Source organism: Cervus canadensis, chromosome 5 (assembly GCF_019320065.1).
Source record: "Cervus canadensis isolate Bull #8, Minnesota chromosome 5, ASM1932006v1, whole genome shotgun sequence".
In the NCBI taxonomy this organism is placed as follows: Eukaryota; Metazoa; Chordata; class Mammalia; order Artiodactyla; family Cervidae; genus Cervus; species Cervus canadensis.
In genome coordinates, this window is record NC_057390.1 from 8,664,174 (window position 1) to 8,736,262 (window position 72,089).

General features: G+C 45.6%; 1 long non-coding RNA gene across 8 annotated transcripts; it reads right to left on the minus strand.

Moving 5' to 3' along the window:
• Positions 1 to 14,079: 14,079 nt before the first annotated feature.
• LOC122441452 lies at positions 14,080 to 56,836 on the minus strand. Of its 8 annotated transcripts, none has more exons than XR_006269364.1 (10): positions 56,384 to 56,836; positions 53,269 to 53,384; positions 52,183 to 52,252; positions 49,807 to 50,042; positions 48,823 to 49,593; positions 44,742 to 44,888; positions 42,072 to 42,252; positions 38,594 to 38,772; positions 31,141 to 31,444; positions 14,080 to 15,676 (listed from the first exon to the last, which is right to left on the minus strand). It is a non-coding gene; the product is annotated as an uncharacterized LOC122441452 (long non-coding RNA). The 8 variants fall into 8 exon arrangements; XR_006269368.1 differs by having other exon boundaries at positions 44,742 to 44,827; positions 56,180 to 56,836; XR_006269361.1 differs by having other exon boundaries at positions 56,180 to 56,836.
• Positions 56,837 to 72,089: the final 15,253 nt, after the last annotated feature.

The window sequence follows — 72,089 nt, forward strand, 5'->3', positions numbered from 1 at the left end:
CTCCTGAGGCCACGTACTGCAACTCCTGAGCCCACGTGCTACAACCCCTCAGCCCACGTGCTGCAACTCCTCAGCCCACGTGCTGCAACTCCTGAGGCCACGTGCTGCAACTCCTGAGGCCACGTACTGCAACTCCTGAGCCCACGTGCTACAACCCCTCAGCCCACGTGCTGCAACTCCTCAGTCCACGTGCTGCAACTCCTCAGCCCACGTGCTGCAACTCCTCAGCCGACATGCTGCAACTCCTCAGCCCACGTGCTGCAACTCCTGAGGCCACGTGCTGCAACTCCTCAGCCCACGTGCACCGCGCAGTGAGAAGCCTGCGCACCACAGCTAGAGAAGAGCGCCCAATCTGCACAACTAGAGAAAACCCAGGCAGCAACGGAGACCCAGCACATCCACAAATAAATACATAAATCGGTTGTTTTTTAAGACTGATTCCTTAGAGACACAGGTCATTCTGTGTCCCCGTGGTGAGGACAGAACCGGCTCGCAGGGAGTGAACCAAGTGAGGCTCAGATACACCAGCGAGCGAATGGATGAGCACCTGATCGCCGGTGGCCACGTGCCCGTCTCTCCCAAAACAAAACCCCAAGTGTCTGCTTCGCCACGCTAGACACTCCGGAGGTGTGTCTACATGGGTTGTGGAATATTATCAGACCGAGATCAACCTTCTGTCCTCGGAGGCTGGAAGCAGCCCCAGGACAGAAGCGTTCTTGTGCTTTTGTGTTGTTGCTTACTAGGGCCCGTCACCGCGCTTGAATGTTAAGCAGATGGGTTTGGGCTCCATTCATAATTTCCCTGATTTAGGAAAAATCATTATCGCAGACGGGGATGGTGGCACCTGCCAACTGCCGGTGCCCACAGCAGCCTGGTCTTGGCACGCGTGGATGCGATTTTACTTCTCCGGTGATCTAGCCACAAGCTGCCTGTGCTGTGGGTCCCAGAGACAACGGGGCGAAGGAGGAAGCCTGGGCTCACCCTTCTTGGGCGGGGGTGGGGGGGGAGCATTGAGATTCCTGGGCATGGTACCAAGTCAGCCATATGTCAGCACAGAAAGTAACTGCTTTTCCCATATATGCTCATAACTAATGTTGCAAAGCCTGTTTTGCCTGGATCCTTTTACAGAACCTGTGTAAAATATGCTGTGAGCTTTCACTCCAGATTTCTTTCTTAGGATGAATGGCTCGCCACACACGGGAACCAGCTCTTGGTGTGTTCATCCGGGGTGATAATTATTCCACGGGCTAATTCCCTGAGCGCCGAGTTCTGCGGGGTGACGGTCTGGCGTGCGCACAGGAGCTGATGGCAACGGGGATCCTAATGGCCAAGTACCTCCTAATGTACTCCTTACAATTCTTTCATTTCTTCTGTCTTTACCTTTTAGAAAATGTTAATGTATTCCTGATGAATTCAGTGTGAAAAAAAAATATGTTTATCAGCTTGGGTTTAAAATTTTTATTCATAATAAGAATATAGTCACATTGCCAACCCTCTCCAAAGTCAGGCCCAGAAGCTTGGGCGGCTCTCTGGGGCATCTCAAACAAGAGGACCACAAGAAAGGGAAGCAGGTGAGGGCTTGGGACACCCAAATATCAGACAAGCGTATGGGCCTCGGGTCCTGGCGCCTGATTCTTGCCAGGCGTGGGGTTCAGGAAAGCCGGCTCTGGCGGCAGATCACCCTGCAAGTTGTCATTTGGTAACTACAGAAGTTGTGCCTTTCGCCAGGGCCAAGCGGATGATAAGCTTGTCACTGTTAACAGGTGCTCGTTCTTTGGAGCAAACCATGCTTTCTCTTGAGAAATCGAGCCACTGAATCTCTTGCCTGCATGCCCCCATCCCTAAAATGCTGGGGTGGGGCAGGGAAGGAAAAGTGGGCTCTTGGGGCCTGCCCCATGCCGCCTCCCATCCTGGGGGCTCAGATTTCCAGCAAGCCCTCCCCCCTCTCCCTCTCCTCGCAGGCCCACTGGTACCCACCCATGCACAGCATCCCAGCCACCCAGGCACCTAGCACCACATTGGACACAGCGAGCCCACCTGGGCGGCCAAGCCGCCCCCAGAAACTTCAGTGCCACAAGAGGCTTGCATCTCTGCAGGCTGATCCAGAGCCACAGCTGGGTTCTTCAGTTTGTGTGAAAAGACTCCAGCCTGACACAGCTCTGCTCAGTACAAAGAAGTGCTGAAGCACTAAGGGGGGAGAAAAAAAGAATGCCTCTGAAAGCAAGCAGCAGAGACAGAGGCAGGGTCGAACCAGCCCTCTTCCCCCTAGGGCTCTGCCTGCCCCTCTCTGTCTCCGCTGTAAACAGAGTGGGAGCCCCGTGCCTGGAGCGCGGTCCCCGTCACCGGGCGCCTCCATCGCCCCCTGGGCGTCGGGAGCAAACAGTGCCGCCCTCTCTGTGGTCAGATGGGGACAGGCAGTCCTCCGTTGTTTGATTTCTCAACTTGCCTCCACCTCCCCGGGGCCTCTGAGAGCTCAGGGCTTGCAAATCAACACAACATTTAATTAACTGCACATTAAAGTTTCCATCTTTCCAAGAAGGGAATCAGGGACACTGTGTTTTCTGAAGCGCTCAGTAATGAAGGAATCAGTGCTAGCACTTCCCAAGGCCAGGGTGGTCCTCCCCGTGCTAAAGAGCCCTAAATCTTGGGGTCAGGCTGGGTCCTTTCCCGGGAGCTGCCGTGTCGGGGTCCCTTTCCAGGCCAGCGCTGTTAACCCTCTGAGACCCACTCATGGTTTCAGCAAATCCTGAAGCCCTCTGAATTATCCTCCACAGTGTTCAGGAATACTCAGAAAAGGTCCCCATTATACCAAATTGTGAATGTTTCCTTATTGAAATGAAAGGTATATACACAGCCCCATTACACACCCATATGGCTAATATGGGTGAATACTGGCAGGGCGGCCTCTGGACTGGGTGTCACTCCCTTGGGAATAACAGGCATGTGGGTCCCCACCGAGAAGGACATGGCAGAGTCAGCTTGATTTCAGGGAGGAACAGATGGGCCAGAAGCAGGAGACAGACCAGAAGATACCAGGGCAACCCACCAACAGGCTGGCACCTGCCCACGACACCAAAGTCACCTGCTCCTCCAGGCTCAGGGCGCACACACACACGCGCAGACACACACGCAAACACATGCACACATGTGCGCATGCATGCACACATACACATGTGTTCACATGTGCACACACAACATGCACACACATGCATGTGTACACACAACATAACTGGGGTCAGAATACAGAGCAGGCAGAGCATCTCTCAGCTGTGGGTGGAGGCTGATCCTCTTTCTGTTGACACCATGAACCGGCCCTGCTTCTCTGCTGGCCCTTCTCACCTGAGGAAGAGCAGACCCTCCCCACACACCAGCCCATGCCACGCAGCCCTTTCCACAAGCGCTCTGTGGTATCACTCAAGATTGGAACTGTCCTGCCACGTCCTGATCCTTATCTGCTTGTGTGGCTCCTCCCGATATTCTGAAGTCTTGGAGAAAAGGAATGGATCTTACTCAGCTCTATACGACGCGCTGTGATATCCACTCAGCCGTGTTCATGTGTCGGTTCCATTAAACACCAGCCTCGGCACTCCCTTTCTGAGCATCACCGTGTCCTCCTGGAGGAGGCAAGCAAATAATGAAACAGGGACGCAAGCTAATTACAAACTATAATTCGTGTTAGCAGGGAACACAGCAGGAGCCTAAGACAGGACATGATCGATGGGAGAGACCAACTTCAAGCTGGATCTCCAAGGACAGCCTCCAGGAAGGGGGTTTCCATGGGGGTGGGGGTGCAGAAAAAAAAGAGGGGCAGTCAGCAGGGAGGAAGATGATCCTGGAAGGGGTCTCTTGCATGCAGGAGACACAACCAACCTTGCCTCTCCAAGAGTCAATGAACTAGATCAGATAAATTCAAATCGAACAGATTCTGTGTGCTGTGCTTAGTCGCTTCGGCCATGTCCGACTCTCTGTGACCCCATGGACTGTAGTCCTTCAGGTTCCCCTGTCCATGGGATTCTCCAAGCAAGAATACTGGAGTGGGTTGCCATGTCTTCCTCCAGGGGATCTTTCTGAGACAAGGATTGAACAGGTGACTCCCGTGTCTCCTGTGCTGCGGGCAGATTCTTCACCTGCTGAGCCACTGGGGAAGCCCCTGGTAGATTCTACTAACCTCAAATCAAATCTAGCCAAAATGTGCTTGCGTATAAATGAAGCAGGCAGCAGGTAGGTTCCTCACTCCGTAGGAGGATGGAGGGCCTCTGGTCCCTCACAGGTCACCTGGGACAGGGCCACACCCCAGGCTCTGCACATTCCCATCCTCCACCTCCCCCTTGACATCTCCTTTCTGATCTCTGCTCAGTTCCCAGCACGACAACCGCAACTCTAGAGAATGCTGGCTTCCCACCCACGACTCCTTTACGCTCATCGTCTCTCTCCAGGCTGTGGGTTTCCTCACCCGTGAGGCAGCACAGTGAAGCCGGCACCTGCATTTCTTACGTTTTCTTCCTTGGGGTCCCCGTTGAGGTCATCCCAAAGCACGCAGCCATCGGTGCCCATAGCTCATGCGTCAAGCTGCCCTCTCACGGTCACCAGGCAGTATACCCGTCCTTCTCTCTCTGCTCCAGGGCCATGGGGCTGGGACTCAGCCCACCCCATCCTCTTGCCCCCTTTAGGATCTATCCGAGGGGATCTTGGGTGGGCCCTGAAAGATAAGTGATGTTTAGGTAGGGGGGTTTTCCTGGCTGGACTCTGACCGAGACCCACGAAGACCCACGACGTAAGTGCAGCTCTTATTTCTCGATAACTCCTGCCCGTGTGCCAGGAGGCTGGGGTGTGTGCCTAGAGGTGAAGGAGGGGACAGCGAGGGGCTGAACATCTGTATCTGTGTCTCCTGATGTGGACATGTGCCCACCCCTAGAAGCCGCCTTCTTCCTTCCTTTCTCCCCTCTGCTCTCCACCAGATTTCAGAACCAGCCCTACATCACACCATCAGGGCTACACACGTGATAACCCCAGTCTTACTCCACAAATTTCAGTCTAGCCGGGATGCCAGATAAACACCCCTGAGCAGAGTCATCGCAACAGTGATCACGTCCAGGTGGACCAGGGTTCCACAGAGGTAGCACAGCCAGTGGGCCTTACCCAGCCCACACAGTTGTTTTTTTTTTTTTGCTCCAAAATATTTTATTGATAAAGTTTATAGAAAAAAAACAAAAGATAGATATGTCACACTGTATGATGCATTGAGAGCATGTGTATGGTTGTGGTTTCTAATTCCTCTGCAAAATTAACCAGCCATGATGGAGTTAAGAGGACAAATATACTCATATTTGGGGCAATACTTCAAAGTACAAAGAGCCATGTTCATTTTTAACTGCAAAGAAAGCTTTTAGTAAAACAGACTTTCAAAATTGCAAATAAAAATCTGTACCTCGAGGATGTGTTCTGGGCCTTTCTGTATGCACAGCACGATGAAGAAAGAGAGAAGTGCCACGAGAGAGGACCCGCCGCATCAGGTGTTACGGACCTGGCCCGTTTCAGCTGGCAGGACGCTCTCCTCTTATCTCAAGGGGAGAGACTTCTCGGAGGAACAAAACCCAGGGTCAACTTCTGAGCTGGTCCAAAGTTAAGACTGACACTTGGGGACTTCCTTGGTGGTCCACTTGTTTAAGCATCTGCCTGTCAGTGCAGGAGACACAGGTTTGATCCCCAGTCTGGGAGGATCCAACATGCCGTGGAGCGACTAAGCCCGGGCACCACAACTACTGAAGCCTGAGGGCCTAGAGTCCATCCTCCACAGAAAGAGAAGTCATCGCAATGAGAAGCTCGCTCACCACAACTAGAGAAAGCCCATGCGCAGCATCGAAGATCCAGCACAATCAAATATTTAAGAAAAAGATTGACACTTAGAAAACAAGAAATTTAAGAGGCGCCAACTGGCAAAGTGGTTAAGAACCCGCCTGTCAATGCAGGAAATGAAAGAAATTCAGGTTCGATCCATGGGTCGGGGAGATCCCTGGTGAAGGAAGTGGCAATGCCCTCCAGTACTCTTGACTGAGGATCCTGTGGACAGAGGAGCCAGTGGGCTACAGTCCAAGTGTGCGCGCGTAGTTGCTCAATCATGTCCGACTCTTTGCGACCCCGTGGACTGTAACCCACCAGGCTCCTCTGTCCATGGGATTTTTCAGACAAGAATACTGGAGTGGCTGCCATTTCCTTCTCCAGCGCTACCACCCATGGAGTCACAAAGAGTCAGACACAACTGAATACACACACACACACACACACACACACAACTGCATCAGGAAGCACATTAGTGAGCACACAGCCCTTTACACTGGTTTGCACGCAGGCCCATGGGAACCTGGAATCAGAAGGGGATTCTGATGACCACAGCAAGTCCATGGAAGACCCTCACCTACACCCAGGCAGTCCAGTTCAGTCAGTGTGTGCCGTGCTCCCAGAATCCATTCCTTTGGCTTTCTTCTCTAATGGGGTATGCAATAGGTGTATGGTGATTTTATTCTTATAACACTTCTTCGAGAGTCAAGGAATCACTCGGCCCCTTGAACCATTATCAGGGATCAGCCAGGCCCATGAACGTCAAGACTCTGGGTCATGGAGACTCAGGAGCAGCACAATCGCACTTGGCCTACTGCTTGGCCAAATGGCTCCTGCTGCAGATTTTTCATGAATGATGATGCCTTTTTTGCTCCGGCCGAGGTTTAATTTGTGTTGCAAGGGAACACTTTCAATTGTCAACAACAAAAGGCGAAATTTCCTATATTCCTTGAGAATCAGCTTCAAAGAGTTCAGCTCCTTTTTTAAACGCTCTTCAGCTTTATTTTGACGTGGCAGAAAAGTTTTGCATGCATCCTCGCATCCCGTGTTGTGACAGCTGCATTTAATGAATGCAAAATGATCAGAAAAACATCCTTTGCTGCGGGTTGCCAGTTGGTGACAGGGAAGAGGAGGTGCTGTCATCGGAACAGGGGAGTCGCACACACAGCCGCTGAGGTGGGATTCCTGCCCAGCCAGATTCCTGCCTGGCCGGTCTGTGCCCAACGGCTCCACGCACTGCCCCAGGCCGAGTAAGGCCTGCTCGCCCACATCCCAACAGCAGGGTGCAGAGTCAACCAGATCACCCCAGGCCACTGTTGCTGGAGGTTGGCCCATGTTTCTTTCTAAATTCTCTGTCCTACTCAAAGAAGGTCTTTCTCACTAGTCTCAAGCAGTTATAACTAACAAACTCATCAGAAAAGAAAAAGGAGCAAACTTTAAGCAGTTTCTGTGAAAGACGTCAATCGGAAAATGAAGGTCTTCTTTTACATACGGGTATTCATGATAGGTTGGCTTCCCAGATGGCTCAGTGGTAAAGAATCTGCCTGCCAATGCAAGAGATGCAGGTTCCGTCCCTGGGTTGGGAAAATCCCCTGGAGGAGGGCATGGCAACCCACTCCAGTATTCTTGCCTTGGAAATTCCATGGACAGAGGAACCTGGCTATAGTCCACAGGGTCACAAAGAGTCGGGCACGACTAAGCATGTGTGTAGTCATGGTAGATTAAATTACTGTTCAGCAAACATTCACTGCATGTCCCAAACACATACAATACTGACTTCCATGGCATGGATTTACTTTCTTTTTTAACGTATTTATTTATTTGTTTGGCTATGCCAGGTCTTATTTGCAGCACACAGGATCTTCAATCTTCAATGCAACACTCAGGATCTTTAGTTGTGGCATGTGGGATCTAGCTCCCTGACCAGGGAACTAGATGGAACCCAGGTCCCGTGCACTGGTAGCTCAGAGTCTTAGCCACTGGATCACAAAGGCAGCCCTGAATTTACTTCCTGAATTTACATCCTGAATTAACTTCCTGAATTTACATCCCACAGATGTTGAGCTCGACCACTGGACCTCCTTTAGCCAATATAATGTGGGCACACATATCAAATGTAGATTTGGAGTCTGGGCCTTAATACATGTGTGTTTACACTCACTCCTCTGAGAGTATCTGCCTCCACCTTGGAAAGATCACAGTCCATACAGTTCTAAGCCCTCAGACAATCCTTGCAGAATGAAAGGCTGGTGAAACAAACTTGAGCTCCAGCTAGCTACAGCCTGAAGCAAGGTTGTCCCAACTGGTCCCAAAACCTGGAGGAGAGCCTCCCAACTGAACCCAGCCCACATTAGCCCAGCCACAGCTGACCCAAAGCCCCAGAACTGGGGCTTAATGATGTAAGTCATTGAAATCTGGAGCTCTTTGTTGTTTAGCATCATTGTGCTGCTTCCTAAGCTTTTGAGGGAGGTCATCGATAATATATGCCTAATTATACAACAGCAAGAAATACTCCAGCCGAAGCCAGAAACCTCTAGCTCTACGGACACAGTGTTCCAGAAAGCTGATAGAGCCGGCACTCCAACCATTCAACCCTATTTATGTCATCAAGATGAATACAGCTCCACACTAACTGCATCTTTAACCTTTTGGTTCCAAGTTTGGGTGGTGGAGTCCCACTTAATAGTAATACTTCAAAGCTGCTCCTGGTCCCACCATGCTGCATTGGACAGTTTACAGGGAAAAACTACGAGCACCCACCTGCATCTGTCTTCTTCTCTGGTGGTGGTGGTGGTTTAGTCGTTCAGTCATATCCGACTCTTTGCAACCCCGAGGACTGTAGCCCGCCAGGCTCCTCTGTCCCTGGGATTTCTCAGGCAAGAATACTGGAATGGGTTGTCATTTCCTTCTCCAGGGGATCTTCCCCAGCCAGGGACTGAACCCACATCTCCTGCATTGGCAGGCAGATTCTCTACGGACTGAACCACCTGGGAAGTATCTGTCTCCTTCTCTGGAGTCTGTTTCAATTCCATGGGCTCCGCTTCAACCTCTGTCTTCCCTCCATCACAGGAAGACAGCAAAAGGAAACCCTCACACCGAACCATTATGACAATTTCCTTTAGAGGGGAGAGTCCTGTAGGTGTCAAAAAGCTTCCTCTAAGTTATATTTGCTTAATTTATGTTTCCACCAGCAAGTAATTAGGGCATCAATTAATTTCCGAATGCAAATGTGCAATGGGTCCCGCTTGTTTTGTTTTCAACGTCCCTTGTCCTCAGCCTTACTTGTGTTAGCATCTTAATGGGTTTAGTTTAGCAAAAGGAAGGAAATTATTTTTTCTAATGCTTTATTTACTTGATCGAATCAGGCTTTTGATCAAACATTGACTACAAATGTTTGTTCAAGATCACATGCCGTAGCACTTAATAGGAATGAAAACCTGTAGTACAGAACTGTCACTTTCCACGTATCTGGTGGGCAATCGACGTAAACGGGGGGTCATCGGCAGACAAAAGACATTTATAGGGATGTGCCTGTCTGTATGAACCAACATTGATTTTCCAATCAGAGGAAAGATTTCATTTCATCTCTGAAAATGCCACTGAGATGTTCTTCGAGGAGAGAAAACTTTCCATCGGGAAAGACAAGTAAAATTAGCTCTTATTCCTTTTACATCCTCCAGTGCTGGAAAGACTGGGATGAAGTTCAGACGTCCAGTGAACACTCCTTGTAGCTGTTCATTCCTTCACAATCTACTGCCTTGAGAATACCCTGTGCTGGGTCCCCCAGGACCTGTTCTCAGGATTCACAGAGTGCTGGGAAAGTCGGACAGGAAAACCCCTGCATGTTTTTCTAACCACTCCACCCGGTATCCTTTCATATGCATGATTGTTACCTTCTCCTCCACTAGAACGTGAGCCCCACCAGGGCTGGGACTGTGTTTTCTCACCATCTTGGCAGGGACCAATCCCAGTTGAGGCTCTCTGTGAATATCTGTGCCCTTGAAAGAAAAAGGTGGTCTTTTAGAGACGTGAAGAGGAGGAAATGAGAGCCCAAAGGAGAGATGCCCTTCTCAGCACGGGATAGGGTAGACGGTGGATGAGTCAGAAAGAAGGGAGGAGGAGATGAGGATGGAGGGGGCTCCGGTGAGGACCCAGGAAGGCTGCTGTCCGCAGAGCAGTCAGGAGGGAGTCGGGAGCGCATAGCTGATGTAAAGCCGGGGAGGAGGACGGGGAGGAGGTGGTGAGCCAGCCGGGTTTGAGAACACAGAGGAAGTTTCCCTGCAGTACGGGGTCCCTTGGGGAATGGAGGTGCTGGAACTGGACAGGTAGAGAGGCCCGCAAGCAGGAGTCACCTTATACCCAGATGGGGACCTCCATCTTCCTCTGTGATCAGTGTTGAGTATGATGGATCGAAACGTGTAAATACCAAATTACTCACTACTGTGAACACCAAAGAAAAACAGTTGTTCACTGTAGGCGGAAAGCTGAGGCCCATTTTTATAACAAATAACGAATGTGTTTCCACTGATGGGCGACTTGGCTTGAGGGTAAGGCCAAAAGAGTATTCCAAATGCACACGGCAGATGTAGCTACACTTTTCTCCCACTGTCTACACACTTAAAGGAAAATCAGCATTTGTGTCTGAATTATCTGAATAATCCCACAATTCTTCTTTTGCCTTTAGTAGATGCTCAAAAGAATTAAGAAACAAGCATCTTTAAGATTAAACATGATTCTTATAAAAAGTCTACTTGAAAATAGCAAAGTTGGGACTTCCCTGGTGGCCCAGAGGTTAAGAATCCAGCTGCCAGTGCAGAGGACATATATTCAATCCCTGGTCCAGGAAGGTCCCGCACACTGCAGAGCAACTAAGCCCATGCACGACAACTATTTTGCCTGTGCTCTGGAGTCCATGCTCCACAACAAGAGAAGCCACCGCAGCGAGAAGCCCACACACCACAGCTGGAGAGTAGCCCCCGCTGGCCGCAACTAGAGGAATCCTGCGTGCAGCAAAGGAGACCCCTGCAGCCCCCAAACAAATTTTTTTTTAATAAAAATAAGTAAAACAGCAAAGTTATTTGCTTCCATTTTCACCCACGTGAGAAAATATTTCATCCAAGCACAAAGGAGAGGCCACCGAACAGGCGAGTTTTTTCGATTGCTTTCTTTTGTTTCCCAGACTTTCTGTTTTATTAGGGAAAAAAACACTCGACAGAGCATGTAGGCAGAGATCACCGCTTGCCTTCTGCCTGCTGCACGCCAAGGTCATCAGTAAGTGAAAGTAGGCCCCCTCTGATTAAGAATTCCTCTCATGTCCACAGACTTCAGCCTAGACAGACAAGGACTTTTGAACTTCAAAAAAATAAATATTTCAACGTCTCATCAGCCCAGTGTGCCAAGCCTGATGGTCTCGTCCAACCTCCTGAGAACCCTCCCCAGCTGTTCCCTTCCAGTGGAGCAGAGAGGGTGGCCCAATGTTTGTATTTGGGGAGCCCAGCTGCCAGGAAAGAGATGAGGGAGATGCCTGGATGCCCACTCACCAGTCCCTCCAGGACACTCAACCAGTTCCTGAATTGGGTGAGTTGCCAGGCGATGGAACAAGCCCTCCTCTACTGGCTTTATGCTCTCTTCCAGACAGTGATGGTCAGGGGACGTGTGGACAGTGTTCCAGAGGCAGCAGGGAGCTGACCACCCTCACTCACTCCATCCTCTGTGTACAGAAGTCCTTAAGGATGGTACTGATTGCATGGGTATTGGGCAAGAGCGTGACAAGGGCCCCCAGGGCTCCCAGGGCTCCCCACGCATCCCCCTGCTCCCCCTTTCTGAGCAGCACGACCCCGAAGTCGTCAGGACAACAAGCCTGTGTCACTACCTTTCAGTGCAGCTTTTAAAATTCATGTTACTCTTACAACACTTCATATACTGGCTTGTTTTTTTCTCCTCTGGATCACACCCATATATTTTAGTTTGTCCTTCTACTTCTCTTTCTTTAACTTCTTATTTTATATTCTGCGTGCATGCTAAGTTGCTTCAGTCATGTCTGACTCTTTGGGACACTATGGACTGTAGTCTGCCAGGTTCCTCTGTCCAAGGGATTCTCCAGATAAGAATACTGGAGTGGGGTACAGTGCCCTCCTCCAGGGGTCTTCACAATAGAAACTGCGTCTCTTTAGTCTTCTGTACTGACCTCTAGTGCCACCTGGGAAACCCACTGGAGTATAGCCAGTTAACAATATTGTGATAATTCCAGGTGGACAGCGAAAGGATGCAGCCATACATACACATGTAGCCATTCTCTCCCAAACTCCCCTCCCAACCAGGCCGCCACGTGACATTGAGCAGAGTTCCCACTGCTCTACAGGAGGCCCTTGGTGGTTATCCATTTTAAGCATAGCGATGTGTACGTGTCCATCCCAACGCCCCCCCACCCCTATGGTTACTCATGGTAACCGTACGTTCTTTCTCTAAGTCTGTGAGTCTGCTTCTGTTTCATAAATAAGTTCGTTTGTAGCATTTCTTTTTAGATTCTGCATATGAGTGATGTCCTGTAGGTGATCATACTTACAGAGTTTGCCCTTCTATTTCTCTTACATCCCATCTATTCCTTTAAGGAGAGCACAGTGGCGAGGATCACACCATCTGCTGTCAGGGAAAACTTGAACCTCAAGTGAAGTAAGACAGAACCTCTCACCCTCAGAGAGATGAACCAGCCACAAATAGCCCTGGGGAATCAGAGAGCCCAAGCTCAGACTCTTGACAGATCTATTCCAGAAGAATTCTTCTTTGGGGTTTTTAAAACCACAAAGCAAAGATGTTAGAGGTAAATGTGATACTCTGATGGCTTAACTGCATAAAAGAAGGTGTACAGTAATCTTTTGACAGGGGAGGTCATGCTTAAAGCTCCTCAGAGGTCTCAGGAGACCCCAACCATGGTCTAAGGACAGAAGACCTGAGGGACTAGAATGGATTCAGTGGGATGCCTCAGAGGTTCAGGCAATTCCTATTTGCTCGGCAGTTTCGTTTTTAAGGAGTTTCTAGTTCTGTGCTGCTGCAGCTGAGCGGCTTCAGCTCAGTCCAGCTCTCTGGGATCCTGTGAACTGCAGCCCACCAGGCTCCTCTGTCCACGGGATCCTCCAGACAAGAACACTGGAGTGGGTTGCCATGCCCTCCTCCAGGGGATCTTCCCAACCCAGGGATCAAATCCAGGTCTCCTGCATTGCAGGCAGATTCTTTACCACTGAGCCACCAGGGAAGCCCTTCTAATGCTGTAGATAATGATAACTTACTTATTACCTACTGACCAGGGCTTCACAATACCAGCTGTATCTACTAACATTTAAGTTTTACTAAAAGTAAGATTAAAACATGAATGAAAGATAAATCATTTTATAAGATCCTAGATTTCTGTGTGTTTCTCATAAGAAATTCTAGATAGGCCCCATAACTTTGAATTATTAAAACCAGAATTTTATGATACTGATACAAAGATGGAGCTATTTGACCCATAAAATAATAGCTTTAGGCAGACACTTGTTTATTACTTTAATAAGGGAAAAAGCTTTTGGCACGAAAAAAACTCAAAAAAAAAAAGATTAATAAAATTCCATCACCAATTACCTATAATTAGAAAATGTCCAAATTGTTTTTTTTTTTTCAGCTGTCTTCATGGGTCTCCAATAGAAAGCTTTATGTAAATCTTTCCTTTTCAATGTGTCATTTTCATTAAAATCCCTGTAATATATAACTAAAATAGGGGCTTCCCCAGTGACTCAGAAAGTAAAGAATCCTCCTGCAATGCAGGAGATGCAGGAGACATGGGTTCAATCCCTGGGTCAGGAAGATCCCCTGGAGGAGGAAATGGCAACCCACTCCAGTATTCTGGTCTGGGAAACCCAGTGAACAGGGGAGCCTGGTGGGCTAGAGTCAATGGGGTCACAAAGAGTCAGACACGACTGTGTGATTGAATGGCAGCAGCAAGAGGTAGAAGAAACCCAAATGTCCATCAAAAAATGAATAGATGAAGAAAATACAGTGTGTACATACACTTATATATTATTCAACTCTAAAGAAGAAGTAAATCCCATAAGATACTATACAATGTAGATGAAACTTGAAGACATTACACTAAGCGAAATAAGCCAGTCACAAAAAGACAAATATTGTATGATTCCACTCGTATCTAGAATAACCAAACTCATAACAAGAGAAAGTGGTACCAGACATCTGGGGAAGGGAGGAAAGTGGAGTTGTCCTTTCACGGAGATAGACTTTCCGATTTGCAAGTTCTAAAGCTCTTTTTCACAACAATGTGAGTATGCTCAATGCTACTGAACTGTACAATTAAAAATGGTAAAGATGATAAATTGTATGTTGTACTTTTTTATTACAATTAAAAAAAAAAACTGTTAAACATCAAGATCCCACCGTACAGCAAAGAGAACTGTATCCAATATCCTGCACTAAGGACTTCTCTGGGGGTCCAGTGGTTAAGACTTTGCCTTTCAAAGCAGGGGGTGAGGATTTGATCCCTGGTCAGGGAACTAAGATCCCACATGCCCAAGGTCAAAAACCAAAACATAAAACAGAAACAATATTGTAACAAATTCAGTATTTTTTTTAAATCCTATGACAAACCATAATGGAAAAGAATATTGAAAAAAAAGCATGTGTATATATAGATAGATAGATATTCAGATATATACCTTTGAATCCCTTTGCTATATAGCAATAATTAACACAACATTGTAAATCAACTATACTTCAATTAATAAATAAAAGGAATCATACAGTTTTTAAAAATTGTTTAATTTGTCATTTCTTTTACAAAGCAGGGATGGTTGCACTGGAAAGAAAGCCCAAAGCAAGTGACAGTTTATTTGTGGGTTGAGGTGGGGGAGCCGGATGTGGGGAACTAAGATTTTGAGGCCAAGGGTTTTAAAAAGCTGGCCAGGAAAAAAAAATGTCTGGATACAGAAGGGAAAAAAAAAAGTATGATGGTGAAATCAATTTCTAGTAAGAAGCCAGGCCTCCCATTGGGGACTGTCAAGGCTCCAAGGCTACAGGGCCGAGGAGATGCTGGAAACCACAGAAGGACATTTCTTGCCCTAAGCTCACAGTTTCTGGTTTGAATTAATCACTGAGACTATACTCAGAAGCTGAGTCTCATCTTCCCAGTTTGGAAGGAAAACAACCTGAGTGAGGATGACAGTGTGCTGTCAGATCCCAAACCAGAGCAAGCAGTGGAAGAAGCTTCCCAGTTATCAGCAAGTCAAAGTCAAATGCATATCATATCCCATTCATTCATTCAGCCTTTTCCTCTGAACAGCCGTGGCTCCAGATGCCGCGTGTGGAGGGGGGTCAGGGCATCTCCGCTCCTAAGAACTTGCATCTTGGAGGCACCCATCCACTAGGCTCCGCTCTGTCACACAGACACAGTCCATGTTGTATGTCTCCCATCCTCACTTTTCTGTGCCTTTTAAGAGTTGACTGAGACCTTGGACCAATCCTAGAAGATCATCCACCCTTGGTGATAACAAGCAGGTGTTGGTACAGTTGGAAGGCCACTGTCCAAGTCCAAACAGGGCTTGGCCCACAGGCAGCAGAGAGGGGCCAGAGCTTCCCACGGGGTGAAGGGCTCAGCTGGCCGAGGATGGGTGCTCCACAAGAAAGGCAACACAGGACAGAGGAGACAGCTATGGCTCCAAGAGCTGCAGTGAGACCGGCAAGCCAGGGCAGGGATGGAAGGAAACCGAGGGGAGAAACAGCTCAGGTCACTTGCAGCAGCGACTTCCACCCTGTGGTTCCCAGGAGGCCAGCAGGCGGCTGTGGTGGCAGGTAGCTGTGGAAGGAAGGGTTGCCTTGAGAAAGGGCAAGGAGTTTGTAGCATCCTTGGGGCCCCTAAAGTTAGACTGCAAAAGTCTTTTTCCACCTCTTGTCCATGGTCACCAAAGGGACTGTGTGGGACAAGGGAAAAGAATATTAGAAAGTCTACATCTCTTTAAAATACTCATCGTTTTGAATTTTCACATTTATTTGTATTTCATCTATTAATACAATAGTATCCGTGCACAAGAAATAACAAATAATAAACCGGCACGTGTATATTGGGAGTTTGTGCTCAAAATATTTTAGTGATTAGAATGAACATTCCAGAAAGCCTGGCGATCCACCCTTTAATAAACTCCTGTATTTGAGAGTAGGACCAAGAACACCATGCTTTAGGAGACACCCATTGCCTTTTGAACCAAACCAGCAGGATGGCAGGAGAAGAGAAATCAAAATAAAGAGGGAGCTAGGCAAGCAGGGGTGGACTCACCAAGTGGAACAGATTATGAAGGAGCAGAAAGTAAAAGAGTTAGGCGCTCAGTCACGTCGGATTCTTTGAGACTCCCTGAGCTGTAGCCCGCCAGGCTCCTCTGTCCGTGGGATTCTCCAGGCAAGAATACTGGAGTGGGTAGTCATTCCTTTCTCCAGGGGATCTCCCCCACCCAGGGATCAAACCCAGGTCTCCTACATGGCATGCATCCTTTACACTCTGAGCTGCCAGGCAAGCCCTTTGCTCACAAAGGAGCAGAAGAGGCAGACAAGTCCCAGAAAGACAGGAAGATGAAGGCGAGAGCCTCCAAAGTCTCGAATGGTGATCGGAGAGTTACTTGCCAAATGGCAACTTTGATCAGACTCATCTGTGCTTTTCCCTTTGGCCTCCGTACCCCATGCTGCTCCTTTCGGAAGAAAAAGTAGACTACAAGTAGAAAGGGTCTGTCCTTCAGGAGAGAGAGTTCATGTCCTTACTTGGTGTATTCATACCCCGAATCTGTCTTAAAGGGGACATGGGGTGTGCCCACACCCTCCACTCTCCAAAGAGCTTACATTCAGACATACATGCACATATACACACATACACATACACACGTGTGTGCACACACATAGACGCATGTGTGCCCACACGCGTATACACATGCACACACAAACTGAAGCCCCTGTTTCCAAACACATAGATTTATATGCTTCAAGTCTTAATTGCTGTGATGTTCAGTGTAATGTCTCTAGCAAGTAAAAATAAATAAGTACCAGCAAGGACAGGCTGCATAGTACAGGGAGCTCTGCTCCATGTTACATGGCAGCCTGGATGGGAAGGAGACTGGGGGAGAATGGACACATGGATATGTATGGCTGAGTCCCTTCCCTTTTCCCCTGAAACTATCACAACATTGTTCATCAGCCATGCCCCAACACAAAATAAAGTTTTAAAAAAGAGAGAGGAAAGAACCAAAGGGGAAGAGAAAGCACACAAAGTATAATCTTCAGAGCTGCGGTCCTGGGCAGCTGGCTAGGAGCCAGGATGCAGGGGGCAGGGCCGCCTGCTTCTCCCCTCCAGCACCTCCCCCCCGGCTCTGCCTGTCCCCTGCTGCTACCCCAGTGCAGCGCCCGGTGAGACTAAAACCTTCCAGCCCCCAGTACAGCGCCTGGTGAGACTGAAACCTTCTAGTCCCGTAGGAAGTAAAGTGGAGGATGCGAGGCTGAGACGTGGCTCAGGAGCCAGTGGTCCACGGCTCAGACTTCTGTCTGAACACCGCCCCCCAGGATGCACGTATCCAAACCTCCAGTCACCAAGCGCTCTGAGCCAGGCGGTGTGGGGGCCACCGAGGAGCAGAGCAGACAAGCCCTGGCCCTCGCTTAGCCTCTGGTCTGAGGCCTCGTTACTCAGCCTGGCTCCCAGGCACTGAGAGCAGCCAGGGAAACAGGAGCCCAGCCTCCACCCCAGACCCCCTGAGCCAGACACCAACCCCAGGCAATCTGAATGCACATGCAAGTTTGGGAAGTGCTGGTTTAGATGTTTGTTTCCGTGAAAAACAGTCAAACCAGGGGCTCCAAGACACGAACGTCTTCCCCTGACTTTCATGTGAGCTGATGTTGGAGAAAATAATTCCTCAACTGTTAGAACTCAAAGGGATCTTGTTGTTCAGTTGCTCACTCATGTCAGATTCTTTGAGACCCCCATGGACTGTAGCCCACCAGGCTCCTCTGTCCATGGGATTCTCCAGGAAAGAATACTGGAGTGGCTTGCCATTTCCTCCTCCAAGGGATCTTCCCAACCCAGGGATCATACCCTCGTCTCCTGCATTCTTTACCACTGAGCCACGTAGGAAGCCCCAAAGGGATCTTACAGTTCATCTCATTCGACTCTTTCATTTAGGGATGATGAAATGGGAAGCCAGAGAGGTCATGTGAAGGGAGGAAACTCAGGGAAGAAGCCAGAACTGAAACCAAGAATTTTAGTCACAGGTTCTCTATGCCCGCCACAGGGCTGAAGAAAGGCAGGGAGCAGTGTAAGAGAAAGGGTGGAACACATAGGACAGGGGGCCACTGCACTGAAGACCCAGGGGTACCCCAAAAATGTGGGGGGCAGGTTATTTCTACAGTCCTTTCCGAGTCTGCTCTTTGATACCCTCCAAGTTGATGCAGATAAAGAAATGCTGACCCCCTTTGGCTTCCCCAGCATGAATGTGCTTTTGTTCTGAGGGCGATGTTCTGGTCAATGAGACCGTCCGGCACAGGAAGGTGGCTATCAGGTGTCCTTCTGTCTCATTCCTCCAGACGAGCCTGTAAGTGAACCCCGGAGTCTAGGATACGTGCATAAGGTTTACCCCAAGGCCCTCAGATCCCTTTGGCGAGAGCATCAGAATGGAATCAGTACACCCTCTGGGGAGATGCATGTGGATTACATCATCCCGCCAGGCTCCTCTGTCCATGAGTTTCTCCAGGCAAGGATACTGAAGTGGTTAGCCACTCCCTTCTCCAGGGGACCTTCCCCCAACCAGGGATCAAACCCAGGTCTCTTTTATTGCAGGCAGATTCCTTACCGTCTGAGCCACCCAAAGCTCCTCTCTACATCCAAGCTCCTAAGTGCAGTCGTCAAGGATGCTGATAGCCTCTTACTCCTCCTCGCCACTCATCTGAAGCACTGGACCGCTTTAAAACTCAACCTTAAATCAACTTGAGAGACTCCCCCACCCACAAGAACCAGCACATTCTGTCAAAAACCAGAGATTAAAAATGAATGCAGGCAGCCACCAGACCCGTAGTGTCCAAGCCGAGCAGAGGGAGCAGGAGGCTGGCAGGCCTGAGCGAGGGGCTGTAATGGGCCTGCTGCTGCCTTTTCTTCCCACCCCAGTAATAAGTACTCAATTTGAGAGAGCTGATGGAAAAAGACAGGAGTGAAAAGTGGGCTTGACACATTTATGAGAAGGATTTGTCCTGGGTTTCTTAAGTATAAAGCCTGGAGTTTTTTCAATCTTACTAGAGGTAGCAGGGAATGAACACCTGTTTCAGGTTTCCCCACCACGGCTCGGATGATTAGATGGATCATGTACCATTGGGACCAAAAAAAAAAAAAAAATCATGGAAAAAGATGACTTGTCAAGTTAACAAGAATTGTATATTGTTTGCAATTTACAAATAGAGGAAGAGAGGCAGACACAAATCGCCAGAAGATAGAGATACTGTTTCTCGTTGAACTCACAGTATGTACATTCTCAGTCATGTCCGACCCTTTGCGACCCCATGGACTGTAGCCCACCACGCTCCTCAATCCATGGGATCTCCCAGGCAAGAATACTGGAGTGGGTTGCCATTTCCTCCTCCAGGGGATCTTCCCGACACAGGGATCGAATGTGCGTCTCTTGTGTCTCCTGCTTTGGCAGGCAGATTCTGAATGCAGTTTCTCACACTGGAACAGAGAGTGTTTTATGGATGGATTTTTTTATCCCTTTTCCTAAAAGATGAGGTTGGGGATCTCAAATTGTTCTGTGCTTCCAAATCATGACAACTAGCAACAGTATCTGTCGGCTCCACCAGCTGGTTTTCCTCCAAGGTGGATGGAGCTGAGGATTTGTTACTTGAGCTAACAGCAATGGCTTTCCAATAGCCAGACACGCACAGCATCATTGATCAGTGTGGCCCCTCCTTGTTTGCATTGGAACACTGCTCAATTTACACCAATTAAAGAATGCTTGGTTTGGGTATTGAAGAATCATTAAAGCATGCAAATCCCTAAGGGCTTCTAAAAATGACATCTGACTAGAATGGTGATTAAAGCATGAAGACGGCATTAGTATTTGAACAGTTTGACTGATATACAAAATCATTAGAACGTCTCTCCAGGAAGACTGACACTGGGTCAATGTATGTACTTGCCTGGTCACCCTAAACAAATCTGACAAGTCTAATTTTAAGTAATTGCTCAGAGTTTAGTGGCCGCCTCTGTCCCCACAAGGGCAGCCGTCTGGACCACATACTGTAATTGAGATGTGTCTTTAAATGCGATGTGTCAACCCAGCATGCAAATGCGCTCTCAGAAAAGGTTAAAGGTTAGTGATGCTCCAACGAATCGCTTTTCAGTCAAATTTCCACGTGAAAATTCTCCTGTCGCCAGCAGTCACCTCCCTCAGCTGATTCTACCTCATCCCATGCAGAAAAGGCTGGGTTTTCTAGCTATGTCCGACTCTCCAGTTCAGCTAGAGCCCATCTGAAAGTGTGTTCTCTGGACCAGCAGCATTAGCATCACTTGGAAACTTGTTAGAAATGCAGAGTCCTGCCTCCTGCCTCCCCCAACCTGCTGAATCAGAGATGCTAGAGATGAGGTCTTGCATTAATGCTTTACTAAGTCCTGCCCTGATCTAAAGCCCATTCGGGTTTGAGAACCACAGATCCAGACCCACTGAACCTCTGTCTGGGATGAAATGGACACCCCATGGGATAGTGATTTGCCTGAGGTCAGGCAGCCCAAATGATAGTGGGAGCTATAATGAAGTATGTTATCGTCAAATCATTTGTTGTTCAGTCGCTCAGTTGTGTCCAACTCTTTGTGACCCCATGGACTGCAGCACGCCACAATTCCCTGACCTTCACTATCTCCTGGAGTTTGCTCAAACTCAAGTCCACTGAGTCAGTGATGCCAACCATCTCATCCTCTGTCGCCCCCTTCTCCTCCTGCCCTCAGTCTTTCCAAGCATCAGGGTCTTTTCCAATGTGTAGCTCTACATATCAGGTGGCCAAAGTATTGGAACTTCAGCATGGACTACAGCCAGCCAGGTTCCTCTGTCCATGGGATTTCCCAGGCAAGAATACTGGAGTGGGTTGCCATTTCCTTCTGCAGAGGATCCTCCTAACCCAGGGATTGAACCTGAGTCCTTGCATCTCCTACATTGGCAGGTGGGTTCTTTACCACTAGCCCCACCTGGGAAGTCCAAGAGCCACATGGGAAGCCCTGAAATCATTAATCCTTGACTCTCCTATGCAGTAAAAACATTTGGGCTTCCCTGGTGGCTCAGTCAGTAAAGAATCTGCCTGCAATGGAGGAGACCAGAGTTTGAGCCCTCGGTTGGGAAGATTCCCCTGGAGAAGGAAATAGCACCCCACTCCAGTATTCTTGCCTGGAGGAAATCCCATGGACAGAGGAGCCTGGCAGGCTACAGTCCATGGGGTCGCAAAGGTTGGACATAACTTTAGCAACTAAACCACCACCACCAAAACTTTGAATATACTTTGCTGCCCTGTTGTTTGTTTGTTTGTTTTGGCAGGTATATCCCTCCCCTCATCCCCGAGAGCTTATGCAGGATATGTCCTGGCTGGTGGGTGGCTGGTTTGCCTCTTCCTTCTCCTGGGCCCCAGAGACAGAACCCCCAGGGCTGGCTGTTGGCTGCAGCCTCTGGACTAAGTGCTGGGGAAGGCTCATCTGAGCTGGAGATTTCATTGTGGTGGTGAAAGATTTGAAAGATGGCTTCTTCAGTCCGTGGGGATGGTGGGTGCACAGGTGGAGACTGACTCTCCACCGCCAGGGGTCCCTGAAGGACCGGGAGGAGCAGGGCCCCTTGCTGACTCCCACTGGCTGTGTCGTCAGAACCACCGATGATGTGACGCAGAGGGCACTTGGGGAATGTTTGTTTCTTCTTTATAACGCAGCATCTCTCAGGGCCCTTGGGACTTTCGGACGATCCCCGTGCACCATTAAAAATGGGTGACGTGCAGCGTAGGAGGAGGTAAACCCGGAGCTTCTCCTCTACTTAGGATACCACTGAATATAATCAGACTTCCAGGAGGACTAACTAAACAATAGCTTTCTGATTTAATTCTTCTTTTTTATTAATATGAATCACTGTCTCTCTTGCCACCTAATCCCAGTCTGACAACCCTCGACCTACAAGGAGCCTGGTAACTACAAGCAAGGACGTCAAACCAAAACAGAAAAATAAGGGCCGCCTCATCTGCAGGCTCCAGGAGTTCCCAGTGCCCGAACAGGCGGCTTAGCCCGATGGTGACCCTGTGAGAAAACAAGGTTCTGTCCATCTCCCAGCAGACAGACAGAGCCGGTTGATACCACAGGCTCCCCTGTTCTTCGCTTCCTGGACACCCTGGCCCCGGGTGAGCCTGCGCACCCGGGACCCCCGCCCGCCGCCTCTCCCCGCCCCGCGCCCCCTCCCTCCACCCCTCCCTCACTCCCACCGCCGGCCTTCCCGTCCCCCTACCCGCAGTGATGCTCAGCCTTTCAGCCTTTCAAGCCGGCGCCCTGTGCGGGGCAGGGTTAAAACGCGCCTCTGAATGGGGAGGAGAGACAGGGTGGATTAATGGCAGCGGCAGAAGACTGATAGAGGCCGAGCAGAACAAAACGAGGGCGACCCGGGCGAAACAAAGGCCCACAATAGATCATTTCTGAAAAGTCACCGGGCAGCTTTGAAACCCGGGCCTCTGTGGGTCCCGGGCAGTTTCGCAGCCACGGGCTTTCAAGACACATGAATGGAAACGGGACAGTAACTCTTTCTCCCAACTCTTTTCAGGGGTCTTGTCAGCAGAGAAGGATTTACCATTCAATTCCCATACTTTTATGTGGGAAATTAGGAATTGGCTCCTGAAAAAGAAATTGCCTTTTTAAACTCTCATAAATTGTGGCAATCTCACAGATTCACCCAAATTTCTTCATTCTTCTCTCCTTTCCACTTAGAGTTCATTTTTTAAAAATATACTCATAAACACACATATACGTACACATTTCCGTCTTGCCTTTTCTCAGGAGTATTTTCTACAAAAAAAAACAAACAAACCCTCCAACCAAAGAAGAATCTCATCTTTCTGCTCTGTTTGGTTTTGATCCTTAATATGCCCATTTTATCACAGTTCAACACAGACTTAACTTCTTCTTGGAATGAAAAGACCAATCCTTTCCAGACAGGAATCCTATATATCTGGGGTGTTTTCAAGATTAATTTTTTTATGTGGATCGCTTTTAAAGTCTTTATTGAATTTTTTACAATATTGCTTGTGTTTTGTGTTATGGCTTTTTGGCCATGAGACACATAGGAGCTTAGCTCCCTGACCAAGGATGAAACCCACACCCCTGCATCAGAAGGTGAAGTCTGAACCACTGGACTGCTGGGGAAGTCCTGGAATCCTGGGTTTTTGGAAAGGTGACAAGGGTTGGGTGAAGCTTATGCAAAGTCAGAACCAAAATAAAACAGGATGTTTTCTTGATTCCTGACTCAGCGGCTGTGTGCTGAGTGGTGACTAGCCTTGAATACAGGCTACTAGTGAATTGTCTGATGAAGACAATCGGGTCTTCCTGGAGGAGAGCTCAATCATCCGTCCCCAGCTGGGGGGCCTGACGGTGTACTCCCAGGGGACAGCGCGGAGCAGGCTCTTTTTTCTCAGAAGCCCTCTGCGTTTGCCATGTCCATCTCATCAGCCTTCCCTGTCCTGGGACCCAGGCCCAGAGAAGCCCAGCTGAGGCTCTGAGCCAGCCCGTCTGATCTGACTCCCCAGGCCTCTCCCAGGGACGCACTCGGGGAAACCTTATCCCAGGAAACCCAGGTGTGCTTGACCCCACTTCCCTGGCCCCTTGTCCCGCCCCCTGGAGAGCCCAGCTCCAAGGCTGATTCCCATGGAGCAGCTATGCTGACCGCCAGCCATTCTCCAGGGCGGTCAAGCATACCCAGAAATGCCTTGGGGTGAGAGATGGAAAGGATGGGGGTGGGGAGAAAGGAGGCCAGCCCGCCACACCAGCCCATCTGCAAGGCCAGGCTGGGACACGTAACTATTTCCTGATGTGCAGAAGTTGAAACCTGGACTTCCTTTCTCTTTAGATGTTTCAGATATGCAAAGACGAACCCCACAAAGGAGTCTGACGGTATACTTAACACAGACTATTTCAGATCCTTATATCACCCCTCTAAGAAATAGAAATCAAAATAAAATAAAACAAATTAAAATGAATTTGAGAGAAATCATTTTCCTATTTTTGAGGACAGTGTTTAGAAAAAATAGAAATTTGCAATATACATGTATCAAATCCACACATGGTAAACCTAAAGTTACAGAACATGATGTCCATTTATCTCAGTAAATCAGGGGAAAAAGAAAACCTTCGAAAGAAAATCCCCATAGTCACTGCACAGACACCAGCGTGTTCGGAAGCTCTGTCATCTCCTTCCTGAGATAACTTACTTGTTCAGAGTTATTGCTAAAGGAGTCAGAATGTTGATCTTTAAGAGGTCAAATTGCACTTAAAAATTAATTTTGGAAGGAAAGGATGGTCCTTAAACACAGATTTCACTTGCTTGAGAAAAATGGGTTGCGGTGGTCCAGGAAGGTTTCAGAAATTAACATTTCCATTTCCTCCTTTGCTGTCTCTAAACCAGAGGCAGAAATTCCAAAGACCAGGCCCCTAAGAAGCTTTCAAAAACCCCATCACAGCTCCTCCAACCCCTTCCTCCAGCCTCACCCACAACCCCAAACGATGAATGTGGTCAGGAGAATAGCATCGCAGAACCACGGCCAGCTTTTCCCAGCCTGCTTGCAACTGGACAGCATGTGGTCCAAGAAACCCTTCTGCAGGACTTCTCTGCTGGTCCAGTGGTTAAAACTTCACCTTCTAATGCAGGGGGTCTAGGTTCGAACCCTGGTCAGGAAGCTAAGATTCCACATGTCTTACAGCCGAAAATCAAAACATGAAACAGAAACAAATTCACTAAAGACTTTTTAAAAAAGAAGAAGAAAGAAACTCTCTTGCAACTTAATTCTTCAAACAACTGGCTTGGACATATTTTTTTTAAGGAATTCAAATATTACATGATTAGAGAAATTCTTCCACGATTTTTTGAATAACTTTTCTCAACCACCACTTGCCAGGACCACAACAGCCCGTGGCAATGGTGAGGAATCTTGTCTTTTCAAAGTCCTTTATCCATAAAGCAGCAGAAGTGACTTCATAAAATAATCAGGTGATCTATCTGTCCCCACCCGACCCTCACACATACACAGACACTTCTTGTGAACTCAACAGTTTCCAGGACACAGAGAGTGAAACCCAGACCCAGCCTCAAGGGTATGACCCATCTTCTAGCGCATTCGACCCTCCTCCACCCCCATCTTCAGTCCCTTGAGCTCAGATTCTTCCTTGTCCCAGGGCCTTTGCACATGCTCCACTCTGCCTGCTTGCCTGGCTTCCTGACAGCTTGAGGTCTCAGCACAGAGCAGTGCTAGTTAAAGTAGCTTTTTCTCACCCATTTCTCTCTCCCCAGCCCCAAGGCTACATCCTTCATAGTCCAGTCTGTAAGTGGATAGTCTTAATTTAACATCCATCCGTTTGCTGTGGTCAATCTCCACTACAAGAAGGCAGAATCCAGGAAGATACAGGCACAGATCTCTTAGCATCACCAGGAACTTGCACAGTGCTGGTACACAGTAGGTGCTCAGTAAATATTTGTGGGGCTTCCTTGGTGGCTTGGCAGTTAAAGAATCTATTTGCCAATGCAGAAGACTTGAGTTCAATCCCTGGGTCAGGAGGACCCTCTTAAGAAGGAAATGGTAACCCATTCCAGTATTCTTGCCTAAGAAATCCCATGGACAGAGAAGCCTGGATGGCCACAGTCCATGGAGTCACAAAAGACTTGGATATGACTAAATGACTAAACAACAACAGCAATGAATATTTGTGGACGGAAGGAAAGAAGAAAAACCTAAAGGAAGACAAAGTATTGACTTGAAATCAAGGCTCTACTTCCCCACCCAGTAATGTTGTATATTATTCAGGGTAAAAATCTCAGCTCTTAGATTAAACAGATCCCCAAATATAGTGGCTCACAGGATCAAATCATTTTCTCTTTCACATAACTCTCTGGACTGGACAGTCCAGGCAGGCAGGATGCTCTGTTTCACATGGCAATGAAGAAATCCAGATTCTTTGCCTATTGTCATTCCACTGTCCTGCCAGGCACTGTGCGTCTGCTTGGTTCAATGCAGTCCCAGCCCATCCAAGTTCCAGTCCTCAGGGAGAAAGATGAGGAGGGGAGGAAGAGCGATGCCCGGTGAAGAACAGAGGCTGCTCACAATGCTTCGGCCCACATTTTATGGGCAAAAATGTAGTGGTTTGTCCTGAGGAGAAGGTGGGAGGTAAAGTCTCTAGATGAGTGACTTCACATCCAGGGAGAAAGGAAGGCAGGTTTGGAGAAAACTAGCCATCTGCTGCAGGTTCCTAGACTCCCTCTGAGCAGAAAACATCCTGGAGCTTGTCCATGGGGAACAGAGCACTTGTGCAAACTGTCTTTGATCAGAGGACAGCGACCCACCCCCGAGGATCCCTGGCCATGTAACAGAGCTCTGGGGAGCTGCAGGGTCAGCAGGACCTCAGGCTGTGGGGCATCACTGCAGGGGACATCAACATGCTCCTCCCTCCCCTTCCTTATCAGCTCTGAAGCTCAGAAAATATCCAGGTGTGTTTCTGTTTTCACACCTAAGTTTTCCCATTCAGCTCTTCACTCACCATGTAAGAATATGCAAACAGCAGGTAACCCCAGAGCCCAATGCACTAATTTAAAGGGAGGGAAATACTTTCGAATTATGGTGCTGGTGAAGACTCTTGAGAGTCCCTTGAACTGCAAGGAGATCAGACCAGCCCGTCCTAAAGAAAATCAACCCTGAATGTTCATTGGAAGGACTGATGCTGAAGCTGAAGCTCCAATACTTTGGCCACCTGATGCAAAGAGCTGAATCATTGGAAAAGACCCTGATGCTGGGAAAGATTGAGGGTAGGAGGACAAGAGGGCAACAGAGGATGAGATGGTTGGATGGCATCACCAATTCCATGGGTATTAGTTTGAGCAAACTCCGGGATATAGTGAAGGACAGGGAAGCCTGTCATGCTACAGCCCATGGGGTTGCAAAGAGTTGGACACGAATTCGTGACTGAACAACAACAAATAGACAGGCTGCTTCCATGTCCCCAAGACAATCCTAGTTTAGCAGCTTCCGTCCCTGTGATCTAAAGCAAATTAATATCCTTAAGACTCATTTTGCTCACCTTTAGAATGGGAGTGAAAACAACTTGTCACATGGCTATGATTAGAATTCAATTACCTCATGCAGGGAAAGATCTTAGGGGCTTCTCTGGTGACTCAGAGAGTAAAAAATCTGCCTGCAATGCAGGAGACCCGGGTTTGATTCCTGGGTCGGGACAATCCCCTGGAGGAGGAAATGGCAACCCACTCCAGTATTCTTGCCTGGGAAATCCTATGGACAGAGGAGCCTGGTGGGCTACAGTCCGTGGAGTTGCAAAGAGTCAGATGTTACAGAAAAACCTGAACAAAATTTCGGCCACCTCAATAAATTCACTCAGCAGATTCGTCCCAGACATCAGTTGATTTCAGATTTCTTTTTTACAGAGTGAAATCTTCTGCTCGTGTGGACGGAATGACTGCCTTACTATCCCAAGGTAAAAGCCGAAAGTGCTGCCTAAAATGACGCTGCACCCGGGAACTTCTGGTAATTCCAGGCACTGCGTTCTGGGTGGTGTTTATTCTGTGCCACCAACACCTGAGTGACTGAGAGTGAAATCAATCCAGGTTCTGTGTCTGGGGTTTCAGCGCTTTGTGGACTGGCACGTGTGCCTGAGAAAAATCCGGGGAATGCTCGGCCTTTCATTCCTCCGAGAATTATGCCATTTTCCAAGAAAAGCTAAATAGCTCATTCCTGCCTCACCCCCTCTTCTTCCAGCCTGGTTTCCTGAGGATATTTTTTAGCCAGACTGGAGCGTGTTTTTTAATAAGCTGTTGGAAACTAAAAGAGCTTTAAACCGAAACTTCTACTGAATGATTCTTGAGTGCATCACCCAACGAAGAGCATTATCCTTGTTTCATTTGTCACAGACAAAAAACACATCCACAGGAACAGCGGCCACTCCGTGGCTTTTTACAGACAAATTCTCCAGAGGATAAACCAAAATCCATAGGAAATGTCTCATCACTCTTTCCGTGAGAAGCTAACTAATAAATACCATCAGGTAACGAAGCTGTTATTTTTTTTTTTCTTTCTGCATCCCTTTTATCATCAGGAGGAATGGGGAACTTCATATTTCAAGGGCTTTTTGCACAGGAAATCCTGGCGTGGCTTTAACACACGCTGAGGTCCCTGGGGGGAAGTACGGAGTAACCCTGAAAACCTTGGGCAGAGCCGCAGAGTTGACCCGGATGGCGTCCATCGGGGCTTCCTAAGCACATAAACCACCCACCTAGGTGGGCGTGCTCCCGGCCGTCTGAGCCCTTGGACCTTGTTTCCAGAAGAGACGACGCCACGAACTGCAGAGCTCAGAGCCCAGATTCACTCCCCGAAATACAAACAAAAGCTTAAATCCAGACAAGGAAAATACTTGGTTTGGCTGAAGTGGACAGTTCAGCCCAGTGTGAACTGGGCAGGCTGAAGAGCCTGAGAATCTGTAAAACTTTAGAAAAGACAGACCCTGGTCAGCAGAGGTGGCCTGGCCAGAGATGAAAGTGCTCCCCACCCCTAAGCTAAAGACAATGCCCCCTTAATACATCCCAAACGTTCATGGTGCTTCTGTATGTCAGCGAGACATAGTTTTTAACTTCACTTCTGTGTTTTATGTTCTCTATGGTTTTTTCCTTGGGCTTCTCTGGTGGCTCAGTGGTAAAGAATCTGCCTGCCAATGCAGGAGACTCAAGTTCAATCCCTGGGTTGGGAAGATTCCCTGCAGAAGGAAATGGCAACCCACTCCAGTATCCTTGCCTGGAAAAATCCCATGTCAGAGGAGCCTGATGGGCTACGGTCCATGAGGTCACAAAGAGTCAGACACAACTTAGTGACTGAACAACAACAACAATGGTTTTTCCATAGAGGTGCATTTTTTATAACTACTTCACTTTCACTTTTCACTTTCAGGCATTGGAGAAGGAAATGGCAACCCACTCCAGTGTTCTTGCCTGGAGAATCCCAGGGATGGGGAAGCCTGGTGGGCTGCCGTCTATGGGGTCACACAGAGTCGGACATGACTGAAGCGACTCAGCAGCAGCAGCAGGACAATAAAAAATTAAAATGACTACCTTTAAAAAAAGATAAAGCCTCACCCGGCAGGGCAGGAAGCAGGACCAGGGGTGGAGGGTCTCCATGGCCACACTGAGGTGCTAGACACATTCGTGCAGGCCATGGAGGCCTTGCTGAACTGGCCTGTGGACGGGCCGGTCCTTGTTGCCCCCTGGAATCTGGATGGCACTGAGAACTGGCCAAGCAGGGTCAGAGGACACATGAAATAAACACGTGTTTATTTCATCACACACAGTGATACACATATAGTGGTGATGGACCGTCACGTGCCTTAGGAACGAGTCGTGGAGTCACAGGGAACAATGCAGCCTGAAACCCGTGGACCTTTAGTCCAAAAATGTGCAGGTGACAAGGCAATGCCCTGGGCACGGAAGAGATGTGGGTCCCACAGCACTGCCTTCTGACCCCAGGGTGCCCTGGGGACAAGAGCAGCCTTCAAGCAGGTGACCAGGGAGACCTTAACAAGCAGTCTGTTTATGGAAGGGTTCTTGGGATGAGCAGTTATCACCCTGGGCTGGAAGCAGCCTTGGGAGGATGGATTCCTAACCAACAGAAAAGTGACCATGTCACCCTCAGGCCATAAGAGGGGACGGTGCCATCATCACACTGAACCCACCATTCTGCTCCCCAGTTTAGGGGCAAACCCCGGGGGCAAAGAGGCTCCTGACACATTTCCGGTGTCCCTTCCCACATGACAGAGGGGTAAAGCGAGGGGGTCCGAAGGGGCACGCGGAAGATGTCCAGCCCCCACAGGGCCGACTTTCCTTTCACCTTCTTTTCCCACCAGACCTTAGCTCCCAGAGGACCAGGATACAGTCTATCCCCTGCTGGGTCCCAAGTGCCCACAACTGCCCACACACAGTGGGCACTCAGAGAGTATTTACTGAACTCCTGAAGAGGAGCAAAGAAGAAAACCACTCGCCCAGGACTTACAGCAAGTAGGTAACAGGCAGCATTTTATAAAAGGTAAAAATAGTCCTTAACAGGGTGTTTCCCTACGGTAAACCAGTTCTTACTTTGACCATTCTGCCCAGAGCAAAACACAGCAGACATATATAAGAAGAGAAATGGAAAAGCATAGAAGAGTTGCTGAAAAGATTATATTTATGCTTTGCTTGGAGTGAAGAAAAGTTTGGGGGAAAGGGACCAAAGAATTTTAAATGGCCTTTTAAAAAAAAATACAAGAAGTACGTCTTTCTCCTAACTTTCGGACCTGTGGTCTAGGAAGAAGGGGACGGTTGCCAGGATTATTAAAGAAACTCTGTGTTGAGCAGTGGAAAGATGTCAGGTTGTGGGTTTCTCTGCCACGGGAGGTTTTGGAGCCCAACGTTGTCTGGATTTGATGACAGGTAATGACATTAACTAATTACAAAACTAATCGCATTTGGAGCAGTGGAAGCTGAGATCATGATAAGCATAATCAAATCCCTGACTTCAGGGCTTCAGGAATGGGAGGATAAGCTTTCTCCCTTTGCAAAGCTTGACCAGATGCTTTTCAGAGCCCTTCGTCTGAGTGTTCTGGAAGCTGCAGACACCAATGAGGGTGGAAACCAGAATTCTGAACCACAGCACCCAGTGGTCTGCTTGGCATCAAGCAAGCACGGGGGTCCCAACTGGCTGAAGATGAGCCTTGCCGACCCCCTGCCATCCAGAGCTCCAACAAGGTAAGTGCCTGGCCCTCCACTTCCTCTCTCTTCCCCTAAAAGCCTGAAGACCCATGCCTCCTGACCCCCATCACTGGTTGGGTCATCTTGGACAAATTCCAACTCATTGGACCCTCTGCTTCTTCCTCTACAAGGCAGAGATCAAAATAGTGGTCCCACTTGCCTCAGCAAATTGACGTGAGGATCCAGCGAAGTAGCATTTACTTTTTGTGTTCTGGGCTTCCCTAGTGGCTCAGACCGGTAAAGAACCCACCTGCGACACAGGAGACCCAGGTTCGATCCCTGGGTGGGGAAGATCCTCTGGAGAAGGAAATGGCAACCCACTCCAGTATTCTTGCCTGGGAAATCCCATGGACAGAGGAGCCTGGCAGACTGCAGTCCGTTGGGTCGCAAAGAGTTGGACATGACTGAGCAACTAAGAGTTTTCAGGACTGTTACTGGATGGAACTAGTGACCATGGCATTTCCATGGCCCAGCTTCAGGCTCTGCTGATTCCTTAAAGGGCTGGAGATGCTCTGAAGGAGGTCGGCTTCTTCTCTTTCCTCCTCCCAGGGAACCTGGGAAGGAAGAAGGAAGAAAGAAGGTGATGGAGGTGACTGACCACTAGAAAGGTGTCCAGCTTCTTTATTTTAAGGATTCTCACTTTCCTGATAATTGGAGTCTTCGTATCGTAGGTGTTTGGCCTGTAATTTGGCTCCCTCCTGTCACACTTTTTGTATTTTATAGCAGTCTGTAACCCACAAGTGTTGAAAGTGTTAGTTGTTCGGTCTTGTCTGACTCTTTGTGACCCCATGGACTATAGCCCACCAGGCTCCTCTGTCCATGGGATCCTCCAGGCAAGAAGACCAGAGTGGGTTACTATTCCCTTCTCCAGAGGATCTTCCCCACCCAAGGATCAAACCTGGGTCCCTGTATTGCAGGCAGATTCTTTACTGTCTGAACTACCAGGGAACCCAACATTCCTAAAGCCTCCATGTAAAATTTGAAATGAAATCCTATATGTCTGTCAATCACTTGGAAAATGATCTATCCCTTCTTTTATGAATTCATCCCCCTCCCCACCAGTTAAAGCCATCCTCTGAGTTCAACTTCACTCTTCAGAAACCAAGTAATCACTTAAGAAAGGGGAAAACATTAAGAGATCCAGATTTCAATTAACTTGGCCATTGATTTTTGTGTAATTCTGGGGGAGGCATTATTCTTTGGGTAAGATGGGGGGAGGCAAAGAACTCATAGATTAATGAAGGTTCTAATGTGGGCAGTGCCAAGGGCTGGGATATCCGACATCGTGGTCCCCAGGCCCTGCCAAAACGCAGAAATATTAGGGAAATAGTCTGGAAGAGAGGCCTGCTGCTGACCTACCCGTGACAGTGGTGGGTCTGCCATTCACTGGGTGAGGAGGGCTTTCTTGTTACATTTTAATGTAATTCATGTATTTGGCGTTTCACACAATTCCATCATTTTTTAGTTGGTCAATAAAGTATGCATCCATGTAACAATTTAATGTATTAACTTTTGACTGTACTTCATATCATGGACCTCTCTAGTCAAAGTGATGTTATAAACATTCAGTAACAATGAATCAATGTTAATCCTAAATCCTTGAGGGCTTCCCTGGTGGTCCAGTGTTTAGGAATCAGCCTGCCAATGCAGGGGGCATGGGTTTGATCCTTGGTCCGTAAACAACTAAGCCCTCGAGCCACAACTACTGGCCCTGGAAGCTGCCACTGCCGAGCATGCGTGCTGCAGCTGCTGAAGCCGGCGCACCCGAGCCTGTGCTCTGCAACAAGGGCCACTGCCAGGAGAAGCCCTCACACCACAACCAAGAGCAGCCCCTGATCGCCGCAACCAGAGAAAAGCCCGAGCACAACAGTGCAGACCCGGTGCAGCCAAAACTAAAATAAACAAATAAATCTTTACAAAATAAAAATAAATCCTCGCTCCTCCACAATGTGCTTGAAAACACAAATTTTCTGACTCAAAAGCTCTAACATCTGTTAGGAAGAATTTTTCATGTGGGTTTGGAATCTTTGATTTCCCTCCCTTTATGAACCCCACTGGCTTTTGACCTCCAGACATCTGACTGCAAATATCTTTTCTTGTATTCCCATAGTTCTAGACAATGATTTTTGGAAGACAATAAATGTATTCACTGTAGATAAAGATAAATCACGTATGTAACCAAACTTGATTGTTTTAGCTGCAACTGTTTCATAACTGTCACATGCGTATCCATCCTAACAAGGGGCCAACGGGGTTAGCACGTGCTCCCACACGTGCACACACACACATGTGCGCACACACACGTGCACACACTACATAAATACCACAGAGGAAACCACTGATACAGATATAGTTTTTAATGCGTTGTGTCACTGACTGTCTTCTGGAGGAAAGAGCCTCTGTGAAAATAGATTTAAAACAACAGGCAGTTTAATCAGATAAGTACACCACATCTATCTCTGTCCCCTGGAAATATGATTTCAGCATAATGCCTGGGGGGAAGCTCACTGAAAGACGAGTCTTCTGAGCAGTAGAGTGAAAGCAACTGTCATGAGAAGCCTTTCCAGGGTAAGGCGATCTGCTGGTGTGATGACTGCGGGGAGGAAGATGATGATCACCATTATCAATAGGCAAACTGTTAGAACTGAGCAAAAGAAATAAGATGTGATTGCAAATGATACAGGCTTCCCAGCTGGCAAAACTGGTAAAGTAGTGCCAATGCAAGAGACATAAGAGATGCGAGTTCAATCCCTGGGTCCGGAAGATCCCCTGGAGAAGGAAATGGCAACCCGCTCTAGTATTCTTGCCTGGAGAATCCCATGGACAGAGGAGCCTGGTGGGCCACAGTCCCGGGGTTGCAGAGTCGGACAGGACTGAAGTGACTGAGCACACATGCGCCCGGTGTCCCTTCAGGGAAGCGGTTGACCAATCAGAGGTGAGAACTGCAGATAAACTTTCTTCCTCCCCTCCCTCCTTCAGATCAGTCTCCCCTGAGACATCAGAGTTCGAGCTCTGGGAGAATGCACCTGCATTACTGCCCCGCGGCTGCTGTGACAAGCTACCCCAAACTTGGCGGCTCTCACAGCCTGCAACCAGCGCCACTGGCCCACATGGAGCTGTCTGCAGGGGGCGCACTCCCTCGGGGGACTGCAGGGGAGGGTCCCTTCCTTGCCTCTTTGGGCATCTGGTGAGGCCCACATCCCTTGGCTGGTGGTCACACCATTACTGCAGCCCCTGCCTGGTGGTCACACTGCCTTCTTCTCTTCTGTGTATTAAATCTGCCTCTGTCTCTGCCTCTTCTTATTAAAAGGACAGTTACAACTGGATTTAGGACCTATGCAGATAATCCAGGGTTTTCCAGGTGGCTCTAGAGGTAAAGAACCCTCCTGCCAATGCAGGAGACGCAGGTTCAATCCCCGGGTCAAGAAGATCCCCTGGAGGAGGAAATGGCAACCCACTCCAGTATTCTTGCCTGGGAAGTCACATGGACAGAGGAGCCTGGCCGGCTACAGTCCATGCGGTCACTGAAGAGTCGGACGTGACTGAGCATGCATACAGATTATTCAAGGTAACTCTCCATCTCAAGATCCTTCATCACATCCTATCTGTGGATTGAACCTCCACAGAACAGACAGCATGTGAGCTTTTCCTCAAGCTGTCCTTTCTGAGGAACTCAAAATAATGCACATAAATCATCAAGAACTTTGCACACAGCAATGGGAGTAATGGCAGTAAGTAACAATAATAGTTCCCACCGTTTTCAACGAGATTTTACTTTTTTCGGGAGCATTGCTAAATCGCTTAAAAATAGGCTTAGACGCTGTGGAAATGGAGGTCATCTATTTTGGTGGAATTTTACACTGTGTTGAAAGATTTATTCCCCCCTCTACAAAACATTTCCTGCGTGGTGACAATTTCTCAGTAGAATACCTGCTATAAGATTAGAATTAGAAAAAGAAGGGTTTTCCCACAGCAAATGGAAGTGAATTCACTTCATGGCAGGGAAGTTAAATAAATTGGTTAATGCTCACCAATTTCTTAGAGAGGAAACGTGTTATCTGTATCAGTGTTAAATCCTGAAATGAATATGCTTTTTGTGCTGAAACAAATTACGTTTCTGAGAACAGCACCATCCTGGGTCCTAGGAATATTGGAAGAGCAGCACAGCTTCAAGAAGGCAAGGGGAGAAGGGGGCAACAGAGGATGAGATGTTTGGATGGCATCACTGACTCAATGGACATGAGTTTGAGTGAGCTCCAGGAGATTGTGAAGGACAGGGAAGCCTGGTGCACTGAAGTTCATGGGGTCACAAAGAGTTGGACAGAACTGAGCGACTGAACAGCAACAGCATGGTTTAAATGCTGGATTGCAGGATCAGATGCCCCTCCTCCAAATTCAGACAGCAGGACTGTGAGTCACTGATGTGGGAGAAAGAGGAGAATGAGAAGGATTTTCTACTGTACTTCCCAGAGGTCTGTGCAGTTGACTGCTGTACCATGAAAGATTCTGGAGGGTTCACTTTGTTTTGTTTTTATGAGGCAACTTTATTTGCACCATTGTTTCAGAGAATCATGTGACTTTTAGATGCAAGCCTACCTGAAGAGCATAAGTAGCCAACAAGACTGACTATGGCTATCAGGGAAAATACTGGCAAATCTCCTACTGGGACACAACACATTCAGTATTCCGGTTCGAGCTGCTTCCTCCTCACATATTTGCAAATCATCATGTCAAAAGTTACAAGACACATTACTGAAGGACTACAACATGACTGAAGACTGCATGGGACAGTAAGGCCAAGTAAGTCTACGTCTGGCCTATTTAATATACATCATCTAAGTGAATGATTCATATTTGAAAATGTCTCTGATGGGGATTCCCTGGGACTTCATGTACAAAATCATGACTTTCAAAGTTTCCAAGCCTAGACTGTCTCCATCCTGTAGCTGTTGGTGAAATCTGCTAGCAATATTTCATCTCTGTTCCCCTTTTCTTTCTTAATATGTAAACACACACATGCATATATACATACACATACACACACACATATTCACATGTGCACATGTATATACATATGTACACACGTGTGTGCACATGTGCAGGCATACATATGTGTACGCATGCGTGCATGCATGCTTACATGCATTGTGCGCGTATATGTTGTGTGCCCTGTGCACACATGCATGCACATATGCATATGTGCACATGAACACACATATATGTGAGCATACACACACACAACCTAAAACAATGCCTCCAGCAACACGCTGTTGAGTGACAGGACTACTCTCCCTTCCCCACCCCATTTCTCTCTTTATGTCACAGATAAGGACCAAGCCCTTGGGCAACTAAGGAGAAACTGTGAGGGAATCTACTTCTGGAGGACTCCAGCCATAGGAGTCCAAGAACAAAACCATCCAAAGAGTCTTCCAACTCTTCTTTAAATAGTCATCACTCTCCCTGAAAAATTCAGCCCTTTTTCTAGTTAATAGCAGATGAATAAATATTGCTGAATAGTGAAGAAAAGAAAGAGGGAGGGAAGGAGGAAGAGACAAACTAACTGAAGAACTGAACATGCCTGAAACCGTGGCCAAAAGTATGACATACAGATGCACATGGAGCCCTGGAAAACCAGCAAACAGCTTCTGGCGCTTCTACTGGCTTCAGTTCAGTTCAGTCACTCAGTCGTGTCTGACTCTTTGCGACCCCGTGGACTGCAGCACGCCAGGCTTCCCTGTCTATCACCAACTCCCTGAGTTTACTCAAACTCATGTCCACTGAGTCGGTGATGCCATCCAACTATCTCATCCTCTGTCATCCCTTGAGTGAGTGAAGTGAGTGAAGTCGCTCAGTCGTGTCCAACTCTTGGCGACCCCATGGACTGTAGCCTACCAGGCTCCTCCATCCATGGGATTTTCCAGGCAAGAATACTGGAGTGGGTTGCCATTTCCTTCTCCAGGAGATCTTCTCGACCCAGGGATTGAACCCAAGTCTCCAGCATTGTAGGCAGACGCTTTACCATCTGAGCCACCAGGGGAGTTGCATCCCCTTATTAGATCTTAAATAAACTGACTCTCATTTCTTCACATGGCAAATAGAGATAACACTTATTCACTGCTTTTATACATAGTATCTATGCCACATAGTATAAGACACTTCTATACATAGTATCTTATGACTGAGGAAACATTTGACCCCTACTGGAGTTCTCCACTTGACTCACCCACCCCCCACTGGCGGCAGAGGGGCCCATCTTTCCGCCTGAAGCAGAAGTTCACATGATGACCCTAGGCATTTGTTTTTTTTAATTGAAGGTGATCACAGGTCTTGATGGACTTCCTTGGTGGCTCAGACTGTAAAGAATCCACCTGCAGGGTTTCCTGGGGGCTTAGTGGTAACGAATCCGCCTGCAGTGCAGGAGACATGGGTTCAATCCCTGAGTCAGGAAGATCTTCTGGAGGAGAATCCACCTGCAATGTGGGAGATCTAAGTTCAATTCCTGGGTTGGGAAGATCCCCTCGAGGAGGGCATGGCAACGCACTCCAGTATTCTTGCCTGGAGAATCCCCATGGACAGAGAGGCCTGGAGGGCTACAGTCCATGGGATCGCAAAGAGTCAGACATGACTGAGCGACTAAGCACAGCATAGCACATAGGTCTTGAGGGAGGAAAAGATGGCAACCCACTGCAGTATTCTTGCCTGGAGAATCCCACAGAGGATCCTGGAGGGCTACAGTCCATGGGGTCGCAAAGAGTCAGATATGACAGAACAACAAAGCACACATGCACACATAGGTCTTGAAGTGCTAATAAAGGTACACTCTGAGTCATCAACACCTCCCCCTCCAGGTCGCAGACAAAGGAAAGCCCAGCCACGAATCACTACCTGCCACCAAGAGAATCGTGGCAGAACCTGCTCTCAAACCATGAGCTCTCACCCTGCATCCTTCTCACTTCCTGCTACCGATGCACCTGTACTGATCACCCGAGACAAAAGCACATCACCAAAGGCCCTCAGCATCTCACCAAAGGAAGGCCACTAATCACATTCCTATAAACACATTTCTCAACATGGAGTAGACTTTTAGGAGATGCTCAGTGAATCAGATGGACTATATCAAGAATCAGCAAACTTTTTCTGCAAAGAACCAGGTAGCAAATCTTTGAGGTTTTGTAGACAATGTGGTCTTTGTTGACACTGCTCCGCGTTGTGTCCAAAAGCAGCCCTAGACAACACATCCACAAATGGCTATGGCCGTGGTGATCCCATGAAGCTTAACTTACAAAAGGAGGTAACAGGGACTTCCCTGGTGGTCCAGCGGTTAAGAATCTGCCTGCCAATGCAGGTGATCCCTGGTCCAGGAAATAAGATCCCACATGCCATGCAGCAACTAAGTCCATGTGCCCCGACTTCTGAGCTTACCATCTAGAGTCTTTGAGCTGCAACGACTGAGGCTATGCACCGCAACTACTGAAGCCCGCACGCCATAGAGCCTGTGCTCTGTAGCAAGAGAAGCCACCGAGATGAGCAGGCCGTGCACCGCAAGTAGAGAGTAGCCCCTGCTCACTGCATCTAGAGAAAAGTCTGTGTAGCAACAAAGACCCAGTGCAGCCAAAAATAAATTAATAAATAATTTTTTTTAAAAAAAAGAGACAACAGGTCAGAGGTAGCCTGTGGGCCTTTGCCAAAACCCCAGGACTTACATCAGCTTTGGGGAAAGTGTTGATGTCAAAAACATCATTTTAAGTCTTCCTTTTAGAGGTCGGGTCCTGCCAGCTCTGAACAGTACATCCAGGCACTTCTGTCCCTGTTCCCATAATCCTCTTGTGAACACCCACTGGCTTCAGAGACATGGGGCTTTCACCCTTCACACACAGTTATTCTGGAAGACAAAACAGGGGCAGAAATTAAAACCAGAGCCCAGGTCTTTGTACCCTACCCAGCATATCAAGTGCCCCTCTTCAAATTGTCCTGGGTGAGCTGTGTACCTAATGAAGAAAATAGGACTATTCTTTCAGTTAATCGTCTTTTAGTAAGGGGGTGGTGGGGTGTGGGAGGGGGGGCAAATTTATTAAAGGCTCTTCTAAAATGCCAGCTGAAAAGGGAAAATGCTCCTTGGCACTAGGGAATCTTTTTCATGTGAAGTTACACGATCACTTCTCATTCTGTCTCTTAAGCACCGCGTGGCACCCATCCATGTATTAGGCTAATAACTGCACGAATCTAGTTAAAAAGAAGCAAGCAATTATTTTAATTAGAGGAGAACAAAAATAACACTCCTGGATTCTGGTTTAAGGGACAAGAAGGAAGTCGTCGGGGTTCAAAAAGATCCCACAAAATATTTTTGTGAAAGGAAAAATAATTAAGGCCAAATTTAGAATGGACTGGCAATACGTGGGCCAAATAAAATGAATGGCACCACTGTGCAGCTAAAACCCATTCATAGAGACAAGCCCCAGAAAGTCCATTTCTGTGTGATACCATTTGGAGGGTGTAGCCAATTTCACAAAGTGAAAGTACACGTCTAGTGGAGACTTCAGCAATCCTTGCGAACCTCTTACACAATCTCTTACAGAGTTTCTGTGTAAACTCTTTTATTAATAAGAGAAAAGGGGAAGGATCTTGGTCAGATGCCTTTTAAGCAGGATTTTTTTTTTCATTAAAATTCTTAGAGTAAGTGGTTTGAATTTGTTACTCTGGAAAAATCTGTATAGGAAATCCTTGCTGCTAATCCATTCTACAGAAACGGATGCTATTGGAAGAGAGTTTTCACTATTTGAGTCGAATTTAGTCCGAGGAAGAGATTGCATCAGCAGATTTTCCATCGCCTGGGCCTTCTTGCCTCCCTTCTGGGCATGGCATTTGGGCCATCCTAGTCCACCTCAGGCTTCCAAAAAGATGAAATAAGGGAATTCCCTGGTGGTCCAGGAGTTAAGAATCTGCCTTGCAATGCAAGGAACATGAGTTCAATGCCTGGTCGCGGAACTAAGATCCCACATGCCTTGGAGCGACTAAGCCCGTTTGCACTGCAAAAGAAAGTTCATGTACCTCAACACAAGATTCTAGTAAGGTGGATGAACCTAGAGCCTATTATACAGAGTGAAGTAAGTCAGAGAAAAACAGATATGGTATGCTAACGCACAGATAGGGAATCTAGAAAGATAATTCAGCCTAGTATACAGAGCAAAATGTCAGAAAGAGAAAAACAAACAGTGTATATGAACACATATATTGTAATTTAGAAAGATAGTACTGATGAACCCATTTTCAGGGCAGCAATGGAGACACAGACATAGAGAACAGACCTGGGGATACGGTGGGGAAAGGAGAGGGTGGGACAAACGGGGAGAGCGGCACTGACATATACACACCGTGTGTAAGACAGAGCCGGCGGGAGCCGCCGTGTAACACGGGGGGCTCAGGCCAGCGGTCTGTGATGCCCAGAGCGGTGGGGTAGGAGGAGGGAGCAGGACGGTTTTAGAGGGAGGGGAGGTGTGTATGCCTGTGGCTGATTCATATTGCTATGTCGCAGAAGCCAACACAAAAACATAAAGTAACTATCCTCCAGTTAAAAATAAATGAATTTTTTAAAAGATCCCATATGACGCAAGGAAGATCCTGAGTGCCGCAACCAGGAGCCAAGACAGCCAAGTAGATAAATGAATAAAGTTGAAATGAAATGGAAGCCAGTCCCTAGTCAGTGTTGTCCCTTCTGTTTGAATTTATATGTTTTTATTGATCACCTGCTCTCCACCAGGCTGAGACCTGGACCCTGCCTGCCAAGAGCTCACCATCTCATCACAGAGATGAGGCACCGGCCAGGAGACCACACAAGCCCCAGCTGGGAGGGCTCAAGGGTTCTGGCCTGAGCTGATGGCTGAACGGTGGGTTGTCCAGGAGGAAGCCATGGACAGCCCATGCCTGGTAGGAAGAGCAACACAGACAAAGGTTGGTGTGAAAGGACCCCACGTGCACACCGGGAACCAAGGGCGGCTGGAGGTGCTGCAGGGGAGGGGGCAGGCTGGGGAGGACGGAAGAGCCGGCCAGAGCAACTCCATGTACGTGTGCGTGAGCCTGCGTTTCACCTTGCAAAGCCACCGCGGAGCTCTCTACGAGGGCTGAGGGGGCCAGCTTTCTATGCTGTTTTCTGGTTGCTGTTGTTCTCTGGCTGTGCTGAATCTTCACTGCTGTCCGGGCTTTTTTCTCTAGCTGTGATGAGCAGAGGCTCCTCTTCAGTTGCAGTGCTTGGGCTTCTCACTGCAGCGGCTTCTCTTGCTAGGGTGCACGGGCTCTGGGGTACATGGGCTCAGTAGTTGCGGCTCTAGAGCACAGGCTCAATGGTTGTGGCGCATGGACTTAGTTGCTCCGTGGCATGTGGGATCTTCCTGGACCAGGGACTGAATCCATGTCTCCTGCCTTGGCAGGTGTATCTTTACCACTGAGCCACCAGGAAAGCCCCACCCGCCTTCCATTTTGGAGTGAGCATTTGGATGTCTGAGAAGAGGATGAAATGAAGACTGGGTGTACTAGAAATGCCATAGCCCAGAGGACCACAGCAAGTAGGTGTGGAGAGATGGGTGAGCTATGAGAGGCACAGCACTGAAGGAGATTAAAAAGAATAGGCTGGTGGAGCAGTGATCAAAGGGTCAAAAGGGGGAGATGAAATTGGTTTTGAAGATTCTCACTGGGATCAGGTGTTTATCTGAATGCTTGCCCTATGTCCAGAAACTTGTCCTCTCACAGGTTCTTCTTCAAACCCAAGACGGACCTTGACAACGGGTCCCAGGATTGAGACTCAGTGACAAAGGTCAGCCTTGAGTACGTAAGCTTACTGCCAAGTGCCATGTAAGAGCGCCTGGAAAACAGTCTAACTCCTACTGACCTTCCCATGGGCTCCCCAGATGGCTCATCGGTAAAGAATCACCTATAATGCAGGAGACACAGGAGATAGGTCAGGAAGATGCCCTGGAGGAGGGCATGACTACCCACTCCAGTATGCTTGCCTGGGAAATCCCATGGACCGAGGAGCCTGGTGGGCTACAGTCCATGGTGTCCCAAAGAGTTGGATAGGACTGAGCATGCATGCAGGTGCAAAACTCACATGAAACCAGTTTTCTGCCAAAAGTCTAATTTGAAATATAGAGAAACCTGGAATGAAATATAATTGTGATGAATACTTACTGTGATGGTTGGCATGATGGGTTAACTTGATGGGGCTAAGGGAGGCCCAGAGAGCTGTTGAAACTATTTCTGGTGTGTCTGTTGAGGGCGTTTCTGGAGGAGACTGGCCTTCGAATGGGTGGATGGAGTTAAAAGGATCACCCTCAACATTGCAGTGAGAAGCATCCCATTCACTGAATGTCTGCACAAGACAGAAAGACAGAGGAAGGGTGAGTTTTCTTTCTGCCTCACCTGGGACACCCGTCTTCTCCTGCCCTTGGACACGGGAGCTCCCAGTGCTCGGGCCTTCAGAATCCAACCAGGTGTATGCTCATGTTCAATCACTTCAGTCATGTCCAACTCTTTGCAACTCTATGTATAGCACAGGTGTATTCCATTATCTTACAATAACTTTTCATGGAGCATACTCTATAAAAATACTGAATCACTGTGCAGTATATCTGAAACCAATATAATACTGTAAATCAACTCCACTTCAATTTAAAAAGAATCCAACCAGGACTTATACCACTGCCCATCCCCCAGTCCTCAACCCCCCGAGTAGTCAGGCCTTCAGATTTGGACAGGGTTACACCATTAGCTTTCCTGGCTCCCCGTTTGCTGACAGCAGATCAAGCGACTTCTTGGCCTCTGTAACTGTGCTCGCCAATTCCTATAGTAGGTCTGCTCTTACATATATATATATATCTGTCTGCAGATATGCAATTGGTTCGTTTCTCTGGAGAAACCTGAGTAGTATACTCAGGACAGGTATTAGTTGCTCAGTCATATCTGAATCTTTGTGACCCCATGGACTGTATCCTGCCAGGCTCCTCTGTTCATGGAATTCTCCAGGCAAGAGTACTGAAGTGGGTAGCCATTCCTTTCTCCAGGAGATCTTCCTGACCCAGGATTGATGCTAGGACAAACTACATATAATCACCATATTAGATTAGGAGGAAATGGAAACCCATTCCAATATTCTTGCCTGGCAAATCACATGGACAGAGGAGCCTGGTGAGCTACAGTCCATGGTATTGTAAAGAGTCGGACACAAATGAGCACACACACATGTATTCATGTTTTAAGTTTTTAAAGAACGTAATGAGAACGCTTCTCAACTTGTTTTATGAGCTAGCTAAATCTTGGTAGCATATCTGGCAGGGATATTACACTAAAAAAAATTACAGGTAAATTTCTTTTATACATATTGTAAAAATTATCAAAACATGTGTTAGTACATAAAATAAATATCATAACCAAATTCAGTTTAGTCCAGAAATGCAAGGCTGGTTTGACATTCAAAAACTTCTTGTATAGTTCATCACATTAACAGAATAAATGGGAAAAACATAGGGTCAGCCTATAAATAAGTGAGCACTTAATTTATGGCAAAAATGTTTCAGAGTACTGGAGAAAAGAAGTTCTTTCTATTAATGGTGCAAGGTAAGTGGATATGATGGAGGAATAAACAGACTTGATCCCAACATCACACCATATGTGAAAGTCACTACCATGTAGATTACAGATCTAAATGAGAAAGGTGAAATTATTGATATGACATTTCCAGAAGATAATACACCAGAATATTTTCATGACCGTCAGGAAAGCAAAGCTTTCTTAAATACGACATAGGAAGCATTAACTATAAAGGAAAATATTGGTAAGTTAAAGTACAGTAAAATTAAAATCTTCCACTCAACCAAAGACACCATAAAGTGAGTGAAAAGTCAAGCTCAGGGTAGTATAAGACATTTGCAATATACATAAACAAAAAAGGATCATATTCAGAATATAAGTATCTCAGTAAGATACTTATAAATCTGAAAGAAAAGATGAACAATACAACAGAAAAATCAGCAGGACATTTGCAAAAGCCCATTCTCAGGATACCCAAATATGGGGAATACATGTAAATCCATGGCTGATTCATGTCAATGTATGGCAAAAACCACTACAATATTGTAAAGTAATTAGCCTCCAACTAATAAAAATAAATGGAAAAAAAAAAGATACCCAAATAGCCAGTGTACATGAAAAGATGTTCAACTTATTAGTAAATCTGGTAAGTCAAATTAAAACCACAATGAAATTCAACTATGTACCCCCAGAGAGCCCAAAATCAAAAAGGCTAAGAGAACCAAATATGAATGAGGAAGAAGAGCAGCATAACCCTCCCACTTGCCGGTGGGAATAGAAACTGACAAAATCCTTTGCAAAACTGACATTATTAAAGCCATGCCCTGCAACATAGTAGTTCCCTACACACGCAACAGAAATGCACGCACATACCCACCAAAGACATCCGCAAGAAAGCCCACAGCAGCCCTCTCTGAATTAGCCTAGAACTGAAACAACCCAAACATTGATCAGGAGTAAAGTGATAAACTACTATTATAAAATAGTAAGCTATGCTATGTAACTGTGAGAATGGAAGGAAATACGACAGGGGGAAAATACTATAATGACACCCAACAACATAGATACAGCTCACAAACATGATGTTGAAAAGATAAAGACAGACACAAAAGAACAGATACCATATGATTCCATTTATAGAGTGTTACTCAAGAAAAGAGAAGAACAATCTATGGGATCAGATATTAGGACGGTGGCTATCTCTGAGGAGGAAGAAGGGACACCATCATCACCTGGGGCCATCAGGGACAACGGCTAGGTTCTTTTTCTTACCTGGGGGTGGTTACTGGGATGCATTCCCACCAGGATAATCCGTGGAGTCACGTGTTTCTGCTCTTTGCAGCTTCCATATGTGGAACCTCAATAAAGAATCCCCCAAATTTTCAAGTGTTGATTTCTTCAGTGAAGCACATGGAGGGACTAACACAGAAAATAGTGTAGAAGATCTTTTTTAAAACCAATCTTGGGACTTTCTTGGTGGTCCAATGGCTAAGACTTAATGCTCCCAATGCAGGGGATCTGCATTTGATCCATGGTCAGGGAACTAGATTCCAGATGCCAAAACTGAGAGTAACATGGTACAACTAAAAATCTCACATGCCCCAGTGAAGATTGAAGATGCTGAGGGCCACAGCTTAGACCCGGCACAGCCAAATAAAAAAGCCAAATAAATATGTTTGAAAAAATAGTAGTTTGCAGTTACCTGGGTTCAATGTGCCCTCCTGATGTTGGCTCCAGAGTAGAAAGTGGAAAGGACCACACATACACACCTGTGACTATAGGTCAGTTGGATCGGGAAAAGTGAATGCCTTTCCCTGAGGAACCATGAATAAAACTGGGACCCTCTGCAGTTGAGCAAAGAGGTGAGGAATGTATAAGGGGTAAAAAAAAATGAAAGAGCCGTTGTATGAAATTATGTCAACAATGAAGGACCTGGAGGAGACGCTTGTATTTCCAGCCTTATTATGTAAAGCGGGATTAAAAGGTAACAAATTGAGGCTGTCTAGGAGGAAATACTTTCTTACGAAATGGATAATTAACCTCTAGCCAATGCTTTAGTAAAATCCAACTCCTCCCTTAAAAAAAAAAAAAAAGATTAGCTATTTATAGCAGCCGAAACAGCATCCGCAGTTACACTGACTGCTATTATATTACAAAGACGCCTCTGCTTCCAGGCAAAAAAAAAAAAAAAACTGATAGCCAGCTGGGGTCAGGAAGGAAATTTTCCCTTTGGTGTGGGATTTCACAGCTCTGTTATCTAGTAGTGAACCATCCAGGCACTGCCTGGTATTTGCACCTCCATTTGGACACCTGGCTCTTCCATCCAGGGTGCTGCTGCGCTCAAACAAGCCATTGTCTTCCTCCTGGAAGACACACCTGTAGCCTTGTATTTAGGCAACACCTTGTGTTTCCAAAAAGTAAACACGAGGAATATAATCAAAATTGGTCCTAACACTACTGTTTTTACATCAACAGTCTATAAATATATGGGAGAACTCAATATACGTGTGAAATAAACAGAGCAGGTATGCCTACACGGAGGTAATTCAAAAGACGGCTCTGTAATTTAGCAGCCTGGATCTCAATTGTTGTATTTTTTGGCATGAAAAACACAGATATTATTCATCAAAGTGATTGTCCTGCGCACTTGTATACCTTATATAATTTATTTTTTCGGGGCTTTTTACTTCAAAGAAATCACTCGCTAATGACATTTCAGACTTTAGAAATTTTTCTGATAGCACACCGCTATTCCCTCAGGGGCAGAATTGTGAATAAGTGGATTTTTTAAAGATCATTAACAGATATTACAAACCGATTCAAACGGAGCGTTTTCCTTGCAAATTACCTTTAACTTTTAAAGCCATTGGAAAAAAAAAAAAGAAAAAGGAAAAAAGACAGTGAGTGATTTAATTTACTTAGCCTGTCTACAAATCACAGCTTTGCACTCCATCGGCGATCACATTTTTCAACCAAAAAACATCTCTAACTATCTCTAATAGAGATATTTTTCGAAATGATCATGCTCAATGAGTGATATTTCAAAAGATAGTGATGTTTAGTTTTTTGTTTTTTGTTTTTTTTATCACTGAGCAAGTTGCCCTGGAATTGAGAATGTTTATTTTATTGATATGCTTGAAGCCAAACCAGTCAGCCCTACACTGCCTGTATCTGTTGCTTAATTAAAACTCGCAGGTAATTAGCAGGTTTATCATTTCTGAGCAAATGGATGGAGAAGCTTTGGTGGTAGATTGTGGAGTTTTTAAGGTAAGGAGGGGCTCTTTTATTTAATGATCAAACCGTCTTTTCCTGGCTAAAGAGCTAATATTTGGGGTGAGAAGCACCTTTATTCCCCACATACATCAGGCCTAGATTCCTATTTGCATCAGCGCCCCGTTGTGTATGTTTTCTATTCAAAGAGCCCCTGTGGACTTCAAAGTGAGTTGCCTGCGAGGCCGAGCTACATGGGAGTCCTGAACGGGGTCGGATCAGGCCCAGAGCCGGGAGAAACCATGCCAAGACCAGCGCATGCTGGAGCCCCCAAACCATGCCACAAAATTAAAGGGTGTCCCCTGCCTATGCCACCCCACAGCGCATGTGGGAAATGTCCCCAGGCTCGCCAAGCGCTACGCTGGCTTCTCAGGCTACTCCTTATAAATATTTGATGAGTGGCACTCCATTTGTAAGGAACTATGTTAATAAGAATATTCTTTGAAATCGGAATCCAACGTAGGTTTTAAAAGGGGTCATTGTTTGAAGGACTACAGGTTTCCCCTTTTTCCTTTTTAAAGTGCAAAGTCAACTTACCAAGAGTCAAATAAAGGGATCCGGTGTCCTTTTGGATAGTCCATCAACCAAAAATGGGTAGGCTTCTACTCTGAAGGAAGTTCTATTTTTGGAAGGGTTTATTAAATTATTGAGGGTGTGTGTGCTTAGTCGTTCAGTCATGTCCCACTCTTTGCGACTCCATGGACTGTAATCCTCCAGGCTCCTCTGTCCATGGGATTCTCCAGGAAAGAATACTGGAGTGGGTTGCCATTTCCTCCTCCAGGGGATCGTCCTGACCTGGGTAGGGGCAGGGAGGGGGATGGGGATTGAACCCAGGTCTCCTGCATTGCAGGTGGATTCTTTATCATCTGAGCCAGTAGGGAAGCCTTAAATTCCTTGTAGCTCAGTTGGTAAAGAATCTGCCTGCAGTGCAGGAGACCCGGGTTTAATCCCTGGGTTGGGAAGATCCCCTGGAGAAGGAAATGGCAACCCACTCCAGTATCCTTGCCTGGAAAATCTCATGGACAGAGGAGCCTAGTGGGCTGCAGTCCATGGGGTTGCAAAGAGTCAGGCATGACTGAGCAACTAACACTTACTTACTTACTTAAAGGAATAAAAATGCTAATATTTCTTGAACATCTCTTGCATGCCCGATATTTTCATTCTCTTCTTTTATCCTTACCAAAATATTATGTAGTAGAAGGTGAAGAATCCAAGAATCGGCCTGCAATGCAGGAGACCTGGGTTTGATCCCTAGGTTGGAAAGATGCCCTGGAGAAGGAAATGGCAACCCACTGCAGTATTCTTGCCTGGGAAACCCCGTGGACAGAGGAGCCTGGTGGGCTACAGTTCATGGAGTCTCAAGAGTCGGACACAAGTGAGCAGCTAAACAACAACCAGGAAAGTTCCCTGGAACAGAGATACACGTCCCTGGGACCTCACACGGGGGTGTGGCCTCACCAAGCCTTTCATCTATATGACAGGTGATGGTTTCTGAAAGTGCTTCACACAATCCGGGTCCTGCAGACAGTGTCTCATCAACCTTTCCTTTCACTTCAGGCTGGCTTCTCAACATCAGCCTTTGTATTTTCATCACTGTAAGCTTGGTCTTTTAACAAAAATGGATCTAAACGGGAATGATTTTTCATGTAATTGGGGTCAAAACAAAAGTTTAAAAATAGAATAAAGTAAAACAGGATGATTTCCACTCACAGAACATCAATCTGTTTATTTTGTGCTCAGTCAACAGATCTTTATATGGGCTGAGTTGGAAGTGCTTCAGCGAGGTGCTAAGATGTTGGATTTCTGAGCATGCTTTACCTTGCCTTGACATTTAGGGTAAAATCAAACTTCCAAATCTGAAGCACAGGGAGGGTGAGATGAATTGGGAGATTAGGACTGATGCATATACACTATTGATAATGGTACCATAACTGATGAGAACCTACTATAGAGCACAGGGAATGCTCCGTGGTGACTTAAATGGGAAGGAAATCCAAAAAAAGAGATACCCAGAAACTAACGACATTGTAAAGCAACTATACTCCCATAAAAATTAATTTTAAAAGATTAAAAAAACACAAACCATAAAGCATGTATGGGGCCAGATGTGATCCGATGCCTGCCGGCCTCTCAGACCTCATCCTGACGGCTCACTGCTCTGCAGGTCACTCTGTGGAGAGGCTGAGTTGCCTCTGCCTTCCTCCACCTGCTGGCCCCGTCTCCTCATTGTTGCTCTTATTGTTCACGATCAGCTGAACACATCTGACTCTGCAATCCCATGAGCTGCAGCACGCCAGGCTTTCCTGTCCTTCTCCATCTCCCAGAGTGTTCTTAAACTCATATCCATTGAGTCAGTGATGCCATCCAACTTCCTCATCCTCTGTCGTCCCCTTCTCCACCTGCCCTCAATCTTTCCCAGTATCAGGATCTTTTCCAACGAGTCGGCTCTTCGCATCAGGTGGCCAAAGTATTGGAGCTTCAGCATCGGCCCTTCCAACAAATGTTCAGGTTTGACTTCTTTAAGGATTAACTGGTTGGATCTCCCTGCAGTCCAAGTGACTCTCAAGAGTCTTCTCCAGCACCACAATTGTTAATTTGGTTTAAAGGTACTCTCCTCAGAAAGTGCTTGCATTGCCTTCAAATCCAAAACAGTCCAGCCCTGATAGTCACCCATTTCCACTTCCTTCAGAGCATCATTTCCTCTGTTAGCTTAGTCCCTCATGAAGCATCCATCTCCCCAGCTCAGCTGAGCCTCCAGAAGGTCAGAGACCATCACAGTCTGTCCCCCAATTCATCTCCCAGTCTGTGCACAGTCCCTGGCACAGGGAATATCGTTGGCTGAAAGCAGCTTTACCTGGTGTAAAATAACATAAAACGCCAGGCAGATACTCTGTCATTGGCTGCTGAGGCAGCTCTTGAACTGAGGAAGAAAAGCTCTCCCTTTTCCTCCCTCACAAGCTCAAGTTCTTTCCCCTGCAATTGATCCCTGCCTCCTCTCTGCCAGACAGACATGCACACCTGATCTGGAAGGAATGCCTGTGTTTACTCCCAGGCCGGGAAGTCTTACCTGTTGGCAGGGTCCTGCCTGCCAAGGAGGCACAGCTCCCCCGTCATCTGAGTGCTAGGCGGCCATGAGTTCAGTGTCCGAGGGGCCAGGTGTGGCTCTCAGGGGCTGCAGGGGCTCCTCTGTCCAAGTCAGCAGCATCCCAGAACTCAGCTCCCATCACCTCCTAAATTGCTGACCCTGATGCGGGGTGGAGTGTTTTGTTTTCTTGATTGGATCACTTCCAAATTAAAGAAGGACTATATAATAGTTGTAACAAGGGAAACAACACTTAGAAATGGAGTAAAAGCAAAGCTAATTCTTTCTCCCCCTCACACCTCACTACCACTCTCTGAAGATTACTAGAGGCAGGCAGGCATATGCCTATATCCCTGTGTTATATACAAAATGATACAATGTATATTAAGTATATTTATACTTAACATGTGTATGTGTTAAGTCACTTCAGTTGTGTCCAACTGGAGTACAACTTCAGTATAACATAATTATAACTTACGTATACATACCTAAGTATAACACGTGTATATATAATTATATATTTGCTGTTGTTTTTGTTCAGCCTCTCAGTTATATCTCACTCTTTTCGACCCCATAGACTGTAGCCTGTCAGGCTCCTCGGTGCATGGAATTTCCCAGGCAAGAATACTGGAGTGGGTTGCCATTTCCTTCTCCAGAGGATCTTCCCAACCCAGGGATCGAATCCGCATCTCCTGCATCTCCTGCACTGGCAGACAGGTTCTTTACCACTGAGCCACCTGGGAAGCTCATAACTAGATAACGAATATATAGAATTTCACATCAGCGGGGCTGTGTATATGCTGGGGGGACTTTACTGCAGGATCGCATCTTCACTCAATGGCCGCTTATCTATGTCTGTCACTTGCCCTTCTTAGGTGTGGCTACTCCAGGGACTTTCTGAGAAGATGGGTGGGACCACACAAGACCACAGCTGTGTGCAGCGGTGCCGGTTTCCCCTTCTCTTCGGAAACACACCTGCCTTGGTCACACTGGGATTCAGATGCGTTTTCAGAGAAGCAACACTGCTGGCGTTTGCTCTCGGATGATGGTTTGAGGACATCTGAAGAGGTGCCTGCCCGACCCCCGCCTTGGGGAGGTCCAGACCGGCCCTGGGCACCATCTCCTTGGCTTCCTTTAACTCCCCGGCCCACGGTGCTCCCTTCCATTTCTTTTTTCTTTTTTTTCCTCGCTTCCATTTCTAACTGGCTCCCATTTCGAGTTGCCAGCCCCTGTATTGCCTCTGACCTTGTCTATTTCCAGCAGCCTTCTCTCAGGAGCAAATCTCAAGGTCAAGGCTTCATTGACTTCCTCTCAGGTGCCTCTGCCCTCCAGTCCTCGGAGAGAGCCTCCCACACCTTCATTGGGTGCCCATCGACTCAGCCCAGCTGTCTCCAGGTGGCCATTCCCTCTGACTCTCACCCTACAGACCACAAACTTGGTCAACACAGCTGTGAACTGCTGTGTAGGTTTCAAACATATTCAAGGAGTTTATTTCAACCAGTTCTTACAATAGCCCATAAAGTAGAGAGGGTTACGTATACTGGCCCCTCAAATATATGGGTCTTAAGAACATTAACAGGAAATTTGCTAAAAAGATGTTAAAATGGTCACATAAAAATAGTCAGTTTTGCTGTTAGTGAAAGGAATACACAGTATAGTAACATTGCTATACTTTTTGCCTATGGAAGAGCAAATATTTCTAAGGATGAACAATACTCTGTTCAACAAGGGAGGACAGTGGCCAGATCCTTTAACCTCTCAAAGGTAGGAGGATGTATTGGTGGTACTGCTCTGATCGATAACTTGCCATTCTTGCCTAGAGAACCCTGTGGACCGAGGAGCCTGGCAGGCTACAGTCCATGGGGTCTCAAAGAGTCCAACATGACTGAAGTGACTTAGCATGCATGAAAACTCAACCAAGTTCTCCTCAAGCATTCTCTCCATCTGCCTCTTGAATAGGCACTGCCATCCCTGACTGTTTCTAGAAGACATTCCCCTTTCCTTGCAGGATGGAGCCCCCTCTCCCCACACCGACGCAGGCTCTCCCAGCACAGAGGCCACCCCAGGAAGCACAGCACTGTTACAGTCTGCAGGAAGTCCTTGCAGCCTCTGGGGCACCATTTTGTCACCCCCTGGGACCACTGCCATGGTCCAAGTCAACTCAAGGCATCTGCTGTGAGTTGGCTTTTCCCCACAAACAGTGAAGAATTTGTGTTGATTCTTCCCCAGAAGGTCACTGGTGACCAGTGACCCTCGGGGGTCCACAGGGGGACCATGGACAAGTGAATCAGCCCTCCTGGGGACTGAACTCATGACCTCATTAGCACAGGGCTCTCATCAACAGAGCCACATGGCACATACCTCATTAAGGCACTGAGGCAGTATTCTGCTAAATGTTAATTCTTAGATTAACTACAGGTGAGTAGAGTTCCTAGAGGGGAAAAAGAAATGAGAGAGATGTGTGCATTCTTTAAAGGAAACGTGGGTCATCAGTAGATGGTCCCTTTGGTTCATTTTGAGATTGAATTTCAGCATCAGAAGGTGACACTCATCGGGATCCACGGTGCCATATTTTGGTTTTTTTTTCATCAATATCCTGGCCAGAAGACTGTCAGGGAAAAAAAGCAAATGGTGTCACTTCCCCATTTGGCCAAACTGCATAAGGATTCTGTAGCAATTCCTCCAAAGTTCAAGCTTCAAACACAGGCGGCATGAGGGGAAAGGGTTCTCCCAACTGAGGGAGAGGTGGTCCTTCCCATATGCGAAGGGCTGGGCCCTCCTGCCCCCCCGCCCCCGAACACCCCACAGAACCCTAATCCCTGTGGCCAGAAGCCCCTCCTCTGGGCCTGTGTCAGTCACTCTGCAGCTCAGTCAGCCCCCCTCCAACCCCCCTCACCTCCGTTTACCTTATCCCCAGCCGGTCCCTGAGGGACCCGTTTTACAAATAGCAACTATGGTTTGGAGCTGAGTTTCAACACCAACTCTGTATCCTGTGTCAGATTACGTCTCTATGAATATTCCACCGGCCACACAGCTCTGAAGAGACGTTTCCGCTTTCAGGCCATTTCAACTTCAGTTGCTCCCACCCCTGACAGCGATCTTTGAAACTGATAGGGCCCCGATAGAAGCCAGAAGAAATTTTTTTTAAATATTAATAATCATGGGTGAGGTTCCCAGTCTTTGTAATCTTGTGGAAGAGCCCCCTGGAGGAAAGCACACTTGAATTGAACGCGTGCCCACGGGAACTCGTCCATGGAAAAGCCTGCTCGGAAATACATGGATGTTTTGCAGGAGAATTTCTATGATGGGGGAGAGGAGGCTAAGTCAGTCATCTGCACTTACCACCTTTTGCCTCAGGAGCCTGAAAGACCATCTTTAAACACTCAGGTTTGTTCCCACTGCAAGAGAAGCCCCACCGCACCCAGGCATTCAGTGGAGAAGACTAACCTCTTAGGAGCAGCCCAGCTCTGCCATGCACTGCCCCCACCACGTGCCAGCTCATTGGGGTGGGGGTGAGGGGGCAGGGAAAGTTAGTATCTGCTTCGAGCTGGTCATTTCCTCACCTGTAAAATGATGATAGTCATAGTTACTGCAAAATAGTCACTGTCTCCACATGGAATAAAGGACATCAAATTCTTTAGTCGAGTGCCTGGAACACAGTAACTCCTCACTGAAACTTAACTACTTCTAACTTACTTCACCCTGTATGACAGGCTCACGGTCCATGAGAAAAGCAAATATCATATATTAATGCATATTCATGGGACCTAGAAAAATGGTACAGATGAACCTATTCGCAGGGCAAGAGTAGAGATGCGGATGTAGAGAATGGACATGTGGACACAAGGGGAAGGGGAGTGTGGCGTGAACTGGAAGATGAGGACTGACTCATATACACTGTCGTGTGTGAAGGGAGTTCAATCTGGTTCTCTGTGACGACCCAGAGGGGTGGGATTGGGGGTGGGAGGGAAAGGTTCAAGAGGGAGGGGATATATATATATATATATATACACAATTCACTTTGTTGTATAGCAGAGACTAACACAACTTGGAAAGCAATTACAATTAGAAATAATAATTATAAAAAAAGAAATAATAATTATAAAATTTTAATTCAAATTTTAAAAATGAATAGATAATTTAAACAATTATTAAATTGTTTAAAGAAACTTAACTATTGTAGCTACTAGTTGCCTCCTGATCACCTCAGGGCCTATATCTGCATCCCAGATACCCTTCCCTTTGTAAACCTAAAACAAGAATTAAGTTGTATGACAACCACAGTGGTATGTCCACGAAGAAGACACTGGTGATTAGACTGACCACAGCCACTTGCAACGAGTGTGCTCTGATTCCAACAACTAAGAGGCAGCAGCCTGCACTGAAAACAGCTAGCCCTGATTTTTAAACAATGCCTTTAAAAATGTTTCCTTCTGAAATGCGCTATAAATGGCATCAGGAATTTTCCAAACTGGCATGATCAAAATACACGATCTTAAAATCGTAATTCTCTACAACATACCAAAATCATAGTCAGCCTAAAGATTCTCAGAAATTTGGAATTCTGCATGCCTTAAAAAAAATTCAATTCAAATAAAATCAGTCTAAGTATATTGTTATGAAAATACAATCTGAGATTCTATATTTGAGGAACACTCTTATAAGCATTTAGTAAGTTACAATTTAAAAACTTCTACTCAAGTTCAAGTTGACAGTTAGGGACTAAATAAATAGAAACTAAATTGATGAATAGTATCTCTCTTACAGCTGTGGGCTCCATTTGCTACTCTAATCTCCAGCAGGAAATATTAGCTCAATAAAATAAATACTTTTAATATCTTCTATGCATTTCCTCAAACCATGCCAACGCACTTATCTATGGCTCACTTAGAAGATTTGTTAAGTACCCCCCTTCACTTACTTAACAGAGGATGTTTGATGTTCTAACAAACAAACATGGAGGAACAACATGAGGGCACATTGTTTTAAGGCACTGAGCCCTTAATCACTTCCAGTTCTGATTCATCAGAAAAATAGTACTCGAGGGATTTTTTTTTTTTTTGGTCACAAAATATTGTCTTTAATTTTGAGATACTTACTTCTTGCCAGAAAATGATACTGTATTTTTGTCCTAATGATGAAGGATGAAAGATGGGGAGAATTCCATTTGGTGATTATTGGACCACAAAGAAGTAAACTGATTCAGAAAACAAATCCCCAGAAGAAAAATAAAACATATTATGTGAGGTGGGAGCACGGAATTCTTGGCATCTATTCAATTGGGGCCGGGATTGGTAATTTAATAACATCCTTGTTTTGTTAATATTTGGGAGTGGGGTAAAACCCCAGGGCTTTAGCTTTGGGCTAGATTCCTTCTACTCCCCACCATTACCTCAACCAGCAACAGTGTTTAAAGACACAAATCCCAGGGGCCTCACAAAGGATTGTTAAATCACAGGCCTTGGGCAGGGGTTCAAGATGCCATCCTTCCCACGTAAGCCAAAGCGACGAGGGAACCTTGATCTCCTCAGTTCAGCGGGCAATGGGAACACGTCCAGAGAAAGCCCACTCTGACCACTGTCCCCAGAGGCCCTGAGCATCACACCCGATTCAGAGCAGATGGGTGACCTCGTGAAGAGAAACCTGCCAATTGCCACAATTCTGCCAAAGCATTCTGATTCACGGGCTAATTGTGCCACTTTCCTTCAGACTGGTCCTTCTAGCTTCCCCTGCTGGTTGCTGAGCAGAGTTTGGCAGGGAAAAAAAAAACAACAGCTTTGGCTTTGGAAATCCTGGCCACACTTGTGCACTTCAAAAAAAATACCTGAGTGATGCATGTGGTAAAGGAATTCAGTTGGTGCTTCAGTAAATTCTGCCCTTTCCTGGAACCTGGAGGTCATAGACTGTGTCATTTTTCTTTTTTCTTTTTCTTTCTTTTTTTTTTTTTTTTTTTAGCTCTTTCAAGTTTAAATGAGGGGATAAAGTAGCACAGGAAGAAAATGAAAAGAAAAAAAAAACATTCAAATTGAAGAGGGTGACAGGTTTAATCCAAACTCAGTCCCAAACACAGTTCTGAGTTGTTACATTCTTCCATGACCTTTTAATTCCTAGATTTATGTAATGTGTAGGAATAAAACAAAGAAAGTGTAGTCGCTCAGTCGTGTCCGACTCTTTGAGACCCCATGGACACCACGCCCCTCGGTCCATGGGATTTTCTAGGCAAGAGTACTGGAGTGGGTTGTCATTTCCTTCTCCAGGGAATCTTCTGACCCAGGGATAGAACCCAGGTCTCCCGCATTGTAAACAGATGCTTTACCGTCTAAGCCAAAAGTTGCCTTGTAATTACTAAAAATCTTACCAGTGTTATGATCTCCATGATGGTGTAAGAGAAACATCATACGGGTAACACAAGTGTGACAGACAGTGGTACTAGTGATGCTGGCAATGGTGACTGTGATGATGGAAGTGGAGGCGGTGATGATGATGGTGGTGGTGAGGGTTATGATGATGGTGGTGGGGATTAGTCATTTCCCCCAAAAATGAATTAAAAACTTGAACTCACATATTAGAGGCTTGAAAGGTCTCTACTGATCTTCTCTCAGTCTTAGCTTCCTTATTGGGGTCAACATTTGGTTAATCTGATCACAAAGATGTTCTTCGATGAAAACTTGAAAAGCACTTTCAAGGGAAAGGAAAGAAGAGGAGCTGAAGCAACTGTTTAAGAGGTGTGTTTCTCTCCGCCAGTGAGTTTCTGTTCTTCGTTATTATTTTCATCCTAATCGTGGGCACTGAAAGCATTGCAGAGTATTATAGGCATCCAAGGAGGCCAAACAGCCAGTTCCTGGAGACTGTCGTGGAGACATGAGACACTGTGTTAGTGAGGTTCAAAAATGTCTTGGTGTTTTTCAGTCACTCAGTCGCGTCTGACTCTTTGTGACCCCATGGACTGCCAGCACGCCGGGCTTCCCTGTCCTTCACCATCTCCCAGAGTTTGCTCAAACTCATGTCCATTGAGTCAGTGATGCCATCCAACCATCTCATCCTCTGTCACCCCTTTCTCCTCCTGCCCTCAATCTTTCCGAGCACCAGGGTCTTTTCCAATGAATCGGCTCTTTGCATCAGGTGACCAAAGTTTTGGAGTTTCAGCTTCAGCATCAACCCTTCCAATGAATATTCAGGGTTGAAAATGTCTAGGACAGAGAAATGTACCCTGTAAGTGCCTATTACGATAAATAGAGAGAAATCCTTGTCCTGTATGGTTTTGTATAACTGAGGATGAGATCCTCATAGGCAGTTTATTTGCATTTCTCTTCCCCCACCTTCTGGGCTCAGAGTAGGATTGAATGGACCAGACTACTGTGTAGTCAGGTGTGATCATGTGACTTTTTGACCAATGAGATGTGAGGAATGACAGGTGTCACTTCAGGACAGAAGCTATAGAAGTCAGCGCAAGCTTCCCCAGGTCCCATTACCTCCTGCTGTGGTGAGTGTGGAATCAGGTACAGCAGAAACCCCGGCATTCTGCATCCATAAATGTCTAAGATTGAAGGACACTCTTGCAACCGACAATAGACAAGAAATGGGATCAAGGAGCAAACTTGTTATTATAAGTCACTGAGATTTTGATGGCTATTTTCTATTTTCACAGCATAACCTTCTCTACCCGAACAGATACAACTGGCAAAGAGCCAAAACAAGAGAGTTGAAAGTCAGTGGTGGTCACATGGGAAAGAAAGAATCTTTCTGAGAATGGACCAAATCCTCAAAAAGACTCTGTGATCGAATTGCTAACTCCGAGACATTTAATCGTTCCCTAGCGAAGGTCTATTTGAGACAAAAAGTGCTCAGGAGAAAGGTTGACATGACCTGCAAGCAATTGGAAGTCACCATAACCCACTCGGATGGCAAGGTAATTTGGCATCTCCTTGGATGAATTTTATTTCCAACAATAAAGCACCTTCTCACCACTGTCCAGCAGACAGATTCCTTCTCATCTCACCACTGTCCAGCAGACAGATTCCTTCTCATCTGCAGAACTGTTCATTTAAAGACAGCACTGCTCAAGATATAAGCCTCCTTTAAGGAACTCTACTTTTAAGAAAACCAAGTCTCACAAAATTAGTACATTTCCACATTCAAAGTGAGGTGGCAAATGTGAAAAGCCATCTGTGCCCACCCTCCCCTCCACCCTTCAGACTTCCCCACCACCCAGAGCTTCAGCTCTGCATGAAAAATCTAACACATGCAAAGCATAGAGGCTCTTTGAAAATTTGGCCCAGTGTGTGTCTTCTATGTGAGTCGCCGTCTCACAGAGTCTTGCCAACAACAGCAAAGAGGAAAGAAAAGGAAAGGTTTTCTTTTCTCTGAACTTGGGATTGAAACATAAAACTCCTCTCTTCTAACGGGCTGAATGGCTCCAATTTTCTACACTCGGGAGGACCTCTTCGTCCCCACTGCCTTCATAATATCCACATGGCTTTTCAGTGCGCATTTCTTCCCTCCCATGTGAACTGCATGGCAGCAGTGGTCCCAAGTGGGTCACTGTCGAGGGGCCCAGAGTCCTCAGCAGCCCCCAGGATCATCGTAAAGATGAAGCAAGATGGACGATCTGAATACTCTTTGAAACACTAGAAGCACTACGTTCACAGCATTATTTCTCCCATCACATCTCCCGGGTCTGCTGCGTCTGACATAAGCTTTAAGTGTTCTGCAGTCTCTAAGTGCAGGGCAAACTCACATTCACTGGAAACATCCCAGCGCACAGCTCACACAAAAACTCTAAGAGTTGGGTGTTGGAATCTCCAAGAATGCAGAGAGGTGCAGAGAATCCAGTGTTCCCCAGGGTGAAACCAACAGTGGAAAGGGGAGAGCCCCAGTCAGAACCTGCCTTCCTCTCCCTTGATTCAATGCTTACATAGAGCAACATTCCACCTGGGGGTCCTCCTGGGACCAGCCAAGTCTGTTTCAAAAGGGTGGGTGTGGATGCACCATTTATTTAGCCATCAAGAGACTGTCCTAAACTGCCCCTGCGAAGTGGGCTCATCAGAACTCTTCACCTAGAGTCTCTTGGATGGACCCAAAGCCCACCAGACAAAGAACCCAAGAAGGCAAGTGAGGAAGAACAGGACAGGGTCTGCACCCATGAGAAGAGGGCAGGATTGAGCAACTTCATAAAAGAAAAAATGAGGGAGCAAGTCCAAAAGAAAATCGTATGAAAATTAGTTGCCTGTCATGAAATGTCCGATAGCTTGGGACAACTCTAGTGGAAGAAGACAACAGACCATGTCCATAAAAGCAGAGAGAACAGGAAAAGATAAGGACGCAGGGATAAAGGGTGGTCAATAGATGCATGAAGGACTTTGAGAGGGAAACTTGGTGGTGGGGCAGAAAAGAAATAACAGCAACATCACTGGGAAAGAAAGGATCCTTGGAGCAAAGCAAAGAATAGCACATGTGGGCATGAGATGTTTGATTTTAAGTATTAAAGGAACGTGAAAGCGAAATGAAAGTGTTAGTCGCTCAGTCGTGCCCAGCTCTTTATCACCCCATGGACTATAACCCACCAGGGTCCCCTATCCATGGAATTTTCCAGGCAAGAGTGCTGGAGTGTATAGTCATTTCCTTCTCCAGGGGATCTTTCGACCCAGGGATCGAACCCAGGTCTCTTGCATTGGCAGGGGGATTCTTTACCATCTGAGCCATCAGGGAAGCCCAGGAAATATTGAAAGCGGGTAAGGACCAAAGGGAAGAAAATCCATAGCAAAATGGAAGGGAAAAAAAAAAAAACCAAGAGGTTTGAAATGGCCAAAATGATTTCTGCAAAAATAGTATATACACACTGTCTCCTTAGAAAACAAGTTGAAAAGGTATCCAAGGCACCAGAAACATCAGCAAAGGCCAATTCATCTGACTCAGGTTAAGAAAGCTGATAAAAACCATGAGCTACTTTAAACAGCATAACTGAAAGAAGAGAAAGGGAAGCCTTCTAATATTCAAAACATATGCAGGTTTCTAAATAATATTTTGGTTGCAAAACTCCAGGTTTCTAGCTAAGCCTTTTTCTCTACTTGCTTTCCTACTTTATGTACCCCAAGATGTACACATTCATCTCCAATAGTTGACAAAAAAAAAAAAAATCTTTGCAAGCTCTATCTTCACTTCTTTGCAAATGGCATCACAAGAAATTCCTCACTTGGAAAAACACGTCCAGACTCCTTTAGAGCATTCTTTGATTTTGATCTCCTTGAACCATCCAATTTATTTTTTTAATTTAGCTCTACTTAATTTGTTTACTGAGTTAACTGGTTCACCAACTTAACTGGAATTTATAGATGAATTATCACTCATTTTGGTCTAAACAGCCCAGCTGTTTAAGAATATAGACACATGATGTACTTTCCTCAATAGTAATTAATTTGCACTGCTCCCTCGCAGCAGATCATTGACAAAATGGTTTTTCTTAAATTCTGGATCTACAAGAGGAACCCTCAGTATGGCACAGCAAATACCCATGAATTCCCAAGGTTGAAGGAATAGTTTTATAAGCCAGGCCACTTGACCTACATAATTTAGTAGCCCATGCCTTTTCCTATGGAGACTCATACTTTTAAAAAGCACATTACCTTATCTCTTTAAATCATTTTTCTCATCAGAATAAAAAATATAATATATTTTGGTATTATAAGGAAATATCCAAGTGATAATATAAGGAAAAATGGAAATTTGAGAACTTGTGTAGTATTCTTAAAATGACTAGTCAGTAAAGGAAATGTTTCTATATTTAAAATGATAATGCGTTCCATCTCGGAAGGTAAACATATAGTTTAGGCAACCGACCCAGCCATTTTTGCAAAGTCATGGTCCTGTTTTCTAAATCACACCTGGAGAAGAGTTGTAGAGATTTCCAGCGTCAGTGACTGCACTGGAGAGCAGAGAGGGAGCTGAGCAGCTGATTTTTCTCTCCATCCCGATGCCTGTTTCATATTTACTCAGCAAAACTGCTCTGGAATTCACATAAATAAATAAATAAATACAGAAGTTCAAGAGACAGAAGAAAATGTTCCCTAGGCACAGACCCCAGACTAGAAACCAAGCAGGGGGGTCTCAGTTCCCACCTGTGCCAATGCATAACTTCTCCCAGGTGGAACTCTACCCCCAGTTCTGAATCGTGCTATCCAGCCCCCAAATTACCGTGATGGACAAATGAGGTTTCCAAATCCGAATAAGGAATGTACTTAAGTATGGAGGAACCACCCAAGCCTTAGGGAAAGGACTTAGGAAAGTCTGGATAAGGTGCCTGGCAGGAGTGGCAGAGATCTTTTTTCATTGGTTTATTCTCCATCACCTTCCATTTCCTGGGATGTCTTAATGATCTTCTGCAGAGGGCAACTAGGAAGTCACTGTCATACTTTCATCCTGTAAGGGTATTTCTTCTAAGGTGCTCTGGACATAATTTATTTCAGTTCTTCTTGGAAGTCAAATAGCATTAACGCCTATGAATAAACAGATACATTGTTGATGGAGGGGGTGATGGTTCACCTAAGCCTAAATCACCACGGCATGCCATTCAATTTTATTTTGGTTGGTTTATCCATGTACACAGAGAGTTTCCCCTGAGAATATTCTGAGGTAGAAAGCTCAAATGTCATTTAAAGCCCAGAGTGGCTGTTCTTCCCTGGGGATGAGTAGGGGGGGTGGGGAGGGAGAATCAGAGGCAGCCAGATACGGAGCTTCAGGGTACAAAACTTGGTCACTCAGATCTCCTCTAATGTAGACAAATGCCGCTGAGTGTTGGCAGTCTTCTGCTTCACTTCCTTCCAAAGATGAGAACGTGGCATCATTACCCAAATTGTCTCAGACCTGCCCTTTCCTGGGGTTGCCTGAAACACAGGCTAAACCGGAGTTTCTTTCCATCAAGGTGAACAACGGGAAGAAGCAGGTTCATAACTCAGTTGCTTCAGGAAACATTCAGTGTAAGAGGTAGTTCTTCTCTGGACAAGGCTTTGGAACATTACAGTTATGGTCTTTTAGGGGAAAAAATACAGTTTTGTTTCTTTCCTCATCAAAATTTGGTCTGTGATATTTCAATACTTAATCACGTCTCTTTTTTGATCATTTCAGTTGGTCATGAAAAGTTCTGTCAGCCGTTAGAAAGAAGAATTAATAATAAATAAATCCCTATGTTCTCAGATTTCCTAGTGTCATCAGGACACGTCATGATGTATATGATCTGTCAGAATTGGTATGAAGTTCGTGACCACAGACATCTCCATAGAAGACCCTCCCCCAGAAAAAACTGTCTCCGTGGGGGCTTGAACTCAGAAAAAGTTATCACCTCTGTTGTACTGAATGAGTTTTTAATAAATCTGCAATATAGAAAAGTATGTGGGGAATGAGAGGAAAGAAAGGTAGAGTGGGTGCCGGCCTCTGAGGTTGGAATCTGGTTTGCGGCATGTGTGTAGAGTTAGCCCACCCCGGCATGATCCATCTCAAGGGTTCATTAATAACTAAATCTGAGAGAATCTGTCCAATAAACACCTTTCAAATTAAGAATTTTTGCACAATAGATCATGTCAGCTTCAGAGGTTGGGGCTCTATGACACCGCCATAACTAACTATAAAGTGAAAATTTTAGAAAGCCTTGCGGATGTCAGAGCTACATCATGTGAAATATATAGAAATTGAGAGTTACTGTATTTCCTGAGGCCAGGAGTGCCCATTACCACAATATTCTACTTAGAAAAGGTCCGTCTCGCCTGGCTGACCATGTCCCTGCAGCCTGGCGCTGTGCTCCTCTCCCAGGGTAACCACTGGACAGGCCCCGGCCACCCTGGCTTTCTTCATTTGCCCAACTCCAAGGAAGGAATTCTCTCTGACCTTGGGGTTGAAATATCAAGCCGAACCTCTTGGAATTTATCATTAGCCTGGCATCTGCGCTCAGCAATAGAGCCTCTGAATTCAAAACAGGACTGTTTCCTGGCTCAGAACTTCAGCTCCAAATTCCTTGGGCTCGAAAACTGATGGGAAAACAGATCTTCAGCATTCTTCTGATTTAAAAATCATTCAAACTGACAACAGATAAGAAATTGACAAGGAGATGCGAAAGCCTTCATTTACATAGCTGTCTCTTTCTTCCTTCTACACAGTGAAGAAGAGAGCATCCTTAACCTTGGTTTTCTCACTTCTCTCAGTTTAAAGCACAGCCCATAACATTAATTAAAGTGTGTGTGTGTGTGAGCTGGAGGGTAAAAGTTATATTTCATATGCTGTGCCACATGGCATTCTAGAAGAACTGTACAATTTTTAGGTGTGCTTTTTTTCCCCCTCAACTTGCTATGTACGCAACCCTGCTTGCTCTTCAGCCTAGCCTCATGCGGAAACTCCACAAGAGCAACCTGAAAATGGATGCAGTGGGTAGAACAAATGCTGAGGGCATTGGTGGCTTAAGCACGTAGATAGATGGAGGTAAGTTTCTAGCTGGAAAATGCAGGTGCTGGACGGGGCATCTGAGGTTACCTACTACAATCCTTTTGCTTCACAGATAGGTCCTGCAGGAGGTGGGTTCAATGACTAGGAAGGGGTAACCCCAAGTATTTCTTATGATTTCAAGTCTTTCCACTCTACCAGGACAATTAGCCTCTCTGAGATACAGACGTAAGTTAGATCTCTTTCGGGGGGAAAGTTATCTGCTTATCTACACTTCCTAGTGTTTGAATGTCAACTCAGGAGCGTCACAGAGCCCCTGAAGTTTACCTCTGAATGTTACTGGGCCCATGGTCCCCGAGTTAAGAACTAACATAACCAAGGAAGCAAGTCTCCTAAGTAGAAAACACTATTTTCAAAACTAATCTCTTCTAGAACAGAAACTAGAGTTAATGATGCAATCTATAAAATTCAGGGGGAAAGAAATTCCAATTGAATTAAGCCCTAATCAATATTTCCATACTTCTAGCGTGTGTTAAATAAAAAAAAAATGCGTAAGAGAAATTTAAACCTACACGTATTTTACTAGCGATTTCACATATGGACCTGGAATATCGTTTCTCCTAATATGGAGATGGCTCAGCAGTATTTAAATGATTCCTTATTCCAAGTTATATAAATATGCACCAGATGTATCTTTTGTAAATGTTATGTTTTTCAGCTTCTCAGCATTTGCAAGTAGTTGAAAGCTATGTCAGGCATGCTTTAATGGGGCATAAAAGTGTATTGTATTCAAAGAGATGGCACAGCTCTGTAATAGGTGAAAATACAAATGTTGTCAATGGATACATTCTCATTTTATTGATTTACACTGCATAATAGCATGCCCTGTAATCTCCTTTCCCTGCAAGTTCTTTACCAATTGAAATATAACTAGATATTTAAAAATCATGCGTACATTAATGGATTCTCTAGATGACAGAAAATTCAAAACACAGAATTTTATGACTAGAAGGCAGCTCAGAGATCAACTAAATCCCATCCCCTGATTTAAGAGACGAGAAACTGAGACCAGAAGGGTGACATGCGGCAACCACATCAGTAACCTACTTGCAGCTTCGTGCATGAATTTCTATACTCTTAAATATAAGGAACCTTGCTGAACTCTTTATACAATCTGCTTCTTGACTACCCAAACAAAAAATAGAAGGAACAGTAAAACATATATCACTTATTGATTTCCTGTGACTTACTGGGAAGAAGCAGACGTGATCTATATGCCGCAAACTGTCAAATTATCTTATGGGAAGTAAATATAGGACGTGAGTGCCAAGTGCTAGGATTAAAAACTGTCAAAGAATATCATAACACTATTCCTCCAATATAAAATTCTAATGGACTCAAGATTAGCTTTTTCTACTTTTAAAACAAAAGATATAATAGTGAATTCTTTTCAGAACATTTTCTTGGAGGTTAAATATTATATCAAAGATGTTAAAGAAATACATTCAAGGCATATGTAATTGACTGTCCATCTCAAAAAGAGTGCTTTTTTAAATAAAAGTTAACACAGATAGATCCTTATTGTAAAACTCTTTTTATTATTTTTCTCTCTCTTTGCTGGGGAGAAAGCAAACCCTATCTCTTGTAATTTATGTGACTTTCTAACATCTCTAAGCAGAGTGAGCATTTGAGGGTGTGCACAGGTATATATATGCTGACTTCGCCTGGCTCATTTTCCCCAAATTAGTTTCCTCTGTCACATATTTTTTATAAACTGCTTTTAATTCTTTCTTGGAATGAGGCAGCATATTAATTAACTAATAACTAATTAATTATTTGGTGAAAGTCATTTTCTGAAAGCCAAGTAACCTTTTCACTTTGACCTTTACAAATAACATTTCGCCCTTTGGGGACCAGTGGCGGCAAGGAAGATCTCATTTAGAATGAAATCGTTACGGAGGTTTTTTCAGCGTTGGTGTCTTGGTCTCTCGTGGAGCACTGGTGTTTCTCAGGGCTCCACACGCCGACTCTCTTTCCTCTCGGGCCCCAAACGAAACCCCATCTTTTCCCTCTCGCTGGGAATCAGGCTTGCACACTCTGCTCCGTGGCCCAGATTCAAGGCACTCCCCGAGGGGCACACAGTCCAGCCTCGCTGATTGATCCCTGGGTTGCCTAGAAAAGCTCCATTGTCTCTGAATGATGCTGGGACCAGTGAGAAGGTTAAAGACAGGGGCTCAGCCTGTGGCTGCGAGGCACCCACACGCTCCCTACGAGGGTGTTTGCGAGCGGAGCACAGAGAGGAGCGGAACCAACCCACCGGCTCCTGCATCAGCCTGGAAAGCAGAGACGCCTAGAGACGATGCTTCTCATCCGCAGGTCAGCCTCCTCCCCTGGGTGCCCGGATACAGAGCAACAGACACACCACTGTTGTCTATTCTGCGCAACGTTTATAGACACACACTTATGCACCTTCTGAGGCCCTTTAACTTGTTACACCTCAGTATAAATGGAGCATCCAACCTAAATCGCAATACTCATTTCTGCTTAATCCACAGAGCTTTGTGGAGCCTTATTCTGCTCTCACAATCATGGAGGGCTGGGAGACGGCTGGCTGGTACTGGTGCACACAGAGGTCGTGAGCATCCTGATTGTGATGCAAGACTCTTGGGGGTGCTGCAGTCACAATGGTCACAAGGCTGCTTTGCAAGCACAGAGATGGCCCTAAATGGGGGGGGGGGGGAGGTACAGCTGGGGATCTTCAAAAAGGGGAGAATGCAGCAGGGTCTCAGAATTTGCAAAGCAGTAAAGCATCACTGATTAAAAAAAAACACAATGTCTCCAAGACAGGTGACTGAAGTGCAGACCTGGGTACCACCACTTGGGACATTCAGCAGGTGACTCAGCCCCTGGAAGCCTCAGCTGGCTCACCTGTCAAACTGGGATACACGTTGCACTTCACGGGGTGTTTAAAGGCTTAACCAGGACAACGCACACCAGATGAGTGTTTCAATACTGGGTACGTGGTAAGCCCATGGTAAAATGTGGTCATTATTATTACTGCTGCTGTTGTCATGGAAATTCTCTTTTGAGTCTTTATGCTTGGAAATGAGAAAAGATTTGACTTTCCTCTCATCTTCCCTAACTCAGAGATTAAGCACACGCTGCTGAATCCTGGTGGACCATCCACCCTCCAGGCCATGCACAGGAGTTCAAAATGGAAGAGAGGGAAGAAGGTGCCCAAGGCCTGGGTTAGAATCCATCGTCTCCCACCAGCTGTGGCTCTGCAAGCATGGGTACCTCGCTTCCATGACAAAGCCAAGGCCACGGGTGGCAAGAATATTTTCAGAGGGAGTCAGAGGGACATCTCAGAGGTGGTCACTCTCCATGGCCCAGAAAAAGGGGGAGAACAATGGCATTCCTACTGCTGTCTCAGTTCCCTGAGAACAAGAGGGGAAAACTCCATCCCCCTTGAGGTGATGGCAGCGAGGGGTCTGTCAGGTTGGGTGTGGGGGAGTCTATACTCTAAAACCTCACCCCGCTTCAGTGCGCTCCCCGAAGACCACGTCCGTCCACCATTGGGCAGCCAACAAGGGTTCCTTCCTGGCATCCCCTGCCCACTGCCACCCCAACACTCCTGGGTTTCTCCAATGCCCTGGGGAGCCAACTCAATGCCTTCCAACCCTTACTGGGTACCTTTCACATCTTTAAAGCATAAGGCTTGGCAAAAGAACATTTAAAAATAGACAACTCTATATTTGATGCTTAATGCGTGTATCCCTTAGGAAAATCTATATGAAACTTTTTGCCCCTCTCAGAAAAACCAGTTTAGCTGCTAACCAATGCTGTTGAATTGACTGAGACTGCAAGCTAGAAGTAGTTCGTGCACACAGCCCAAGCTGGTCCAGCATTGCCTGCTGAGACCCAGAGGGCAGACAGCATGTGGGAAACTGTGCCGTTTCCTATGAGCATGAGAAATTTGCTTTACTTGTACAACAAGGGGTCCCCCACTCTCACCACACACACACGCACACACACACATGTGACAGCTAGGTCTGGTGGGGTGATGCTGTTTAATAGACAGGGGTAAGCTCTGTGCAACCTGAGGAAGGTTAAAAAAAAAAAAAAAGGATAATTCGTGTTTCTGCAGTTATGTTTTGTTGTCCACTGATTTTGCTTCCAGGGCAGTCCCCCACCCTGGGCCTAGTGCCTCACAAATGAGACCTTTCCTTCCGGCGAACACAATGGTGGCTAATGTATCCAACTCACCAAAGTCAGAGTTTCACAATAGCACTATTTTCAAGATGCTTTTATATTTATTAGAAAGGGTATTTATTTTTTAATCGCGTCAAAACTCTTTGGATGTCTTGGGTTTTTTTTTTTTTTTCCTTTTCCTTTCTTTAAGGACCCCGCATTTTGGGTTAAGGGCAGTAAATAGTAGCCAGTCCTGATTGGCCAACAGCTGTTTCTTTATGGGAACCTTACTTGCCAAGGAGCTGGACAGCGATACCCGCTTGGTATTCATGGGAAGTACTTGCCGAACAATAATGACAATAATTGCCTCTGATTCTTGTGTTTACAACACTGCCAAAGTATCATTAGGGCCTTATTTATAGATAATAATGCTTATTAATCACAAGTATTTGAATTTTGGAATGTATTAGATTAATATTCTTTTGTACCTCAGTTCTGTACTAATGCTGTGAAAGACATTTACTGAATGCAGCTCGTTGGGAATGCTTATTTTGAGCTGCAAAATAATGTGTGTAATTTGCAGGTGAAAGATAAAGAAATTACATGGCTACCTCTCAGCAGCCTGCACCGTGATCAATGGCCAACGTGGAGAATTAGGCCCTGGCTCTAAAACGAGAAAAGAAAGAAGCAAAAGAGCCATCCCTAGAGGTATTATTTCCCAAAAAAATCTTGTAAATTCTTATGACAGGAGAACTTCCTAATAATAAGTCTATTATCTTGTTTTGCCATAAATCTTTGGTGGATGGCATCATTGTATTGAAAGGGGTCTGCGGTAAAGACTAATTAGTGATTCTGCAACAATTCCACGTTGTGTAAGTTTTGGGAGGCTCAAGGGGAAAAAAAAAGGGTAGGATGACTAGTAACTGGAAATAGCACAAGTACGCCTCGGGTTTAACTGTCCAGTTGCTACATCTCCTTCATTAATTCATTAAATTTTTCTAGATGCTTAATTTTTGTGCAAGCAAACACTAACGCTTTAAGTATTTCCTTATTTTTATGTGCATCTAGAAATAGGAAACATGAAAAATTTCAAAAGATGATCACACTTTTTCTAGGATTAACATTAATAAACAATTTCTATTTGTGTAATGAAACAACTTTATAAATAAATATTAAGTATTACTTGCCCATAGTTTTCACCTAGCCACTCCATCCTGACATTATAGCAAATACGAAATCAGTGATATTTTTTTTCCACCTAGCACACATTATTTGTTCTTGGAGTAGCTTTATGTGTTAGAATAATAATACTTCAGTAGTTTAATGAGATGAATGCAAAAAAAAGTAGCTCCGTAATTTTCCAGAAACTTTTGAGAAAGAAAGCAAAGTTTATGAATACAAATTCTAGGTGTTGTTTTTAAAATAATACTTGCCACTAGAAATCTTTTTAAACATTGCCCATCATTAAGATTTACTAATGTTCTTTAAGCTGAACCCAAATCATGCTCAACCTTATCCTACTTTACCAAAGACTACTTTAAAATAGTCTATGGGCCTAATTACCACCTACAATGTACAATATTGTCCTGCCATATTTTTGTCCCTCACATAAGGGTAAAGAAACTGCACCTTTGAATTAAAATTACACTGAGAAAATTGTCCTCCCTACAAGACCCTTGAAAATGTGCTCAGCACATGTTTCCAAGTCCAAGCATACAGGATTCTAATTCATTAAATGTATAATGCTAACATTTTAATCCACTGCTAAATGTAAATAACTTCAGCAATCCCAGTTGGGCTATTTAACATTAATTTAATGTATTTTATAATACATGTGTGTGTCTCCTCTCACGGGGCTAAGTAGAAAGGTGAACAATTATCTAATAACTTCCATCAATGCACTCCACCCAACCTGGTAAGTCAGGCCCCTCCTCTCTTTTTATTTATTTATCTAGTAACTATCTCACCTTGAGGTCCACTCAGGTGTGTTCTATCACTCCTAATCAGTACAATGAAGAATTAGGCAAGATCTTCTAGAATCTGTTGCTAGCTTACAAATTTAATCACTATAGATAGCCAGTCTAGACTGTTCAAATTTCACTCTTTTTTTTTTTTAATAGCTAGGCAGAAGGGTATGCAGCAATGCCTGAATTCTTCAAATAATTAGTTAAATTATCTCACTTATTTTGCCTTTGGTAGACATTGCCTAGTTCTCTCTTTAAAAGATGAGAGCAGTTGGATGAGGAAAGAGAATAAGGTTTTGAGAAAGCATAGATGCACCTCACCTCAACGTGTATCACTGATGCTGTCTAAACAGTGAGGCTGAGTACCTGAACCCCCCCTCCCCGCAGAGGCCTCTCAGAACCTCACTAAAGCAGACTCACCCAACTGCTCACAGACTTAAAAAAAAGCAAAGTGGGGGAGAGGGAAAGGAAAGGCGGAGAGGGAGGAAGAAGATGGCTAGTCCATGAAGCTGGAGTTTCAGTATGAGACTATTAAGAAAATAATTCACTTCGAAAACTGCTTTCACAGAATAAGTTGGTCTCCACCAATATCCAAGCAGTTTTCTAAGAGCCTGGTTGGCTATGAAACTTAATATCTGTCAACATTTTATAGTTGCCCTGAGTTAATAAGCTATTTTCCTTCTTTGCTGTAACTGACAAATTTTTTAAAAATTGCATCTTGGATGCCTACCTTCTGGGGAGTTGTATTTGCTATGTTATAGTTCTGTCTGCTTTCCGGCCACAGAACACCAAAGTATTTATTCTTACAAATCTTTCTATATGTGTAACTTGAGCTTACTAAAACAGTGCTTTACTCACTTCATTAATTAACTCGACAGAAAAGATGCTTTTACACTTTTGGAGTGAATGACTCTTTATCCAAATTTTTGAATACACATTGTTCAATTTTAGATCATTATATAGCATGTGTCTTTTCCTACCAAACCACACTATCATGTAGAAATCTTTCTAAAATAAAAGCCTAACTTACACTTACAGTTGATTTAAAACCCCATCTAGAGTAAAATTCTTTTACTTTTTTCAAGAATACTCTTTAAAAAATTTTTTTTCATTTATGGTATTTCCATCATTTTAACTTCAAATTTTAACAGATTAAAAAACAAACCTCAAAATAGCACTTGGGCTAAACTGATTTTTTTATTTTCACAAGCTCATCACTAATATTTAGATGCCACGGATGAGACATCAATCTTTGAAATACTCTGAAATAAACAAGCAATAAATTACATGTGGGAATAAATGCCATCATAAACACCGTATATATATTTTCAGTAAAGAAAAACACATTTACATAAACATAGAAAAGCTGATAAAATAATTTGTAATGTCAGTAAAAATAACCCACATGAAAGAGCTCCTTCTATCATGGTCTTCAAGAAAATTTCAAAACTTTATCATTCTGATTCTTTTTATCAATGAGAACAAATAACTCTTCAACCATAACATTAATGTATAATGTTTCTTTACATTTGCTCAGTGTGAAGGAGCACTTGGAGTCTTGCCAATGTATTCATTTTAATAAAAAAAAAGTCTTTGAAAATACAAAAATTCAAAACAATATCTAAAAAGAAGCAAATAAGCAACATGCCATCCCATATTACAAAAATCATCTCAAGGATAAATATGTGCCTCCAACTTGCTTTCCCATTTCGAATTATCACTAGACTAGTGAAAGTCTTTTAATGATAGAAAGGGCTACAGAATTAAACTACTTTAAAAATGTTTTCTTTACAGCAGAATGAAAAATAAAACTAATGTTCTTTTTCACTGCATGCCGAATTTAATTTTTGTCATAAGACAATAGCATTTCATTTGCAGGGGGGAAAAGATGAAAAGTACCTGAATTTAGATAGAATGTATATATTTTAAATTCTTAAGTATGATGCCTTTTTTATTTATGTAAAATGAGTTGTTTGTAGTATTTTAAAAGGGAGCATGCTGAAAATATTAATATAGTCATGGATTTTTTTCTACTGACTCTTATGGTGTCATCTAGGGCTGGCACAATTCAGATTTCAAAAGAAATTTTAAATTTGTTTTCAATAGGGATAAGATTTGCTCTTTCTTTTATTTTAGGACTATCTGTGATAGAATGTATTGTTAACCATAGAAGTTTGGTATATTACACATGGGCATGTTATATGCAAATGTATTCAGTTGGGGTATGTATATATTTTGTTATGTTATGTACATAAACATCTACCCTTGTGCATATGTATATTTACATCATGTATAAATATGTGTATATTACCAAAGGGTCTTATACTGAAGGGGAGGAGGAGCTTTCGGGGGACTGCCATACAATATTTTAGTTAACTGTTCACTGAGGCTGTTTTCTATGAGAGTAATTAGGTTTCCTTTTTTCACAGTCCCCAAGGTGGGTGTTTATAGACATGGTTTAGTTATTACTGTTTTCCAAAAGGCTAGTTTTTTAATCTTACGTCTACATATGCTTTAAATAAATTAGTGGTTGCCCACCCCCTACCTTGTCCTTCTCTTAGGAAGGCCTATGGGCAAACATCTTGATAAATAATTCAAAGAAAAGCTAAACGTTGATTCCAAAAAACAAAGTTCATCTAGTTAAACACTGACATCTTACTATTAACATTCTTTACTAAAATTTAGCTG